Source organism: Marmota monax, unplaced genomic scaffold, assembly GCF_021218885.2.
Source record: "Marmota monax isolate L192 unplaced genomic scaffold, Marmota_monax_Labrador192_F-V1.1 WCK01_AAM20220418_F8-fsc00030, whole genome shotgun sequence".
NCBI classification, from domain to species: Eukaryota; Metazoa; Chordata; class Mammalia; order Rodentia; family Sciuridae; genus Marmota; species Marmota monax.
The window spans coordinates 11,068,277-11,140,365 of NW_026691988.1; the positions used below are offsets into that span (position 1 = coordinate 11,068,277).

Sequence of the window (72,089 nt, forward strand, 5' to 3'; positions counted from 1 at the left end):
AAGCCCAAAATAGTTTTTAGTACAAAATAGTTGAGCTTTTGCATGGAAATTAATTTATGCTATTTGTGGACGTGATATCAACTGAGATTGGGAAAATTGTTTTTGACCTACTATAATTTCTATTATTTTAAATTGCTTTAAAGCACAAATATGACATTTTGATTTGGGGAAATACACTGCCCTTAAAGCACTATCACTTAATTGGAACTCATTCAATGAAATTAGCAATGCACTGAGAGAAAAAGGGCATTTGATGAAGTCAACACACACAAGTTTATTCCACTGTCATGTGAACCAGGAATCCCCTTGTCACCTATTGATGCTTGGTGAACAAGGAGTCAGAGAGGAATAGAACCAAGAGGAACAAGTCTGGAAGAAAAAGAGCAAGTTTACGATGGCTTTTGTATTATATCCTTTATAATTCTCCATTGGTCTCACAACCTACTTGGCATTTTCTGAAAAAAATTTTCAATTGTATATGTTGTAATTATATGCTTATTAAACAGCTTGTTTTAGGATCATCTGTGAAGAATGTAATACAATAAACTTTGAGGCTAGGACTACAATAATAACAAAACGGAAGGTAGCTAAATCTAAGAATAATTTGACAAATACTAACAAAGAGTTTACTAATGCAAGAGTGACTTAAAGGGTACAGATAAAGCTAAGGAAATAAGAGGAGAAAGAAAACCAAGTAGATACATTTTAAAATCCTCAGAATATCTAAGCATTTTCACGATGGATTACTCTGGGTAATATTTAGATTCCACCATGTTCTAGAGAAATGAGAAATTCTTTTAGGAGTTCCTTAGTATTATTGTGACTTTTTTTTCTTCTTAATGTGTTTTGCACATCAAAATTTACGTATCATTGTCCTTTTTATCATACTAGATAAATATGCTGGAAACCACAGTTAAAAGAAAAAAACAAAAACAAATTGTCAATGGACAAGGCACAGAAACCCAGTAGATTTGCATTGGTGAGATTAAGTTGGGAAAAAGACAAAGAAAGCTATATTTTATTGAAGATCTTTTTCCTTTTCATGCATGCTTTCAGCATTTCAACTATGAAAATTCATGGACATTTGCAACTATTAAAAAATTGTGATGCTATAGTGGTCATTGCCAAGCTACTGATTGTTTTTCAGGAAAAAGTGAGATTGAATTATAGAGAGAGTTCGGGGGTGGGTGGCAGAAATAGGGAGGTGAACCATGAGGGCTACCATGTGGACTTGATGAGATGTTGTTGGCCCTAGTGGTTCTCAGTCCTGGCAGCTCATGAGAATCATTTTAGAAGCTTTTAAAAATATTAATATCAGCCATAATCCCCTCTCTGCAACACCCCTGCCCTCCATATTCTGATTCAATTGAGAATGGAAGACAAACAAACTATGGAAGAAAAAATAGATTTTTGATTTATAAAGTAGTCTGCGGACATGTGTTGAAGTCTGCTTGTGAATAGTGAAGAAGAGAAAACCATGGAGAAAATTATAATCTACAGGGGACCCCAAGACAGGAAAAATAATGAATTGATAGAAATAACAGGGAAAGAGTCATGCTGTTCATGAACAAACATATCCAAGGACTTTAACTGAGATAAATAGAAGGTAAGTAAAAATTCCCAAGAGACATGGTCTCTTTCCTTTGAATGGGTGTAAAATGGATAATTGGTATTTCTGGGTTGATCTCCCCCATAGCTGGCTTTTTCACACCAAATTTCTAGCAACTGCTAACAATTTCCACTATGCATTCAACCAGAGGTCTCTGAGATTGATACCAGACAAAGAAAACCCTCAAGGCATTCTCAGCAGAGAATATTCAGATATTCTGGATCTATTAAGTAAGAAAGGAACAAAAGGACTAAATTGGTAAGCCAAAGGTAAGCATGCTCATGTCTATGAAGTTTTTACTCTGAAACAAAATAGTGGAAGAGTTATGCAATTTGTGTGAGGTTTCTGAGGAATCTTTATTTTGAAAGATTTATAAAGACTGTGCTATTTTGTCCAAGGCTACCGTAAAAAAACAAAACAAAACAAAACAAAAAAACCAAAAAACAAAAACAACAACAACAACAACAAAAAAAAACAAAGCCCTTTCAGACAGTGCAATGAAAATCTTTGCACTTTTTCTGTGCACAGGGGACTGCCCATCATTCTACAAATATACTGGGCAAAACTACCTTCGCTCTTGTTTCTTTTCCTGCCCCTTCAAACTATTTGTAAAATTCCATCTTTTAAATCTCACTCCAAAAGGCATATTCTCAGTAAAACTTCCCACAGTTGATGAAAGACAGCATCCAGGTATGTTCTCATCCAGAAAGCACACATCTTTAATATCACTTTCATGTTGTTCTGTTTACTTTTCTGCCTCTCTTTCTGGATAGACTGAGAGTAATTTGAGGAGAGTTTACAAGCCAGGGCCTTGCAGAGGATCTGTTTTTAATTGCACTGGAAAGCTAACCCTTCTGTTGGGTAACTAGAACCCCTAATGAGACAGAGAGCTCAACAAATGCTTGAAGCATTAAGTTGACACCCTTCACCTACTTGGAAATTTTCCTTTTGGCCAGTCCTATTGACTCAACTTTAGTTATGTCAGTTATGGCTGTGTCAGGGTGTGTTTTGTGTATGGTCATCAGCCTCAGAGGTTGTATGCATTAACTAAAAATACATGAAAAATTTGCTTGTTTGTGTAGCACGTGTATATGGGAGGGTGGAGAAGGAGGTACTGCAATTAGATTCTTAAAGTGATCAAAGGCCTCATATAGTTGTTAAAATAAAACTATCATGACCTCTGAAAAACTAAAGCCATTCTCACTGAATTCTGAAATTAGAAATGAGGAGATTATCAGATTTATTATATATGTAGTGGAAAAGCACCATTTATCACCTGAAGCATTCTGATAATCTACCTAAGAAACTAAACAAAAAGCAGCTGAAACCAACTGAATATCACTAAACTAATAGAATTTAGTAAAGAGGCTAGATATACAACAATAGATATTATTTATATTACTAAATTCACTTGAAAATATGATGACAAAAATAATTCATCAGCAATAAAAGTATGTTATACATAGAAATTTACTGAGAAAATTGCAAGTTATCTATCCAGAAAATACTGAAAAATATAAAGTAAAACTTCATAAATTCAGAGCTGTTTGTATCCCTTGGTGAAATGACTTAATGCTATAAAAATCCCAAGTAAAATGTGCAAATAACCCAGCTAAAAATACAAATCTAAACAGCAAAGAGATATATTTCATCTTTCAGATTAGCAATACATAAAATATGTGGAAGGGCATATTTTCTCATACATCTAATAGGAATGTGAATTGTCACAATTTTTTTGGCAGTGACTCAGAAATATGTAGCACCATTTAAAATTTTTAACTTTATAGTTCTGGTTTTAGAACTCTGTCCTCCAAAAATATTCACCTATGTGATTGTAACATGGACATATCAGAAACATCATAAAAGTTTTCCAGAGGAATTGAGTTCAAAAATTCTTTTTCCATCCATCCGGGGAAATACTGAGCAGATATTTTAAAAGACATAAAAGTTCTATGTATCAAATGAAAATATTGTCCTTGATACAGTGGCAAGTGCACAAAAGGAGGTTGAAACACATTATTCAATGTGGCTCTATCTTTATTAGAGAGAGAGAGAGAGAGAGAGAGAGAGAGAGAGAGAGAGAGAGAGATGCATTCATGCAAAAATGTTTAGTTAGGTGAAAGACCACACTGTTAACAGTGGCCATCTCTCAGAGTAGAATTTCTGAGTTTTTTTTTTTCTTCACTTCATCCGTTTCTACAACTCTTCAAGATTTTTACAATAATAGTGTACTCTTTTTTGAACACAAAGACGTTTTTACTTTTCTAGGGGAACTGCCTACATGGTCCCTCAGGAGGACACAGACTAAATTCACTATTTCATAGTTGAGCAGTTAATGATGGAAGTGACAGTGGTAATGACAAGAGAGGGCCTGACACAGCTCTGAGCTTTTCCTCAACTTGGACTTGCTCTCTCCTCACCTCCCTTTGATCTCCTGCCCTAGGAGGGGGTTTTAGAATGTATGTCATTAAAGTTCATTTAACTTGAAGGATGTATATAAAAAAAAGGAAAGAGTCACAAAGCCACTTCTGCTTCAGCGAAAGAGAGATCTATTCCTCAGAGGGTCCAGACTGGGTAGAGCTTTTCGAAACCAGAATGGGAAATTTCAGATCTAGGCCTTTTCTTGATAAGGGGGGATAAAAACCCAAAACTCTCCCCAATGGAGACAAAAATTAAATTAGAAACACTCAGAAGTATTTAGAGAGCCTTATTTGTTGATTTTCAAAATAGTTTCCACCTCCCCAGTTTTTTTTTTTTTTTTAATTAAGATGATGTTTAGGAAATATCTCATCAATGCATAACCTGTTATGCACACAGAAAATATTCTCATTGTTACCAAATACTGAAGAACCTTGAACAAACCCCATCATTTCTTTAATTTTTATTACTGTTTTGATTGCGTGATTATTTATTTCAACATGAAAGAATATTTCTGCTTTTAAATTCTCTACTGATCAAGCTCACCATGAGTTATTTTAAAACACATTCCAAATATTTTATTTCGCCCAGCTTCATGTTGACAGGTACAATAGTCCCATCTTAGCTTCTGTTCACACAAGAACACATTTTGAAACCCAATTAATAAGAGGTAGAGAGCTCCACAGGCTCTGCAGAGCCCAGCACCTGCTGAGCAAACTGTCAAATGTTTGCCACGGTATTTAGAGCTGTATTATGGCAAAATGAAAAAAAAATAGGCATGGGAATGAAATTAAAAACTCACAATGAAATAGTTGATTAAGAAAATTAAGCCATTTAGCACAGACGCATACCTCCGCCTCCTGGAAGAAGCCTCAGGAGGCTGCCGTGGGCCTGAGTCCTTTAAAACGTTTGTCCTCTATGGCAATGACTGCTTAATTTTAGTCACAAAGGACTCTGTTGGCATTCATCTAAATTTTCAGACCCCTTTCAAATTTATTCATAAGTTTCCTCTTTCCCAGTGACCCCAACATACTTGGTGCTGGGAAAGGGTCTGTCTACAACTGGCAGATCTGCACCTAAGCCAGAAAAAAGCCATAGGGGTCCTGAGGCCCAACTCTGGAGGGCCCCTCCAGCAGGGCAGAGGCTCAGTCTCCCTGGGTCAGACATTTTAATTAGCAGATTTTTTTTTTTATGTGTAAGGGAGGAGGGGGAGGAAAGAGTGATAAGGGGGACTTTGAAGGAATAGGGATGAATAGACCTGACTCAATTCTCACCTCCTACTCTCACAGTAACCATCCTTTGATTTTGAGTTCCTCAGTCACCAGGTCTGTAGCTGGACCAGAGAAATTTTGTCCATTTTAGGTTGTTTATGCTTGTTGCTTTAGTTACCAAATTGAATTCCCCGGGTGGGACTATTAAAACTTCCAGAAATCTAGGGGTATACTTATCATGCCTTTATGTAATTTAATAGTGCTTAATATTTTACTCAGTATGAAGGATAGCTCGATTTGAGTTATAAAGTATTAGATTAATTCATTAAAAGAATTAGGTTGTTCATTTTGAACCTCAAAAGCTTCTTCGAAAAACCTTCCAATGTAAATGCAACTCGTAGAGCTGTTCCCAAGCAAAAATCTCTTCAATTTGACTTAGCTGTGAACTATTCAGGGCTCAGATTCAAGGGAACTCCTTCTAATAGGTTGATCATTGATTCAAAGAAACAAAAATATTCATTAGGAGCAATTTGTGTAACATGACATAGATCATAACATTTACATATTTAGAAATAGTCAATACCATGGCAACAATACTGATCTACAAGATTTCTTTCTTTCTTTTTTTCTTCTACCCACAATTTGTTCTTTAAAGGGCTTGAAAATGATATTAAGATTAAATAAAATATACCAAGTAAAAATTATAAAACAAAAAAGAAAATAACATAAAAGTACATTCACAAAATAAAAATGAAGACTAAATAAAAAAATGGATCCTGCAAAGGCTTATACACATGCAGAAAACTTGGGTCTAAGCTTCCTGGCAACCAACTGAAGTAGATGAGGTACTTGATCAGGTATACAACCCACAGTGTTTAAGAGACAAAATAGTTCATTTTTCTCCTGAGAACTGTTCTAGTCACCTTTTTGTTGCTGTGACCAAAAGACCTGACAAGAACAATTTAGAGGAGGGAAAGTTTATTGTCACTCATGGTTTCAGAAGTCTCAGTCTAGAGAAGGCTGACTCCTTTGCTCTGTGCCCAAGGTGAAGCAGACCTTCGTGGTGGAAGAGCGTGGTAGAAAAAAGCAGGCTCAGAACATGGCACCAGGAAGAGAGGCAGGGGAAAGGGCTTCACTCATCACGAATAAAATACATATCTCAAAGGCATGCCCCCCCAGGACCCACCTCCTCCAGCCACACCCTACCCACCTCCAGTTACCACCCATTAATCTCTATCAGGGGATAAATACATTGATTATGTTAAAACTCTCATAACCCAATCATCTCACCTCTAAACTGTCTTGCATTGTCTCACACATGAGCTTTTGGGGGTACCTCATATCTAAATCATAACTACTCTTAGCATGAAATCCAGCCAAAGACTCTTGGGGGTTTAATCCAGGCAAAGACCTCTTGGGTGTTTATCAAGTTGTGACTATAATGACCCTGATCCATTCTAAGTTTTCTTAAGTGTGGACCAGGTTGAGTTTCATGAGGCATGCTTACCATGTGTTTCAGTACAGATGATCTTCACATCAAGAGCTGTGACAACTGATCCTCACATCAACTGATATCTATACAATGAGTCCATGATCTGGTAAAGTTTGGGGGATAGATCTGAGAATCTGCCAAAAGGGAAGGACTACTCTATCAATTAAGTTGGACTGGTTTGTACTGTGATACCAAAACACCAGAAAAGTCTCAGTGGCTTAAAACTAGAATGTTTATTTCTTGTTCATGCAACATGTTCATCATACATTGGACAGCGGGTGGGTAGGGAAGTTCTGTTCATTGTAGTCAACTAGGAATCTGAGTGGAGGCTCCATGCTTTCATGATTAGAGACTGGGGAAGGAACATGGCAAACCATGCACTGGCTTTCAAAACTTTTGTCCAGCACACTTATCACATTTGCTGACCTTTCACTGGCTGAAGCAAGTCAGTCATCAGACCAGGACGGTCTTCTGTAGAAGGCAGCTGTGCAGCCTTCCCTGGGAAGTGTACTCGATATCATAAACAACAATATAGGTTGTGACAACCATGCATCCTTAACAAAAAACCCTAAAGAATGATTTTCTCAGCTGACATTTCCCAAGATATTGGGTGACAAATACCTCTAAATTGCATTATTTCCTACCAACTCCCTGAAGTGCAGTGTTCTCTGCTGGTGATTGAAAACGAGAACTGTCTGCTTTCATGGACAGACAGACTAGCTGGGGGTAAGATGGATATTCTTCCATGAAAATATATCAGGCTATGAAGGCCTTGTGCCAGACTAGTTCCTGTAAATTGAAACATTTTATTGCCTTTGACAACTTATACTTCACTATTTTTCTTCTCTAGTTAGAACATACTGGTAACTAGACATATATACAACCATATATTGGCATAACGATGAATCTTTCATGATTCATCATGACTGGTTTTTTTTTTTTTTTTTTTGACTCCTCCTTTCAAAAATAATCAGTGACTCTCAGTGGCATTCCTAGCATTTTTGAGAAGGCGGATATTGGGGATTGAACTCAGAGGCACTTGACCATCGAGCCACATCCCTAGTCCTATTTTATATTTTATTTAGAGACAGGGTCTCACTGAGTTGCTTAGCCCTTTGCTTTTACTGAGGCTGGCTTTGAACTCACAATCCTCCTGCCTCAGCCTTCCTAGCCACTGGGATTACAGGCATGCACCACTGTGCCCTGAAATTCTTAGCATTTTTGACACCTTGACTAGGTCATTTTTTTTATAATTGCCTCCCTCCCTTCCTCTGTGTGATGAAATTATTTACATGTAGTAATTGATAATCAACATAAGTGTTTAATCTTTTGCTCTAAAAAAGCACATAAAAGAGAATGATTATGATTTTAAATATTGCTCAAATTCAGACTCTTTTACATATGAACTAAAATTCCCACTTCTCAAATAAAAAAAAAAATACACTTGTACTTTGCATTTAAAGAAAAATAACAAAACTCTAAGTGACCCAAGTTCCATAACTCAAGTTCTGTTTCATGGTGCTTAAGATAAACACAAGGACTCCCAGTTCACTGTGGAAAGATTGCAGCTGATTGTGGGCGTGTTGGGGAACAACTCTATAACTGAGGTTCCATGAATTAATTTCCATGTAGAGCACAGTGTTTGGTAAGGATAAATAATAAACATGTGCCAATTCAACCTTATAATATATTATTAAAACTCCACATAATGGCAATTGTTCAAAACTAAGATCTACAAAAGATTTTTTTTCCTGAGGAGGAATATTTTATCACTTTATTGTTTAGAATTGTAGGCAGGAGGTGATGATTAGAATCAGAACAACTAGGTCTTATTATAGCTTTAAAATCCTCTATAGACAGAGCCCCCCCCCCTCCCGCATTGCCTGTACCCTGAACACCTAACACCCCCCATACTTGGTCAGCCACTGGTGATTCCCCAATGTTTACACAATTGAGTACAAAGTGAGACCCCTTAACAGAATTCTTCATAATGTGGTCTCAACCTTCTGTTGGCTAATTTGCCACAATTCAACTAGTTGTGAAAATATCCACCATCTAGAATATTGAGAATACTCTACTTCCTTCACCCTTCTTCCTTTTAAAAATATTTCTATGTGTGTGTTCATATTTCTCCTCCGACAATGTAAGCATAAAGGGCATAGGCTTTAGGGCCAGGATGTTCTGCATTGAATTTTCTGTCTGCAGCTTGTAAATTGTGTGAGCTTGGGAAGTTTGGAACCTAGCTGCTCCCTCTCCTCCTCCTATAAAACTCACAACAGAGGTTAGTATGCAAACACTATCGGAGTAGATGAAAACAGAAGGGATGTGTGTAATTGTCACACTACACATCTTTTATTATCCTCCCTTGTTAACTTTGGCATATCTAATATTTAGAGGGCTTGACACTAAATAGGCCCTTATGAATCTTGACCAACTAAGTTGAATTGATTGAACGTCGTGGTATCCAACCTAAAAGGTTACATGGTAAGGGCCCAGGCTCCAGCCCTTACTGTAACTGCCTCAGCTGTGAGTCTTGAGCATTATCATAAGAAAGAAATCTAGGATATTTCTTATTTTGCTTCAGTTCCTCTTCGTCAACTGTGCAGACGTCTCTTGTCCAGAACAAACATCGTGATAAACAAGGAGGCAGCAGAAGCGTGAGTGGGGATGGGAACTGACCGCAGAGGAATCTGGATGAGGTGTCCATTTCACCTCCAGTCCTGTCCTAGCATTTGAGCAGCTCAGAGGTCAGGAATGCTGTTGTCATCAGGGCTAGAGCTGTGTCCTGAATAAATACCAAGTTAGGAGGAAGATGACTCAGAGCTGCCTAAACCTCATACTCCTCCGATATTTTAAGCAACAGAAAGTGGTAAGCAGCTGTTAGATATCTTTGCTTCTTTGTTCAGGCAAAGCTTAGCCTGTTCCCTTTGGAAGGAAAATGGTCATAATTTCCAGTCCATTTTAAACTCTCCCTTCTTAGAATTGTTACTGCATGCATAACCTGGGCTATGCAACTTGGTTTTATACAAGCTCATCTCGTTTTCTAATTATTTCCTGGTCTCCTAAGTGGATATTAAGTTTGTTGTGGGAAAAAATCATATCTGTGTTCCTCTTATATTCTCTCCAAATTCAACAATTGTCTTAGGCCCAAAGTAGGTGGTGCACACAAATACTAATTTCATTTGCATAGGACTTTAAAATGAACTAATTACTTTTTTATCCATTTTTTTTCCTTTGAACTTCACTACAAATCCATAAAGTAATTGTTTTTATCTTTATTTTATAGGCCAAGAAACTAAAGTTCAAAGAGATTAAGTACACTGCCAAGAATCAGCATCATACAACTAATAATTAGCAGAGCCTGAAATTATTTATATACATACATATTCTGAGAACTTTGTTGAAAAACTTTTAGAAATGTATATTTAATTCCTTTCTAGTTATTGGATTTCTGTCCCCACTTTTTTACCTCTGGCTCTGAAGGTAGTTAGAACACCATTTTGTAACTTGCAAAGGTATACATCTAGAGCCTAATTATTTTGCTTGCACACTTAAAATTTTTTTTGACATATTTAAGAAGAAATGGCATGGAAATTTTCAAGTAATAAGAAATCACAAATTTATTATATTTTACTTAAATGAATTATGTTTGTAACACATTATGTTTGTAGCAGATTCTCAAGTAATTCATAGTACTTTCAGGAATTATTAGCTTTAAAAATAAGGAAGGGTATGCAAGAGTCTGCGTGGTTAAGGAGAACAAAATGGTATAAATAATTTAAATTGGTAGACTCAGCTGATTCTGTCGATATAATTTATGAAGGACCTGCATTTCCTATCATAACTAGAGAGTGGTTTTGAACATGAATTGACATTCAGGGAGGTTGGATACTCTAGGAATAAAATTAAAACAACCCAGTTTATACACTAAAGTGCCTATAAGAGCTACCTTGCTTCTTCATTTTGGTCTTATGCTGTAAATTTACAGCAACTCTGAGATTGATGGAAGACACTTGCCTCAATTATTATGCTATGATTCATAGATTCTTACTATAGAATGTAATTGTTTTGGCTTCCTCTTCTAGCTATTTCTAGGCTAGAGTAAGTAAACAATCTATTTATATCAACAAAGTAATAATTTGATCAAATTAAATGTTAAAACCAATTAAAATGGGAAAAGAATTTTCTGTACAGACAGTACAAGCACAGCTATGGAGTCTTTATTTTAGAGATTATTGAATATGATGTGCAAACATTTTATGCCACAATTAATGTCTTCAGTCATTTACAACACTTCTTTTTTACTTCAAAATTGTGAAGAATAAACAGTAAATTGAAATATTTGAGGAAGTTAGCTTCATGGAAGGGTGGGGAGATTCCTTGTTGTAGCTGTAGAGAAATTTCTATCTCCCAGTTTCATCCCCCGTCCCACTTAACGTGCGTTAGCCTGAAATAGTTCACTGTTCTTCTCTGTTAAAAATAATGCATGGTCATCTAGATTGATGATTACTGCTTCATTCGAGGTTCTGTAAATAATGATAACATTACTGTCTAGCACATTATATAAGATCACCTAAATTATAAGTAGAAGATGTATCATGTCATGGTCAAGTCTAATATCTATAATTTACAGGCTTAATTCTCACTGTCATATGTGTCTGTTGAAGAGGGCAAGAATGATGATCCTTATCAGAAAAATATGTGAAACCTCTTTTTTATTTGTTTTGTATTTATTTTTAACCTGGTGCTTAAGAAATTGTGAAATCTAAAGGAAAAAAATCTCCCTAAGAGGATCACCCCCTCCAACTAGATTCCCTGAAGCACATTTTGTGGACCTAATGTGTGTCTGGCACCAGTTTGAGGATGGTGGTAGAGGTGTAGGAGGCGTGAACCCTGTTGGGACATCTGCCTTGCTTTCACTGTTGATGATGCTTCATTGAGGAAAGTGTTGCAGTCTGTCTATCTCTTCTGTTTAGGAAGTATTATAAATTATTATTAAAATTTTTTTTAAACTTTCATTTTGTCCTTAGAATCTTATGTTTTTATTTTTTGTTGTTCTCTGAAACCATATTTAGCTGTTTACCCTTTCTTGTAGCTATAACTATCCATTATATATTTCGTTGTCTTCCAAGATAGCTTTATCTTAATTTCTTATTTTGGCTGTCTTCTTTCTTTTAGATTTTTGCCAATTTTCTTAACATAACAACTTTGGGCTCTCTGGTGGTAATTTTCCCATCTGTTATGATTTTGTAATCTTGTCTACAAACCTTTCATTATCAACACCAATTGGTGCATAGAAGTGAGTTATTCTTATTTCCAGTTTAGAGCTCGTTGTATATCCAGAACAGATTTCTTTTTTTAAAAAAATTATATTTTTCAATTTGTGCCTCTGCATCTATTCTCTTCTCCTTACATAGTTGATATTAATATTTTAGTGTATCAGGCTGAACTTTGTGAAACTGACATTGATGTAGGTCAGAAGGTTGAATATTAGCAATTTCATGTGATTCAAACGAGCATGCCTCTCCAACTCTCATTTGTTATTAATTATATGTATATAACAGAAAAAATACAATGTTTTATGAATATGTATGAATCCTTCCCTAACTAAATTAGTGGTTTCCACTATATTAAATACCAGGTCTGCATAAACACAAGACTATTCTTGGGTTCTATATTTTCTTCCATTGGCCTTCACTTCTGCATAGCTGTCATGAGATACCATGGTTTTGTTTCTCCCCCAAGATTGTTTGAGATATTCATTGGTTTTCAGAGTTTTAAAATAAATTTTAGTTAATATTTAACCATCCATCTTCCAATTTTAATTTCTCTCCTATATTCCATCCTCACTCTGTTTGCTATATTGTGGTACAGATTTTCTCCATAGTGCATTATTGATCTGCTGTATTTTTTATGTTGACTATTATAATTGTAATATCCAAGGTCTTTATCACATTTCCTGATCATTCCTTTGTAATAGCTCTTGTTCTTGATTCATGGATGCAACATGTTCTCTTATTTCTCCAAAAATATTAAAATAGTTTTGTTTCTGTATTTGGTTTTTGTTAATGAAGTCTTTTTTTCTTCTGATTTGCTTCTTAGCTCCTCCATAATCAAGACCTGGTTATATTTAGGATGGAGATTTGAAAACCAGAGTTGGCTTGACTGTAGCCTGAACTGGCTAGGATGCTCAGGAGCCTGTCACACCACCATCTTTGACCTCTCCTGTTCCCAGAGAATAATCTTCTAATCTCCAGTTTAGATACCACTAAGGCCAGCTATTAGCACCTAGTAATGAATAAGAAAGCAGAATGGAGATCTCAAAATTCCTTCCGTGAAATTTCACTTAGTTCCCCTACCTTCAGGATGTCATCGTTTTTTCTCCTAGGCATGATGTCCCCCAAGTTCAGGAGTCACTGTTTCCCTGACTCTGGAGAATAAACTTCTAGTCCTTCTGCTGGGTGGAGTATAGTTGCTGGCACAGAACAGAGGAGGGTGCATGGAGATGTTTCCTAAATAGGCTTTTAACCAGTCCTTGTAAGTAGTCATGAAGTTCCCTTTAAATCCCCACTTTCAGAGGTGCCTGGTGCTGAAAGTATCTCAATTTTAGGAAAGTTTTGCCGAACAGAAAAGTTTCTCAGATTTCAGTGCTACCAACTTAGCAGTTTAGTTTCTCTCTCTTAGTTTGCTAAGTGATTTAATACTCATTCTTCTGCTTTTCATCTTCTGCAGTTTTATTGCAATTCTCCCATCCTCTGTTCTCATATACCTTATAGCTGTATGCTTTAATAGATGTTTTCACCGTTGTTTAATGGGTTTTCTGGAGGGGGTGGATTAAAAGGAACACATCCCATTCCTTACTTTCCACTGGAAATCCCTGCTGTTGTCTTTTATTATTTCCTTTTAATTTCTTTGGTTTTCCTAGTCAGCATTTTACAAGTGATTTGAGTAATCACTTGTTTCTTTAAATCCTTCTTAGTTTTTGATAACTGTATTTAAAATTTCTTCTTAGTACTATTTCCAGAACTTGAGGTGTAAGTTTTCATTGTGATTTAACTGCAAATGTTTAACAATTTCAATTTTTGTAACAGATTTTACAGTTTGCAGGAACATGGAATGTAGACTTTTAAAAAATTTAATGTATTATTCATTACTGTGTGATCGAATAAAAATGTTGGTATGATACCGATTCTTTGGGATTTATTGAAGCTCATGTATGGCTTAGTGCATGATAGATTTTTTCCTTCCTTTTTTTTAGATATTCCATTTATGCTTGAAAAAGTGTTCTCTGTGTTTATTAGGTGACACAAATTCTGGATGGGTATAAGTCAAGCTCTTTCCTTCTCAAATCTTTTGTTTATTTTTGGTCCTTCTTCATAGTTCCACCATCTTCTCTGAAATCTAAAGACTTTCTTGCTTGTCCTTGGCATTTGGGGATTTGCAAAATCTCCTACAGATTATGACAGTGGTCTGTTCTGTGTACCTGTCTGAGCCTTCTTCCTTTTACTGATACAAGGAGGCAATTTTGGCAGCTTATATTTTTCCTTGTGCTAAAGATGCAAAGGTAATTAAAAGAGACTCACATCAAATATTTTTATTTTACCAATAGAAAATCTGAGGCCTGAATAAGTTAATTGACTTTCCTAAATTCTACCATTAGTTCATCTAGTTAGCTAATATGACTAGTCAATCTTATCTACCAACACTTCTCTCAGTTTGCAGTTGAGGGTAAAAATGTCTCCACAGACCAAATGATAAGATATGATAATATTTGTGAAAGTGCCTTTTTAACAATGAAGTATTTTATAAATGTAAGGGATTCTTATTAGAGTTCAGTACAATTTTCATAATTGCAGAATTACTCTGAATGCCTGATGGATCTATTAACTATTTTTGTTATTAACATATATCAGATATTATTAGGGTTTTCTGCTTCAAAAATGATTAAATACCCTAGCTTTCTCTGAATTTCCAAATTAGTACAGAAGATATAAATGTAAATGAGAAATCCTAAAGAGTCAAATCAGGGCTGTAAGAGAAGAAGGTTACAGGTTAGAGATTTTCTGATGGAAGGAATATCCACTTTACCAGGTCAGGGGAAGTTTCACAGAGAACAGACCATATTTTGTGCCTCTGAGTCAACATGCATCCTTCTTAGAATGACCACCTCTCCTTTGTTTTCTGGTAAATAACCAATGAAATGATAGGTCTTTTAGTTTTAGTGCAAAAATACTGTGTGAATGGAGATGTTACAAAAGATGTTGAGTTTAGCATTCTTGGTTTTTGGAAAACCTCTGTATGATCATACAGAGAAATATTTATGTGTATGTGGCATGGATGCCTTAAACATTTTTAAGCATCATTAGCATATTCCCATGTAGACTGGGTATACTTGTTTGTTGGACATTCATGGGAAAACTTTTCATTACTGCTAAGCTTAGGGTTCTCATTTCTTTTTATTCATGGCTATGTCTCAGCTATGTACTATCATTTTCCTAATGAAACTGTAAGAGTGAGATGTCAAGAATGCATGTAGGGAAGAAAAGTGAAGAGAGATCCTTAGGGAAATTAGGGTAAATTAGTTATATTTTCCAGACTTAGCTTCTCATCTTCCAGGAATTTTATTTTTTGTTTCTTCTCCTTTCTCTCTTCCTTTTTCCTCCCTTCTTTTTTTTTAAAGAGAGAGAGAGAGAGAGAGAGAGAGAGAGAGAGAGAGAGAGAGAGAGAACTTTTTTAATATTTATTTTTTGTTTTCGGCAGACACAACATCTTTGTTTGTATGTGGTGCTGAGGATCAAGCCCGGGCCACACTCATGCCAGGTGAGTGGGCTACCGCTTGAGCCACATCCCCAGCCCTCCTCCCTTCTTTTTTCTCTCTCATTCTTCTTTTTCTTTCTTATCTTCCTTCTCCCTCTTCCCCCCTTAATGCATAACATGATTCTATATTTTCATTTCCTTCTGTTTGGTCTTTTTGAATGGAGAGGGTGTAATCTCCACTTGATATCCATTGAGAAGAGTCTACTGAAAAACCATGAACTATCTGGGATCATTCCAACCTGAAACAGTCAGGTTCTAAGTTATATTTCAGTAGCTTACACCTATTTATTCAAAGGAAGAGAAGCTCATTTTCAAACAAATCATTTTCAATCTCAAAATAGGTTTTCTCAACCAGTAAACTGAAGAAATTCAGGAAAGCATTAAAATCTTGAAAGCCAATGATTTTTTTCCCATGTGTTTCTTCAAAATTGCTTGCTTTGTATTACTATAATTATGTATCCACCCAGAATGTTAGTCCGTAGTTTATTTTGTTATGACTCCAAGTGTTTCTATAGCACAGGCAAGTGGTGGTGGTGACTTGGTTATTGTTCTGAGTTTATGTGATGTTTTATGTTGTATTTTTTGTTTTGTTTTGCATTGTTCCAAGTTTGTATTGCAGTTCTTTTTTTCCTAATTTTATTTTATCTCTTTCCTTTGAAATAGTCACATTGTATCATAATATCAAGTTAGCAGAAAAAATATGAAATTACAGTATCATACAATTTAAATGTGTTTGATTATTTTCAATTTGTTTATTTTAATAATTTAAAGCTATTCTTCAATTTTCTTTTTAATTTATATAAGGTTCAACAGTGTGGCTGTGGGGATGTGTGCCAGATTGTGCATGAGTGTTTATATATGAGGGCAAGTGCTTTGATTTCATTCTTTCATCCAACTTGAGAATAGGTGAAGCCTGAACTCAGATCTCATGAGTCCTATTTCCTCTCTATTATTCTACACTTTCCTCTCTATTATTCTGCCCTTCCTATAATTAACATACTAATCAATTGCCTTGTTCTCTGAAGGTTAAGTAAAATAAGTTCAGGTTGTCAAATATAGTCCATTATGAATATTACAAAGACATAGATTAGGGCAGGTGGATAGCAATAAAGTTTTATAGTTATAAGGTGGGTATTTGTGCTTGCTTGGGCATCAACAAACAAATCATAGAATTTTAACTAACATAACTTTTTAACACAAATTTTAAACAAAATTACAAAATGTATTTTTTAATTTTTTTTTTTAGTTGTAGATGGACACAATATCTTTATCTTTATTTGGTTGTTTTTATGTGGTGCTGAGGATTGAACCCAGGGCCTCATGCATGTGAGGCAAGCACTCTACCACTGAGCTACAACCTTAGCCTTACAAAATGTTTTTTTGGGTTATTATACTTTTTGGATAACAATGGCATTAGTTTGCCCATCCAACTTCTCTTATAGATTAACTCATTAATTGTATTGGTTAACTTTTTGTTACTATAACAAAACACCTGAGGCAATTAACTACACAGAAAAAAGACTTATTGAAGCTCATAGTTGTGGAATTTCTGTGTAAGGCTTGATAGTCCCATTTGCCTGGGGTCTCTTGTAAGAATATTACACCATGTCAGACAGCATGTGGTGGACTAAATTGTTCACATCATGAAACAAAGATTGAAATACTGAGGCTCCACAATTGTCTTTGAGGGTGTACTTCCCAATAGACCATACCTCCTATTAATAGCACTTGAGAGACTAAATCTTTACTACTGGACTTTTGGGGGATACTACCCATATTCAAACCATAGCAATAATGAAACTCATTTTCTTTATATCATTAATGATGGTGATAGAGTTTCCTGAATGTGTTTATTTCTTTACTCTCTTGAAATATGGTGATAAAAACTTTTCCAAGAAAATGGATGTTTAACCTGTGTTTAAGAATACTCTTACAAAAAGTGACATTTTAATTCAATTCCAGGAGACAGATATTTAACTGAGCTCTTATAGAGATCAGTAGGATATGATCTCTGAGTTTGTCTTCCAGAGTTTAAAATCTGAATAAATGAGAAAATTAACATTGATGATTTTTACAGATAGAGTGTGATACTGGTCATATAGTACACATAAAAACATGCTCTGAGAAAGCAAAGTGTTATGGATATCTGAGCTAAGGCATATTAGAAAGCCTTACCAGTTTGGGCTGGGGCTGTAACTCAGTGATAGAGTACCTGCCTTGCAAGTATGAAGCACTGGGTTCAATCCTTAGCACAACATGAAAATAAATTAATAAACAAAGATATTGTGTCCATCTACACCTAGAAAAAATATAAATATATATATATATAAAGAAAGCCTTACTGGTGGAGGTGTTAAGACAAATATTGAAGGATCTACAGTATTGAGTTTTGGAAGGATTGGGATGGCAGTGGGGGTAAAGCAGGGAATTGAAAGTGACCCACATTTAGGAAACAAAAGCATAGTGTCGATGGAGTGTGTGACCCCGTTAGGGAGAGAGTACAAATCACTGGTTAGAAAGACCTAAGTGGAAAGTCAGCACCAATAGCATAGACAGAATGGAGACCACCTTAATGTCAAATTGAGGAATATGGTGTGTCTGTGTGTATAGCACTAGGGATTGAATCCAGGGGTGCTCTACCACTGAACCACATCCCCTGCTCTTTTTTTCTCTTTATTCTCAAGCTTGAAATCCTCCTGCCTCAGCCTCATGGGTTCCTGGGATGACAAGTGTGTGCCATCATGCCCAGCCAACATGAAGAACTATAGATTATTCTGTAAGACAATTCTGGGAGGCCCATGTGTCTGGATTGTGTGACAGGGATTTTAAGATGAGGGTAACTAAAAGCAGGGAGAACAGGGAAAGATGTAAAGAAAGTTGTAAAGGAAAAGGGGATTCAAAGGAGGTGGTTCATGGCAAGGGATCTTGGGCACATGGCAATCGGTTTGATAAAGGGGCAAAGGAGACATGGTTATAAAAGAAAAGCCCCTTCCCCTGTGGTTCTGTCTGATTGACTCTTAGCTTGGTAGCTCCAAGAGGAGAACAAAGAAACCTGAAAAAGAGAGTTTGGGGTGGAGGTGAGGGCTGTAGATGATTTACAAAAAAAAAAAAAAAGAAAAGAAAAAAAAAGCTGAGTCGGGTAGTTGCTTTACATCTAAATTAAATGCTTCATGTCAGCTTAAACCACTGGACAAATAAAGGACTTAACACCTGACCTTTTGTTTTTCATGGGGCCTATGTGATTTTTCATGCTGCCTATTGCTTTCAGTGTGTATTAAAATAATTAGGCCTATCTTGCAGTTGAAGCAATACTATAATTTTCTGAGTTGGAAAATAACAACAATGCTAGCAATAACATCAGGAACTATCCCAACAACCATGATAACAAAACGCATCAAGAACAGGGACTTTGTGGCCTCCTGTTCGCCACTGCATGAGAGGACACTCATTATATTGCTTCCATTCTTTGACTCCATGCCAAACTTCAGCCTGCTTAGGGTCAGGGCTGGCTGGGAGTGTGCTGCCGGCTTCTTGTGTGTGCTGCACAGGGATCAAAGCATTCTTTCTCCTTCCTCATCTACCTCTTCTCCCTACTGCTTGTCTGCCTTCTCCTGCAGGGGGTCAGACTGGCCACATTTGCACGTCTCAGTGCGTAGCCCTTTTATACAAAGTTTTCTTTGTTAATCAGGAGAAGTAAATGCAAATCCTCCCTATGTACAATGAACTGCTTTGAGAAGAAGGTGTGACAGTGATATAATGACCTGGTGAATTTTCAGACAAGGGGGATCAAAATATCTTGGTTTTATTTTCCAGAGATTAGTATTTAAGAGGTGTGTGTGTGTGTGTACTCATGCTTAGGCGTGTGTGTATATGTGTGTGTGTGTGTGTGTGTGTTTGTCCAAATTCTTCTGGAAGACAACGTTGTTATGCAATGGAGGTCCTGAATTCTGTTACCACACTCACATCTGAATCATCCTTTATATTTTGGTGTCAGTGCACGAAGGTTTTGTTGTTGCTCTAACTGCAGGATATGTAATCCGTGTGCCTTCGGCTGGTAAGGCTGGTAAATGAGCTTTAACACCTAACCTTAGTGGGTCACTCTCACAGTCCCTGCTAAGGTCTAGGGGGTACATGGGGCCACATTCCTTGCATTAGTCACGAAGCCAGACTGAACTGAAATGTAAGTCCTGCCCTCCATCATGTTTCACTGCAAGATATTAATAAAAACACAGTGGCTGTTCAGTCTGCCTTCCACTTCTCCCTGTCGTTAATTTTTGCACCAATCAAGCAAACAGTTGGTAATCTTTTAATCGAAGTACAGGCAAATTCTGAGGTGGTGTTTTGAACAACCCAGCAATCTTGGATATGAATCACACTTGAGGACCTTCTTGAATGATAGGCTATGTAGTTATTAATTTTTTTTTCCTAAAAAGGCACAAAATGAAGAGGTCTGTGTTGTATTTTATTTAATTTCTCCTTCTTTTGTTGGCATAGGAGAATCAGGAAGATGGTCGCTTTATTTGACCTCCTCTCCATGGGAATAGTAACTATAATGGGTTTAATTAACTATGTGGTATTGACGTAATTAGTTATCCTGGTGATTATACTTCTTTAATAAAAGCACTTCATTTAAGATGCATTGATGTTCTTCAGTGGCCGAGCCCTACACCTATATTTCATAACTGTCTAGACATTGGAACCATGTGCATATTTTACCAACAGCCCTTGAGAGAGGTTATCTTGTATGGCTTAAGGTAATTGGGAACTAATGTTTTTGCCCCCTGGTTTCAGACTCGCTTTGGCAGAGAGCAGAGAAGCAGTGGGGGAGGGGTGGCCACTCATTTTGTGTGAACTGAAAGGGAGGGGGGAAGGGCTGTGTTTTGGAAACCATATGCTCTTAGGAACTGTTTCTCTTTAAGCTAGCAATCAGAGAGACAGTAACACCAGAGGGAATTGGGGGTGTTTAATCTATGGGTGGACTGCATAAATACATTTAAATAAATGTACACAGTGTATGGAGACATATGCTCATATTAACGGGAATCTTGGCTGTACACGGTTATTAACAAGCACACAGTCCACTTTGGTATGAAAAGTAGATCACTGCTTAAAATTTGGTCAGCAGGTGACTGGCAGTGTCCCTTTCACAAGGCTCAGTGGACAATGAAGTCAGAGTGTATGAAAAAAATTGGCAAATATAAAAGAAGATGCACATATAATAAAAAATTACCATATGAAAATGTCAATAATAATATCATGAGAACCCCCAAAGAAGAAGAGAACAAAAGGAAAAAGATTATGGAACTGTGCCCAGAGAGGTCCACAGCTAGTTGGGTGCCTGAACCCCCTGAGTTACTTTCTTCACTGCTCAACTTGGGTGATGGACGGAGGATGGGGAAGGGCTGGGGAAGGAACCAGAATGGTGTGCAGGAAAGGGGGTTTAGACACCTCACTGAAATAGATGCTGCCAAGAAATAATAGGTTCTGCAGACAATCTCTTTTGCAGGTAGAAGTGCTATTTCTTTTCCAGTCTGCTCTCTTTGATTCCCTTCTTTATTCAAACTGTGCTTTCTCCTGTCACCTCTTCCTGCAGCTCTTCATCCTGCAGTACTTTGCAGCCTTCCCTCCGTGGCTCTCTCTCTCTCTCTCTCTTTCTCCCCGTCTTGAGACACACTCTGAAATCACTGCAGGCATTTGACTGCTTCATGCAGCACAGGAAGGAACACGGTGGGTCATCTTAACAGCCAAACCCATAAACAAGCCCCACTGCAAAACCAAACAAATGGAAAAGAAGGGCCTCCACGGAGGTACCTGCCAACAAGACTTGTTCCTTTGCCACGAGGGATGCTTCGGCAAAAGCCTCCATCCCTCATTAAATCAATAAAATCAAGTGTCTTTTATTTTAATCCTCTGCACTGTAATCCAGTGGCAAGGAGAGGGGCCCAGGCTTTTCATCTCATTGTTTCAAAACAGATCGTTTGGTTGGAATTGACAAAAGGTTCATTCCTTTACCTTTGTGGAAATGTCAGTAAAAAGGCAGGTGCTGGGCATTTGGACTCTTTTGCTCAGTAGAAGAAAAAAAGGAGTGTGTGGGGTGGGGGTGGGGGAGGGCTCTGTGACAGGCTGACTACATGTACTGAAGCTTTCTAAGACATTTTGTTTAGCTTGATATTGTGCAGCAGTGAGGAGAGAGGTGGAATCTATTGTGTGCCAGCTGCATGAATCACCGGATTGAAGTCTAACAGCCTCAGATCCTCTTTTATACAGTAGAGGGGAGATTAAAGCAGGGAGCTCATATGTCACAAAATAGAGGTACAATGCAGTTCTGGCTTGCTTAGTGCACTCAGCCAGCATTTGATCCAAATTTAGCCAAAGGGAACGAACGTGTGCTGCTATCAGCCAGGGAGGTGACAAATGTTAGGCTGTAATATCCAAAATTCCCTTTCTGCTTCCAAAATGTCATCTCTCCTTTGTCAGCTTCATTATGATTGAATCTATGTATAGTCACAGACCAACTGGAAACAAACAAAAACACCCAGCATCTAGCTAAATTATTCCACACCTGCTTCTTCCTAAGCTGTGTAATTGATAGGAAGCATAGGGAAATTTTGCATCTAGGTCTCACAACCTCATTTGTTTAACAAGTATATGCTGAGTGCTATTGAAAGTACATTCTAGAAACTGAAAGGGATACATAAGGAATCTAACACACACTTTCCTGCTCTCCAAAAGCTTGTGGTCTCATTAAGGAGACAAGGCAGACATCCCCATACGCACAGGCTTTCTGGAACAGAAGCGATGGAGTATTCTGTTAAATGACTAAATATGAAAGCATAAATAAGGCATGCTGTAGGAATCAGAAAAAGCAAACTTCGAGCTTTTTTTTTTTTTTCTTCAAAATACAATAAAGAGTGTTTGGAATACTAAGCACTTTTAGGAATCTTACACGTACAACATCATGTTATGTAAGGGTATGTATTTAGTTGTAGTATCATCCCCATATTATAGACAAGGAAACTGAAACCCAGACAGATAAGTGATTTGCCCAGATCAGGCAGTTACAAAGAGGCAGAGTGGGAATTTATTTCCCCAACTACTTTTTTTTTTTTAACCCTATCTGTCACCTGCTGGCTAATGAATAGAAGGGGTCTCTGAAGAAACAACCAAGTGGCATCTCTTCTCTTCCTTCTTTCTGATTTCTCTATCTTTCCCACTGAAAATTTTAGGCCCTTTTCTGTTTCTGTTCCAATTGAATCATCAGCTCCTTTCTGTGTAATTAGATTTCCTTCCCCAGATGATCTTTACGGTCATATCAGTAATAAAAGCTGCCTCTAGAAGAGACCTTCCTGGAGACTTGTCTAAGGTCAGATAGGTTATTAACTTAGACTGAGACCACACTCTGTCTTTCCAGGCCCAGCCCCGTGTTCTGACAGCTCCACAGCTTTTCTCCATGGCTGATCTGCAACATTGATTCTTGAGACCTACCAAGCTCCTGCTGTGTCCCCCACACTACTCACAGCCTACGACCAGGTTTTCTTTTTTTCTTTATAGAGGAAACACAAAGGAAGATGGAGAACCATGGAGCCCTGGCCAACTGCAACGTCAAGTGCTCGGATTACAACTGAGTAGTCACATCTGCCTGCTGACTGTGCTCTCAGCCCTCTCTGAGCCTCCCAGGAGCCACTCCGGGCATTCTCTCTTTTCAAGTTCTTGATGTAATTGGTAAATGATCTCATCCCATATCTTACTGAGAACGTTGACATCATCTGACATGCTGCACCTCATTTTCACTGTGATAATAACTTCCAACTTCTCTCTCCACCCCTGCCCTAGTACCCTGCCCAGTGCTAGAAGTGCTACTCCTTGCTGGCTTCCCTTTGGGGTATGGAAGTGTCCCTAGAGGCTTGACTTCAGGGCTTGGGGCCTTTTTAACCCTCAAGATTTTCCCCATCTTCTCAGAAGCCTGAAGAATCCATACATCACCATCACATTCCTCCATCAAAATCCAAATTCAGAGAAGAAATTGATAAACAATGGAACTGTAAAAATCTTAAGGCTCAATGCTATTTTTCTCAGTTGAGAATCTGTAATTATTTTTTCCATAGGAGGAAGAGTCCCCATGACAGAGAAACACATTCATAATTGAGGTCTGAAACACAGACAGATAAGTGATAAATCAAGATACCAGACACTATTGAAAAAGATGAAGGCATTTTAGGGGCAGCCATTCTCAAATCGCGTGACCTTGTGAGGTGGGTAAGGTTCTCTGTCTATGCACATACAGCCCACACTCATGGTCACCTCAGAGATGAATCTTCCACCTGGTTTAATTCAGGACATGTTTTATTCTCCTGGTCTTCTGGTGCTTTCTCCGTCTCTACTTCCTCACTCTCCAGGAATGATTTACCTTTGACTTTCAAGGATGCGCAAGCTCACACAACTCGTTCTTCATCTGATTCTGGTGTGGGTTCTAGCAGTTGTGTTTCACTTCTTTCTGTTACTGCCCACACTTTCAAGTGCACATTCTACATACTCCCTGTCTCTGTTTCTCAATGCTGGTGCATTCCTATATATGAGTAATTTTAAATCAACAAAACTTGCTGAGGGAATGTTCTACATCCTTATTCTTGTTAATGTCACCTTAAAATTGGACTCATCTAAACAATCTCTAATCATTCTTAATCCTATCAGACATCCAATCTTTTAAAAACAAACAAACAATGCTTAAAATGTTGCCTTATCATGCTAAAATGAAACATATTGGTAATATAGTTTTCCTCTTTATATTAACCATTCAGCATAATGCCTTAACTGTGAGTAAATAAGAATTAAAGTCATTTAAAATAAAATAATATTTTAAGGTCATTCTATGTATGCATTGATACGTAGAATAACCTTAAAATAATGGATACAAATGCAGACTGATTCAAATGTGATTCAAATATCATGAGCAGCACTACCATCAATAACATGAATTTTGGAATGGATGAACATGTTTTGGTAGAAATTCAAATAAAAAAAATAAAGAACTACATAGTAGTTGAATTTCTGGAAGATTCAGTTTATTTTTGAACATTCAAAAATATTTGTGATTTTATAAAATAGGTAAGGTCCTGGACTGAAATAATTTTTAACATGTTTTCTTTTACACAAATGAATGTCCTTGAGTCATTCAAAGTCTACTTGAGGCGAGACAGTCCTCCATTATGTGGGACTGTCTTATGTGTTGCACTATGTCTAACATCTCCTTCTAACTCCCTCCCCCAAGAGACAGTGTGAAAACATCCTTCAATCTTGGTGTCAACCAAAAATTTTAGAAATGCCTGTGCACCTCTTAAGAACTGCTATTTCACATGATCTCCTCTGTAGCTCCCATAGCTGTCCTCTTTCATTCTCCATTCCTGACCCATCCTTTTCCTTTGATGGACTGTTGTCTCCTCCATCTCAGGTACTTTGAACTGTGTACATTCTTCAAGGCATGGTCCTTAGACCTTTATAGCTATTTTGATCTCTATTTTATTGATACAGTATTTATATACAAAACACTTTACCAATTTTAAGAGTCCAATATATAGTTTAAGTACATAGTCATGCAACTCTCATCCCAGCCATGATGTAGAGTATGTGAGAAAGGTATTTCTGGAATACATATAGCTAATATCATGAGAACTGGCTAAAATAGTTTTCAAAGTGGATGTACTATTTTGCACTCACATCAGCAATGTACAAGTTTCAATTATTCTGTATCTTCACCAGCTCTTGTTATTGTTAGTTTTTTTCCTTTACTTTAATCATTCCAGTGGGTTTGTAATAGGATTTCATAGTGATTTTAATTTGCATTTCTCTAATGACTCCTGATGGTTAGCATGAGTTTATGTACTCATTTTCAATTTATTTTCTGCGTGTTTGTTCGAAATATTTTCTCCTTTAATAACTGGATTGTTTATCTTCTTATTGAGCTGCATGAGTTATTTACATATACTTGGTATAAGTCATAGATGAGGTAGATATGTACAACATGGTGAAAATATTTTCAGACAAATGTGCCTTTCTTTTTCTTCCTAGCAGTATTTAAAAGGACCTAATTTTTATATTGACAAGGCCCTGTTCCTCATTTGTTTTCTTTTTATGTTTGATGCTTTTTTATCTTATATGAAAATTTAGCCCACCCTAAGATGACAAAGATTTTATTCCATATTTTTCTAGGACTTTTGTAGTTTCAGCTTTTACATTTAGGTCTACCATCCATTTGAGTTGATTTTTATATATGATGAGAGATAAAGATTGAGGTATGTGTGTGTGTGTAGCCAACTGTTATAGCACCATCTGTTATAGAGATTCTCTTTCCAACATTGATTTACCTTGGCATTTTTTTTTTTTTTGTAAAAAAAATCAACTGTTGGGGTGAGGGGTGGCTCAGTGGTAGAGCACTTGCCTAGCACGTGCAAGGCCCTGGGTTCGATCCTCAACACCACATATAAATAAATGAAATAAAAGATCCATTGACAACTAAAAAAAATATTAAAAAAAAAAAATCAACTGCCCCATATAAATGTGGGTCTATTTCCTGACTCTATTCAGTTTCACTGATCTATATGTCTATCATTAGTCTTAATACTACATCCTCTTGCTTTTTGTAACTTTATAGTAAAGCTTAAAATCAGTTGGTGTATGTCTTCCAACTTTGTTCTTCCACATAAAATTTCACATAAAATCTTCTACAAAAAAAATGAATTGTAATCTCTATAAAATAGCCTACCTTGATTCTGTAGAATGATTTGGGGAACCCAGCATTTTAACAATTCTGAGGGGTTTTTTTTGAAGGCATGAACATGTTATAGCTTTGCATAACTTATGTCTTTATGATTTTTCTATCAGTGATTAGAAGTTTCAAAACACAGGATTTGCATCTATTTTGTTAAATTTATTCCTAAGTATTGGTTGCTATTAAAATAGTTTTCAAAATTTTTATTTTTAATTGCTGCTTGTTAGTACATAGAAATACAATTGACTTTTAAGTGTTGATCTTGTATTATACAAACTAATGAATTTATTTATTATTTCTAGATGTTTTGTAAACAAACAAAATCCCATGTAAATAACCATGTCATTTGTGAATAAAGACAGACTTGCATATTTCTTTCTAATTACAGATCTTTTATTTCATTTTCGTGGGTGAATTGGTTAAGACCTTTAATTCTGAATGTCTTTTTACATTTTCAGATATTTTATTTTCAACCTTTGGAAGTTTAGGCTTTACTTTTAGAAATCCTTTCCATTTTGCTTCTCATTACTTTCATATTTCTCCACTTTCTTTAATATATGGTGTCTGTTTATGTGTATTTAATATATATTACATAAATATTTCCTTTAACTTCATGCTTTTTAATTTTATTATGCTTTATTGATTTTTTTTCGTTCCTGGTTTTCAGTCTTATATTCTTGCCTCTTTATTCCAGGTCTAATAATTTTTGATTGGATAGCAAACATTGCAAATGTTATATTGATAGGTGCAATGCATTTTTAGAAAACATGTTTTCAAATTTTCCTGGGGAATGTTTGCTTGGAATCCATTAGAAGGGTTTTAGGCTTCCTTTTAAGTTTCCTGAGGGGTGTGATCTAGAGCTGCCATTTGTGTTTGTCCAACATAGTTTCTCTACTGGGATGATAGAATTTTTAGAACTGTACCAGTGCTCTGTATCTTTCTGGCTGCTGGGAATATGAATTAGTTCTAGTTTGGTGTGAGTTTTAGATGTTTGGTCTACTGTTTTCCGGTAGTATTTTCTTCAACCTTGGTTAGTTTCTGTTCATGTATGTGGAGAACCATGCTCATGTGTGAAGGATCTTGAGGATCTTGTAGTTTTTTGGAGCACTGTCTCTTGTCCTGCCTGTGATCTTCTGCCAAATTAATTCCAATCACTTTGGCTGATTAGAATAACTGATCTGCAGGTAGTAGTGTGGGAGCAATAACAGGGCTCTCAGTCATTTGTTTTCTCTTTCTTAAGGATCATACTCACTGGTGAATAATTCAAAACTTTTGTTTCATACTTTTTAGTTGTTTAAGATAGGAGGATAAATCTTGACCCTGTTAATTCATCATGGTCAGCAACAGAATTCTTGACTCTCCTTGAAGGACTGGCTAATTCATACAAATACAATACTTACATTTATAAAGGTTCAAAGATGAACCTCAATCTGTGATGTCTCTCTTAGGCATATTGTCAGATTTCCAACTTGGAATCCATCAGTTCCATATGAAGTTTTTTCTTTCTTGTCAAAGTTGGCATTTGTGATACTTTATCTGCCTCCCAACCCAATGCTCTTTCCTGTTCCTTATGGTCCACCCAAGGCACTATTATATTTTATCACATTTTAAGCTTCTTAGCTTTGAAGTTCTTGTTGAATTCTTACATTTCTTCACTGTCCAAGTCTGATCTGTTAAGAAGCCTTGCAAATTCTTCTAAAATTTCACACCTGAATTGTCTCTTAATATCCTAACATCCATTGGTACCACTGTATTCAAGATCTTTCTTATCTCATGTTTTTAATATATAAATGTTTTGTAACTGTATCTCCATTTTGATTCTCCCAATATCTATTCAACTTGTATCAAATATTGCCTACACATAGTTACAAAGGAAATTGCAAGATATTGGAAATTTTTCTTTCAGTTCTGGAAGTAGATGGTTTCTTTTTACTGCCTTATAAACATTCCAGGCTAATTTAGGACTCCATGCCTTTCTTTACAGTATCTTTTTTATTTTTATTTTTGCTTTGCGTTACCATCCCCACATTTGTCTGCCTTTCTTAATATTCATCACAGTTGTAAATTTCAGTTTAATTTCTAGTTATGACAAAAAGATTTAATATTGATCTTTACCTAAGATTGATACTGCTTTTTTGTTCACTATTCAAATCAACGTTTAATTACATGATGATTCAGAGTATTAGTCATTGGTTGGTATTCCAGATCTTCCCAGTCATTACACCCAAACTATTATATCTATGCTATTACTTTACAGCATGTTCAAGAGGCAGGAGGTCAAACTCTGACCTTTAGCTTCCAGTCTTGAATTAACCTCACTTTTCTCCTTACCTTGTATTGCTCTTCCCTCTTACCCTTTCCATTAGACTATTTATTATGGATGTAGCTAGACAAAGTGGAGAAAAAGAAGAAAGAAATAGAAAATAGAACTTTAACTTACTTCTAACAAGAAAGTATAAATACATATGTGTGTATGTACGTGTGTATGTACATGTGTATGTATATGTATGTGCATGTGTGTGTATATATATGTATACACACATATATGTATGTATGTACATAGATACATACATATATGGTAAAATACTCTGCATAAAATTTCCAAAAGAGTTCCAAACCTGTTTTAGGTTATAGTAAAACAAAACTATGTATTTCTGCTTCTGAAAATCCTGTTGTTCAGCACTCTCTTCATGGAAGATGTGTAGATGTAGTGACTAAAGGCAATAGTGTGCTTATGGGCTTGTCTGGGTTCAAATCTCAGCTCTGAAGATTATGAAATGTGTGACTTAGGCACTTTGTTCTTTGGATTTTGATGTACAAGATGGGATAACATTAATCTGTATGCTACAGAATTGTTGTGAGTTGTAAATGAGATAATTTCTGTGTCAACTCAACTGATAGAAAAATGTTACATTTTGATGACATTTTGTCTGTTCATATGTAGCAAAATGAAATACTTTTTTGATAGAGATGAAAAGACCTTGGTTTTGTTGACTCAGAATGTCATTCAATTCTGGCCACCATTCAAAAGTTTTGACTCTTGAAAATAAAAGCTGGATGAGACATAAAAATTCATTGTAAATAAGAGGTAGTAGTTTACATGCCTTGGTCAAGTCTTTGACTCAGCTTTGACCCTTTGTGGTTTTATTTCCCACTCTGTCCTCCAGCTTATCTTAGGTTGACCCAAGAGTTGACCAGTCCCTTAAGCTCTAGCACGTGACTGTCATGCCATTGTAGGGGATGTGGGAGAGAGATTGTGAATTTCAATTGAATGATATATATATATATATATATATATATATATATATATATATATATATACACACACACACATATATAAATTTATATATAATTTATATATAATTTAACTTGAAAAAATGAATACATAAAGCATCATTTAGTCAAATGAGTTACTGAGACCTATAGAAAAATTCTAGCACTTTTCTTCTTTTTATTTTCAACTGTTCAAACAAACATGTTTTGTAGTTGCAGTAATCATCTATCTACAATGATCTATGACATCTTCAAACTGGCTGCTGACCTCATGTGTAATAATTTCCTACCAGGAAAATTAGTATCTGGTTAAGCATCTGTCCACTGATCCATTAGCAGCACCTTGACCACATAATCATAATTCTAAATTGGAGAAGTTTAGGTGGAGGCTGTTTCAATCAAGAATTCAAAATTTTAGAGAAGCATAATACTTACTAGAAAAGACATCTAGGTCAGATTTCATCACCTCTAATTTTCATGTTCCTATTTTTGTTCTCACCTTGCCTTGTTCCATCAAACCATCATCAAGCAATACTGATTAAGTATTCCCCCTGCCTACAGCTGTGTTAGGATTTTGATGACATAAATTAATTGGTTATGGTTCCAGTCATTTGGAAATTTTCTGAAAGATATTGCTTCTCAGCCTTTTCATGTTTTAATGTTAAATCATGTTAAATGTTAAAACATGGTGAAATCCCATTTAATCCTAGTTTTATTTAGTCTACAGATAAAACTTAGGGAAATTGTCAATAATTCCTTGGCTTTTTTATCAGTCAGTGGTATAAAACTTGGGGACCACCAGGTGCTCACAGGCAGATGCTCTGATGTGTAAAAGTTGATTGAACAATATTTGGATGGTTTTTAGAGAATAAAGTACCAGATTTGGGACCAACCCAATTGCAGAATTAAACAAGATAGATTTATTGGCATCTCACTTTTTCCTGTCTTTAAAAAATATGAAGAGAAAAGAATTGGTGGTGATATAAGTATGGTGCTTAGAACTAATCTAGTAGTAAAATTCCCATTGGTTATTATGTACCAATCATTATCTTTTAAATGCATTATTTCACTTATTCATCATAGAAACTTATGGATTAAATATTATTATTTTCTTCATGCTTTAGATAGTAAATAAAACAGAGATTTTGAATGAATGGCACAACAAGAATTCTAATGCAATTCTTCTTCATCCTGAAACATGAACAGCAGACTCTACGGTGTATTTGAACATCACCCCATTCCAATGGTTGGAGGTAGATAATAGCAATTCACATCCACAAGGTGCTCCACAGTTTACATGGCATGTTCTCCTTTTCTCTCTCCATCATACCTCTCACTATTACTGTAAGAGTGTATTACTATTATCACACTCATTTTACAAATGAAGTTGAGAATCAGTGTACTGAATAAATTGCCTAAGTTTGTAGAGGTGGTAACAGAGAGCCAAGATGAAAGTCAGACCTCTGACTCAGTGTTCTCTTGACCTATTTCTGCTGTGTTTCATTTCTTCTAAATGTAAATATAATGCTATCAAAATCAAACATGTGTGTGCCCGTGTGTACTTACTGTAAATTGAAGTTGCCATGATTTATTTCCATATTGTAAAAATGTCTACCAAAAGACAATCCTGGTAGACTTTGAGCTTTATGGTCCCTGTTTGGTTTGTATCTTAAATGTCCCCCAAAGGCTCATTTTTGGGAAGTGCTAGAAACTTTAGGAGGTGGTGCCTAGTGTAAGGAAATTAAGTCTTTGGGAGTATATCCTTGAAGCAGCTTCTGGGTCCCCAGTTCCTTCCTCTCTTTCTCTTTTATTTCTTGGCCACCATTAAGTGACTATCCTCTTCTACCACATGCTCCCCACCATGATGTACTGATTTGTCACAGACCCAAATGTGACACATTTAAGCTATTCTATGTTAATCATTATTAGTGACCATGGACCGAAACCTGTGAAGTTGTGAACCAAAATAAATATTTCCGCCTTTTAAATTAATTTTCTCAGGTATTTTGTCATCATTACAGAAAGCTAACTAACAGCACATAAAATGCCACACAACAAGATAAAAATGTCTGTAAATTATAAAAATAAATTATTTATATTCACCACGTCTGCCATAGAGAATATCAGAATGTGCCTCTTCGGCTTTGACCTGTCTCCCACAAAAGAGTTAAGAGAAAAATAGAATCAAAAGGAATTTGTTAGATTTACCTAGGCCTAAGATTAAGCTGTGATAATTTTATCCAGAGGTGGTATGGGTATATGATTAATGAAGTACAAGATATAACTTCCCTTCACAGAATTATCTTTGACATTTGCAATTAATTCTATCCTCACTGTTAGATTTTGTTTTTTTATGTTGAAGGTATTATTTCCATGAAACTATAAAAATATTCTCTTTTCTCCACAGAAATCTATATTCTATGTTAATCTTATTAGTTTGTTTTTAGTAACAATAAGAGAGAAGAGTATTTAGAAGTAATGTAGAGGAAGGTAGAAAGAAAAATCCAGAAATTTATGCCATTTTATTTGAAAGTCAGACTTGACTTTGGTGCTGAGCAACCTTGATTCATTCACTTAGTCATTTAACAAATGTCCAGTGAGTTCTTATCATGTGAAAAAATGTTGTCCTAGGTGCTGAGATGCAGGAACCACTAGCTATGAGCCTGTAACCTCATAGCAGTCATAATAGCAGGCAGATGCCCATGCTTATCTGTCTTCACTCTCATAGCTTTCTGAACAGATGTCAAGGTATGAAGTATTTTAGATCAAATGTGTTTTACCTGGAAAGAGGAGCAATGAGAAAATGAGTCCCAAAGAGGAAATACCTTTGGAGATGTTTTATTTTTTCTTCTCTGTATTTGGGCAGGGTGGAGGCTCCAGGATGGAGGTCAACAAACAGTGGTATAATAGATTCAAAATATTAGGGGCAAGGATGCATTTGAGAAAACAAGAGAAGTATAGACATTAAAGTTGACTTGAAATAGATGCTATGTAGGAAGAAAAAGATTAGTCAAAAGCAAGGCTGGATTTGAAGGCAGAGAGTGTTTGGAGTGGAAGACCAGACAGAAGGCATCAAGCAATTCTCTAGGTAGAAAGGACAAGGAGAAAGATGGAGAATTTTCCTCTATTTCCAGCAGTAGTGGTCATATCCATGTGCACTAGAAAGAGAACAGAGGAGTATGAGATACTTAAAAATTGTGCATAGCCTGCAGTTCAAACGACAGTTGATATTATCTTTTCTTATAGTTCTTTTGTTTGTTTGTTTCCAAATATTTTGTGAAGCCTGTGCAGGGCAGGCATATTAAACAGTCTTGGTTGGAATTATTTCAGGTGCTGGTGAGGACCTAAGGCAGGCAATGTGTAAGGATGCCACTTCCTCTTGGGAAATTCTTCCAGGTAACTTAGGTTCCTGTTGTTTCTAACATCCAGGTTGCATGGGTGACAAAATGTCTTCTGCTAAGAAGATTAATTACACAATGGGACTTTCTCTCTTGGGAGCTATTTCCCTGCTTGTAAGTGTTGCCCAAGGAGAGAGGGAAACATGCTATGTGGAATCAGAAGGGAGAGGCATAGATTCTTTGAATTTTGAGAATGAGAATTTATAGGCTTTGGAAAAAGTATATTGTGTAATAAATATAGCTTAGAGCAATAGTTTTCAGAGTCGCCTGGAGGTCTTTGCTATGGTTTGAATGTTCTCTCCCAAATTTATGGTGGAATTTGATTGTCCTTGTGACAGTAATAGAAGGGAATCTCTGAGAGTTGGTTGGGCTGTGAGAATTCCATCCTCATTAATTTACTAATGCCATTGTCATGGGAGTGGGTTCTTCATGGCAGGAGTGAGTTTGTTATAAAAAGGTGAATTCAGCCCCATTTTAAGAGTCTCTCTCTCTCTCTCTCTCTCTCTCTCTCTCTCTCTCTCTCTCCTTCCTTCCTTCCTTCCTTCTTTCCCTCCCTCCCTCCCTTCCTTCCTTCCTTCCTTCTCCTCTTGCCTTCCTCCATGGGATGATGCAGCAAGGAGGTCACAGCTAGATGTCGGTATCATGATATTGAACTTTCCAGCCTCCAGAACTATGAGCCAGGAGATTTCTGCTCATCATAAATTGCTCAGTCTGTGGTATTATCTTTAAGAAGAACAAAATGGACAATTTTCAAGATCATTTAAATGCTTCTACAATGTCAAAACTATTTTTGTAATAATGCTAGCATGCTATTGATCCTTTTCATTCATTTTCTTACCAAATGGAATTTTCCAATTATTTGACAAGATGTTTAATATCACAACAGAAAGAAAACAGAACAGTTAAGGTATTTGAGGAAGTATAAAACTATCCCATTTGCTCAGTATTTTTGTTTTTAATTAATAAAACAGTGATTTCAGTAAAATATACTAACAGATAATGTGTTTATTGCTATTTTAAAATAAATTAATAAATTAAGTGTTTTTTACACTCTCAGTTTTAATTTCTACTATGTTAAACATAGCATATAACACACATACAAAATGTTCTCTGGAGTCCTCAGCAAATTTTAAGAGCACGAAGGGGTTGTGAGACCGCCCCCCCCCAAAAAAAAAAAGAACAGCTGTCTGAAACTATTAGATTAAAGTTCAGATATTTGTGAGAAGTCAAGAGGTAAAAATCATAAATTATTTTCCACTTTTCTTCAAAAATCAATTGAAAACTCATACTCGGAAGCAAAAATGAAATCGTTAGACTCACCAAATTATGGCATGAACTACATCTTATGATGGACGACAGCTAAGTAAATAAAATGTGGATGAAAATGAGAGAGAGGGAATTACAGAAGGCTGTTGCTGGAGACCCAGGCCCAAAACACAGAACCAGGATTCTCCTAAGAGACAGTACACCCTTACATATTTTTCCCCTTGAAGTAGAATTCATATGGTATAGAATTCCCCTTTTAGTATGTTCATAATTCAATGGTTTTTAGTATATTCATAAAGTTGTGCTACCATCACTGCTACCTAATTCTAGAATATTTTTGGTACCAAAAAGAAACCCATACCCCTCAGCTGTCACTCCTACCTCCCTACTGTCATTCATCCACTTTCTGCCTAGGGATTTGCCTGTTCTTGACATTTTATAAAAATTCAATCATATAATATGTGGTCCTTTATGTCAGGACTATTTCTCTTAGCATGTTTTCAGAATCCATCCATGTTGTAGTATTGTATCAGTTTTTAATTTTTATGATATGATAAATTCAAATGATATTCTGTCATAGAGATATAAACCACATTTGTTAATTCTTTCTTCAGGGAGTGGACATTTGAGTTGTTTTTACTGTTTATCTATTATGAATAATGATGCTAGGTATACAAATTTTTGCATGGATGTGTTTTTGATTCTTTCTCATATACATCTAGCAGCAGAATTTCCGGATTGTATGGTAACTCTATATTTGATTTTTTTTGTGGCGGAGAACTGCCAACCTGTTTTCCAAAGTACATATGTCATTTTACATCCCCCCAAGGCAGCATCTCATTATGGTCTTGATTTTCCTTTTTCTCTTTTCATGTGGTATTGGTCATGGGTATTTGTCTTTTCTGGAGAAGGGCCTATTCAAATCCTTTGCTCATTTTAAAATTTGTGGGTTTTTTAAATTGTTGGCTGTATGTGTTGTTTATACATTTTCAGATAATAGATAATATTTAAGTATCAGATATATTATTTGCAAATAGTTTCTCCCATTCTGTGGGTTGTCTTTTCATTTTTTTTTTAATTTTTATTGTTGGTTGTTGTCTTTTCATTTTTTTGATAGTGACCTTCGAATCACAAAGGTTTTAATTTTCACAAAGTTCAATGTATCAGCTTTCTTCTATTGCTTATAATTTTGGTGCTTTATCTAAAAAAATCATTGTCTCATCCAAGATCATAACGATTTATGATTCTATCCTCTTCTGATATTTGTATAATTTCATTTATACACTTTTAGATCTTTGTTTCATTTTGAGTCACATCTGTATACAGCATGACGTAGAGTCCCAGTTGCACTATTTTTGCACGTGAATATTCATTATTCATAGCAACACTTGTTGAAAAGACTGTACGTTTGTCTATGAATTATCTCAGCACCTTTGTCAAGAGTCAATTTCACAGTCATGTAAAGGCTGTTGGTTTGTTTGTTCCTGGACTCCCAATTCTACTGTTGTCTCGTAATGGGTCTTGAAATCAGGAACTGTTAATCTTCTAGTTTTATTCAAATTTTTCAAGATTGTTTTGGTTATTCTGAGTCCCTTGCATTTTAATATACATTTTAGGATCTGCTTATCCATTTTCACAATAAGTATGGTTGAAATTTTAATAGGGATTGCATTAAATTCCTACTGGAGGCTATTGCTATCTTTTAAATCTTGTGATTTTATGATATATTATTTTGATTCATTTTCTACACTAAAGCAATCTAGCATTTTGGGACAAATTTTATATGGTCATGGTTTACAGTTCTGTGTTTGTGGGTTCAATTTGTTGGGATTTTGTCATAGAATTGTAAACCCACAGTGTTAGCATGGGTGTAAGAAAATTTGTATATACTAATGAGGCTACAAGAACAGTTTTTGCTGATATCAACGTGGCAATATTCATACAAATTACAAGTCAAAATACATTTTAGGTCTAAGAATTTAGTCAATAAATATATATGCACATGTGTGAATAATATACCTACAAAGTTATTCAGTACAACACTGTTTATAATAACAGAAGAATAAAAACAACTTTTGTGTCTGTCTATAGGAGACTGAATAAATTACAATAAAAAAGAATGCCACATACAACTATGAATGGAAAAGTAAGAACAAAGAAAGAAAGAGAGAGAAAAAGAGAAGCTATTTATAGGTCAATATAGGATGATCTCCAAGATATATTAAAATACAGCACAAAATGAAAAATCACAATAGGTTATATAGGGTACAATACCATTTGCATAAATAGGAAAAATAAGAAATATTTTTATTGTTTGTTATGTGTGGGAAGATACAGAGGTCATTCATTATCTATTGAGAATGGACTAAAATTGGGGCTCAGAAGTCTACACCCTTTGTTGCTTAAAATTTGAAGATTATTTATGTATTAGAGACTCAAAAAATAAACATAAAAAATTATAACCGATTACAATGGCCACCAAAATAAAAATGAAAGAGAAAAGTAAAATCACTAAAGAAACAAAGTGTATTTTGGAATCAAATAAAAGAAAAGACACAACATAAACACAAAATGAAGACAGCAGACATTTGATAAAATGAAAAAAAAATTAAGTAGAAAACAAGCTTCAAAGAATTAGTTTGAAAATGTGAAGAACTATAAAGCATCAGCAGGTATAAACCTAATGTAAAAAGACAAAATTTCCACCAATACCTTTAAAGAAATTTTTTTTTGTAATAATGGAAGATAGTCTAACAGTTGAGAGTAGATCATGTCCCCAGAAAAACTGGCACAGAATGATCAACCGCAAGCCTTTTGGGAGAAACTTGTTGGCTATAACCATATCAGAACACTGTTGTGAGTCTCTAGGCAGAGGGGGAAAAAGAGAATCTGATGTTCAAGAAGAAAAAGAGTGAGTTTGGATTTATATTTCTCTAGAACCACATCCAATGTTAGCAACTGTAGAACAAAATCTACAAAGTTTTAAAAGAAAAGAACATCATCATATTTTATGTCCAGCTATACCACTGTGCAATAATAAAAACCAAGGAAAATATTTTCAAACATATTAGAAATCAAGAAATATTGTTTCCATAAACATTCTTGTAAAAACTACCAGAGGCAGACTTTAGCCAACCAAAATATGAATTTAAAAGTCAAGATAAATGGAGTCATAGTCAGGAGTGAGTCTCTTTAAACATTAAAATAATCATGAAAAACCATGGGAATTATACTTAGGGAATCAAATATGAAAATCTTACACCATGAAATTCTAGAAAGGTTATAACTAATAAAAGCAGAGGGATGAGAAAATGTAGGAAGTAGCATATGGAGAAAAAACTTTTAAAAGAGGTCATTTTATAATTTTTTTAAAGGTGGACTCTGTAAATAAAATATGGCAAATTTGGTGAAGGAAAAAAAAGCCTGGGACAGAAATTGTTCTAATATTAGCACATCGGGTAAGGTTCTCTCTCTCTTTTATGCAGAGTTCAAAAGATTTTATCTGTGGATCTGTAATAATTTCTATAAGATCTGCCTATAAGAAATCCAGTGACCAGGGCTACTGCCTACATCAGAGACCTAATGAGAGGCTTCAACCAAACAGAGTTTTATCTTTTGCAAAGAGTTCAGGGTTAGCATGATACATTTGTCAAGATTCCTAGATAGAAACAGCAGAATCCACTGTACCTGGTTATACAAGAAATATGGCACATAAAATCACCGGCAAGAATGGAATTAAGTTCCCAAGAGCAACTCCTAAAACAACATCCCAAGGTTGACTGGGAGCGGGGTGGCTGCCATTGTTCCAAGACTGCTGTGTGTCCTATTCAGCTACCATTTGTAACCATGGTGAGGATGCACTTCTGGCTCAGATCTTGGGTATTAATTGGTTCAGGATGTTGATGTGCCCCTCCACTCCTGGCAATCCTAGATGAGATGCCCAGCTATAACTCAGAAAACCCCATGATTCTAACCCTCAGGGGTTGCTTCTTACTTTTCATAACCAACACGATGGATCACATTTCCATGGGAAATCTTACTAATTTCTATATTCTGACCATTGCAGACTCTCCCTCATACTTGATGATCCCTCTCCATATAGGCCTCCTTCTCACACCATCTTCCTTTTCCATTATTTTTATCAACCACTACTCCAAGATGTAGGGTATAGAACCATCTTTTCTGAAAGCTTGAAGATAGTAGATGGTAATTATAACACAGAGCAGTTGATAATTTACCACTGTTACGAATCTTTTGGTGTAGAAAAAAAATATTAATAAAGGCTTGTGGTTAGTGAGGCTATTGAATCAATATAGCGGAAGCTATTTTCAAAATCACTGTCAGACACTAGTGTAATGGAATGCATTGAGCATCTCACATCACAGGGACTTTCTCACTGGTCACATCCCCCCACTGGATGCCAGCTTCATTTGTTGCTGGTACTCTTCTCTTTCTGGAGCCCCTTCTTACATTTGTGAGGATTATATGCTCCTTATTTTCTCAGTGTTCTGCAAACATGGATTTAGTTTTCTCAACTTGATTATCTTATTGTCTTAAAAATCTCCTTCCCAGATTGTGTCTTGGGGAGGGCATTTATTTTTATCACTGAAATAGTTTTAATAGTTTCACTGAATTATTTTTAACACAAACCAAACAACAACAACATCAAAAATAACAAAAAAAATCTTTCTTCCTCAAACAAATTACACCTCGTTACCCCCCTGAGTGAAAAGCCTATTTACAGGATCTTTAATAATATGCCCACTTTTTTCTGTCTGATGCAGTCATAATAAAAAATTTAATGGTGAAAATTGAAATGAGAAACCTATAAAAAGGGATAAAAATGTAAAATTAGGATTTGATATCAGCATAAAGGAATAGAAGTAATTTTTGACCTGTATACCCACTATTGGTTTGAAAGTCACTGAACATCATTAATGGGCTTAAGTTTATATTTTATTCCTTGATTTCTGAAAGTCAAAATGAAATTCATTCCTTTTCATCTTATTTTTACATAGGTCACCTTTCTTCTTTGATCTGATATTATAACATCTTCCAGTAAAGTCTTTGCTACCTGGTTACACTGGCAGATCACTGAAGTCTCTAGAATGAAAAAGACAGAGAGAAAGAGAGAGAAGTCTTGCTGTGAGCATCACATTTGGTCACTTCTCCAAGAAAAACACTAAGTACTGCACACTTGTTGTCCTGGAAGTGAAATGGGACGTTTTTCACAAACAGCAACTGGATAGTTCTTGAGGGTATAAAGGGAAGCTGATCTTCATTTTGGGGCCAGGAAACAGGTTGTGGTTGACATTACTTAACTCTTTCTCTATTTCCCTCAAGCAGACCTTGTAGTCAACAGAAAACTATTGCCCAAGCATCAGTAGATTATGAGGATCACGTTCATTCTTTGATTTAGTATTTGTATATAACCTCTGGAAAACGTTGTTGAGATAGCTCTGGTAATTCATGTTGCATGCTTTTGGAGTCTGACCAAGAGTTGGCTCAGGAAGTTTCTGAGCAACATCTCTGCTTGTATTTCCCACCCCACAATAGATCCTACATCTTTACCATGTAACAGTGTTTGAAGATGTGACCTTTTTCAATGACATTTATTCTATGTCATGGTTAATCTTGGTTGTCAACTTGACAGAATTGAGAGATGCCTAGAAAATTGGTAAAGCATACTTTGAGGTGTGTCATTGAGCTTTTTTTTTTTCAGACAATGGGGTGTATGTCAGCAAAACAAGTAGGAAAGACCCACCCTAAATGGGGCTGTACCATCCAAGAAATTGAGAGCCCCCATGCACCCTTGACTCTTGAGTATGTGTTTTTTTTTTTTTCCTGCTGCTGTCACCCATAGACATCAGAGGAATGTGGACTTGCACCAGCATCTCTCCAGGGAGTTTCCAGGCTTCTACCCTCAGACTAGGGCTGCATTATTTGTCCCTGTTGTTTGGTGGGGGGCTGGCTTACAGTTTTTTGCAGTGACAGCTACTGGTTTCCTTGGCTCTCCAGCCTGCAGACAGCCATTGTGCATCCAGACTCTGGGTATAGAAACCAATCTAACAAATCCTTTCTAATATTGTATATTTGCAGTCTATGGGTTCTGTTCCTCTGGAGGACCCTGAATAATACCTTCTACAAATATTTATTGAGTGCTTACTGTGCTTCAGGCTCTATTTCAGCTTCCCAATATGCCTTGGTGATCCAAGTGTGTCTTTCTGGAGGTTAAGTTCTAGTGGTGGTGGTAGGGAAGAGATAAAGCCATAAATACAATAGATAAATTACAAGACGTGTTAAAAGGTAAAGGTACAGAGTACTACACAGAACAAAAGTATAGAGTAAAGCAACAAAAGCAACATGGATCTTTTTTTTTTTTTTTTTGGTACTAGGGATTGAACCCAGGGGAACTTAATCATTGAGCCACACCCCCTGCACTTTTTATTTTTTATTTTGAGACAGGGTCTCACTAAGTTGCCTAGGGCCTCAGTAAGTTGCTGAGATTTGCTTTGAACTTGGGATCCTCCTGCCTCAGCCTCCCAAGCTGGTTTTAATATCATTTGGGAAATGGTGATTGGCATATGGCTCTGCTATGCAGTGTTATATTTTATATATATACATATAGAAAAAAATCTCTGAAATCCAAAATACTTATGTATATATATATATATGTACATATATATACAAACGTATACATACATTTATAAATACAAAAATGTCTTTAAGGTGGTGTATGTTTTATTTATCCATGTGTTCCTATAGCACTTATCACAGTGCTCAATGACTACAAACTGTTGAATTAGCTTGTCTGATGCAATTTAGAGCATAAGATGCTACTATTCAGGCCTTACACAAAAGGAACAGAAAGAACCTCAGCAGTTTTCGAACTCCAAGGCACTCCTCTGCTTTTATTAAAAAATACCTGGCACATTTTCATTTAAAGAAACTTCATTATAAAATAATCTTCTCTGCTGTCAGCTGCAATTTAGTTAATGTCTCCATTGAAGTCAGGGACATGGTGCTGTTTTTAGTATCGGGCAAAGTGCAATACATAGCTTAAGACTAGAAGGCTACTCCACACCCAGGAATGGAGGGTACATAAAACCATGAGGTCTATGTTTCAAAGTGGACTTAGATCTAGTAAACAAAAAGGATAGAAACACAAATTTACAAAGAATCAAGTTGACTCTTACTATTCAGGTTAAGCATTCTTCACCCTAAAATTCAAAATCCAGAGTGCTTCAAAATCCAAAACAATTTGAGCACCAACGTGATGCCCCACGTGGAAAATTTCATACCTGATCTCATGTGATGGGTCATGGTTAAAACTCAGGTACACTAAAAATACTGTATACAATTTTCTTCAGACTCTGTATGTGAAGTTTATATGAGACATAAATGAATTTTCTATCTAGACCTGGATCCTATCCCCAGAAATTATCATTATGTATATGTAAGTATGTGAAAATTGGAAAAAACTCTGAAATCTAAAATACTTATGGTACAAGCATTTTGAACAAGAGCTAGTCAAACTGATAACACTTTGAAGACTGATTTCTGATACTTAAGCTGGGGATATTATTGTTGCTCTAAGTCTTTGCCTTTATATAACCAGGTCATTTTCTTTTATGAAGATATTAATAGGTAGCTGATGAGCTTTTAATCAGCTTCTGTTTCTATTTGGATAAAGGTTACATTGCTCTAACAGAATGGCTTCAAATTCAGTGGTCAAAAGAAAATAAAATTCATTTTGCTTTCATGTGACCAGTTTAGGCTGGAGGGGCAGATCTGCTATCATCTGGGCATTTTCCATGTCTGCATGGTTAAATCCAATGTGCTGTCACATTCTGAGTTCCAGGCAGCAAACAGGGGGAAGAAAAGATAGAGAAGTCAGCCAGGTGCAGTTGTGCACGCCTGTAATCCCAGTGGCTAGGGAGGCTAAGGCAGGAGGATCTCCTGTTCAAAGCCAGCCTCAGCAACTGCAAGACACTAAGCAACTCAGTGAGACTCTATCTCTAGATAAAATACAAAATATAGTTGGGGATGTGGCTCAGTGGTTGAGTACCCCTGTGTTTAATTCCTGGGAGAGAGAGAGAGTGAGAGAGAGAGAGAGAGAGAGAGAGAGAGAGAGAGAGAGAGAGAGAAGGCACATCCAATTTTTAGAAATTTAGACCTGAACATGGCAGACTTCACTTCCTTTAACAGTCTGTTTGTGAGAAATATATCTCATAGCTGTATCTAACTGCATAGGAGGCCAAGGAATACAGTATAGCAAAGCAACCTGGGATAATTTTACGGAAGAAGGGAATAATATATTTTAGTGGGCAATTTACAGTTTCCTCCATAATCTCTGAATCAATATGATATGAGAAGGAATGTTTATGTGTATGCTTGTAATACAGCCGTGCATGTGGAAAGACCAATATAGGATTATGCCAAAATAAAGCTACATCTATCATGTCCAGCCCTAATATCCCCTGGCAACGGTCATAAAGCAAATTAATACTTCCAAGGCTCCTGTTCTAAAATGTAAGCTGATTTGGTAAATTCTACTGACACTTGGATGATTCCATAGGAATGGCATAAGAAAGCACTCTACATGATGGTAAAAACTCAGAAAAATCACAACACAACAAAAGAATATCCTAATTTGACAACATAGACTCATTTTGAAGGGAAATTGAATTCTCTCCAAGTCCTTTACGGCATTTGTCTTCGTCAATGTGTAGGCTAATGATTCCGTTTTCTTTTTCCTTTGCAAAGAAACAGCTGGACATTACTATTAACTTTTTCCTATGTATATTGCTATTAATTTTGATATTTTCAAGATGTTTTCAGGATAAAAGAATATCTTAAAAATATTGCTGGCAATCATATGGCTCAATTCAGTAAATCACACCGTCTGGCAGTAAATTATTTCTTGGTTATAAAAGCGGTCCAACTGTCTTTTTATTCTGTATAGCTGATCTTGACAAGGAAAGTGTATCTTTCATTGATCCCTGGTGTGGCATACTTCTGATGACACAGTTCAATAGCAAAAATCAAAACCAGTAATGTTTGGTTTGGCAGCCTAGAGATTGATCAACTTAGAATTAGTGGGTCAAGAGCTGGACTAGAAGATCATCCTCCACCCCTTTTCAAATTCTTTTCATTATAGAGTCCTTAAGATTTTAGTCTGAAATCACCAAATGAAATTATTTATTCAGAATAACCATACACAGAGTAAAAGGAACATCAACTAAGAAAAAGTGGGGTATAAAAATAGAGATGGCATCTAGGTCCGTTAATAAACACCTTTGGGTTTAGAAATTTTATAGAGTCAAGACTTTTCTTTTTATATGTACTTTTATATCAGGCAGACAAAATGCTCTGCAAAGAAGCAGATATCATATGTGTGGAATGAAAGAAGTATACTGGAAAAATAATGTCACTGGACTGTTTCTGATTTATAGATGTTGGTGAGTCACTCATGTCTCTGGAGTCCAGTTCCCTCTTTGGTAAAACCAGGACGATTTTGCCTGTTTTCCACAAATATCATCTCAATTCAATGAGGTAATGCAAGTGAACATGTACTATCAAGCATAAATGCTGCACGCATGTGAAGTTTGATATTATTTATTATTCTAGGGCACACGGTTTCTTTACCATATCACCACTAGTCTCTGGATTGCCATTAGCCTGAATATGACCTTCAAACATTTCCCTTGCTTGGTCCATCTTCCCCTCATTTTCCTTTCCCCTCATTTAAGAATATCATTCCTGGTTCATATAATCCCCAAACTCCTCTTTCTCTTGTTTCCCAAATGCCAACACTGGCACCATCTCTCTGCCTAGGAGATAAGGAACAGTGACTCTCTCTTGTTAATCTATTGACCTTTAAGCCTAGTGTTTCATGAAGAGAACACATACTTGGAGGCAAAGATTTTCCACTGGTTAATTTTAGCTGTAGGAGGGAGAAGAAAGATATATCATACAAAAGAGGTTATGCACACACAAGGGGAGAGAAAGACACTCAAGAGCGCATTCCTATGGTATCATCTGGTATTTAATTTTCTGCAAAGGGTTATGCTGTACTGATTTTAAAAGTACAAAGACAATGGGAAAGACACAGCACTTCAACCTCCTTCTAGGAGGGCATACCACAGGGGGTTAGAAGAGCAAAATAAAAATCAGCTTGAATAGATGGGTTTCACAGGAGATTTGGTAGAATCCCAGTCTCCCAGTTTTTAACCCAGATTCTTTGAGCACATCAAAAGCCTTCTGAACCTTATCTTCCTTCTCTGTTAGGAAGTGCAAAGAGTGACTTTCCCATGGGTTTATTAGGAAGATTAAATTTAGTACTATATGTGAAAGTCTTTGTTACAAAGTAGATGCTTAATAAACACTATTTGGTTATAAATTTAAAAACAACAAATATTATTTATTTATAAAGCTCTAAGAGGATATTGGCCATGTGCCTTTACCAAGTCACAGAGAGCTCAAGGAAGAGGCATACTATAAAATCTTGACAGTACTAGAATCCAGACTCCCAGGAAAGAGATTCCCTTCTTTATCATCTAAGACTGGCAGAGATCCAGCCTCTGATAGAATCCAACACGGGACAGGATGCTCATAAGTTGTCAAGTTGTCAAAGTTCCTTTTAACAACAGCTCTTACTATGAGAAAAGCTTGCTTACAATCCATTGAAATCTGCCTTTCAATAAATTTGACCATGAATCATAGATATTCCTACTAAAATGTTAAAGATGAAGTTGAATCATCATTATTTCATGAAACACTTATTGGAAGGATGAAGACAATATCATGCCAGACTCAAGTCTTTTCTGGTTTTAGTTCCTAAATTGATTCTCTTATGATATAATTTGCAGCTATTAACTAGCCTCTATTACTCTAGTTAGTCTTTTTTAAAAAATGCATAAGAACCAGGGATGGGATTGTGGCTCAGTTGTAGAGCGCTCGACTAGCACATGCTGGACCCTGGGTTTGATCCTCAGCACCGTATAAAAATAAACAAATAAATAAATAGATAAATACATAAAATAAAGGTATTAAAATGCATAGGAACTGAGTATGAAAACAGTATGTTTTAAATCAGAAAACTATGTATTTATAAATGCAATTTAAATTTTCAATCTATATTTACCTTCAATAGAAGTACCACATGCTTTGTATTCAAACTAGGGTGCCTTTGAGAGTTGAAGTGCAATTAGCAATTACTTATGGAAAACAGATAAAAATGAGATCAAGAAGATAAGACAACTAGACATCCCACAATAAAAGTGTCTAGCCATTCTGTTATATTCTATCTTGCTTGCTTTTTCAAAATTTCACCTTAATAGCCTTTACTCTAGTAGCTGATGGAATCATGTGCAATTGTATTAATTTTGTTCTATTGAAGCCAGATTTAAAGATAGGTAGTTAGTGTAGTTAGGTAAATCGGGTCTAATATCCAGAGGCCATTATTGAGAATGGAGTCCAGGAAACCAGAGCAGCACTTAGGGGAATTGAAATGTTAATGTCTTCAAGACCTGGAGCCCATCCCAAGGAAATGTTAAAGAAGCAGCTCCCAGGAAAGTGGAGATGCTAATCCAAAAGCCCTACCTACCCAGATTACTCCTTCAACCCACCTGTCCCTCACCCTTTGTGCCTTCCCACCTACATTTCATCACTGCAAGATAATAGAACAAAGGACAAAAATTCGAGGGAAGCTGCAAGTAGACCTTAGCTATAAAAGAGGGAAGACCTCCCGCTTCCATGGATTCCACCTCTTGGGTCCCCTTCTTCCCCGGGGGAGAAGTCTTTTCTATGTCCTTTAATAAAGCTTCTACTTTCACTCTAAACTTGCCTCGGTGAAAAGGCATTGGGGAAGCAAGGACTCGTCACCTGTTAACAATGGTAACACTATTATACTATATTCTTACCACTTCCAAGAGATGTGCTTTTGATAACCACATTTTCATTGCTAATATTTAAGATCTCATTACCACACAAAGGTCAGGTATTCTCTTTTATAAAGAGTTTAAGCTATATTTATTGAAGCATTTTCTGTCTACTATTATATAGTAAATTGAGACTGCTAATACCGCCCTGGTGCTATTCCCAGTTATTGTTTCTCTTGAATTGATGCTTTCCATATATATTATCTGCTGTTTTTGATTATTCCCAGCTTTATCAATTAATCTGAGTATTTTTCTCATTTTCAAATTCATTTAATAATCTTTTATTTGGTCATCAAGTCTATAATTTTATAAATAATATCACCTGCCCTTTGTCTACTTTTATGTACTGGGTTTTACGATTTTGAAAAAAAGAGGTGGGCATTTAACATCATCTGAATACTCTCTGGTTAGGATGTGAGAATACATTTGAAGAAAATTTTCAAATAGTACATGTGTTTACATGCTTGTCCCATGGAATCAAAATCACTAGATGTAGATATGTCTGTCTGTCTGTCTCTCTCTCTCTCCCCCCTCCCTCTCCCTCCCCCCCCCTCTCTCTCTTTCTCTCTCTGCTCCCAACCTCTGTCTTTATATGTGTGTGTGTCTATTTATCCCTTTTATAACTTTGTTCAAGTGCGTACATAAACTGGTAGAGGGTGGTAGTTTCAGGAAGAACAGTAGATCCCTCTTATCTTCAGGGAATTTGTTCCAAGACCCACAGTGAATGAATGCCTGAAACCATTGATAGTTCTGAATCCTACAGATTCTATGATCTTTCCTATATATGCATACTGATGGTAAATTGCAATTATTAATCCAGCATGTGAAAAGGATGATAATAATAACTAATAATAAAACAAAGGAATTATAACAATATATTGCAATAAAAGTTATGTGAATATAGTTTGAGTATGTTCTTTCTCCAAGTATTTTTTTTTACTGTTCTTACTCTTCTTCTTGAGATGTTATGAGATAATACATACAATGCCTATGTGATAAGATGAGGTGAGGTGAATGACATGGCATGTGACACAGCACTAGGCTATTGCATAAAGGCTAAGTGACCACAAACACTGGATACCACAGTCAGCCTGATAATCAAGAAGACCCCTGGGTGACTGAGGGCTGGTGGCATATGCTGGACCAAGTAGGGTGTATATGCTGGACCAAGGTGGGGCAGAGCATGACAGCATGAGATTTCATCTTACTTCGCAGAACGGTATTTAATCCTTACAACTTTATTTTTTTTAAATTTCTGGAATTTTCCATTTACTATTTTCAGTTGACCACGAATAGCTGAAACTGAAGAAAGTGAAGCCATGAATAAATGGCGACTACTGAATAAGAAGTCTCCTCAAATGTTATATATTATTAGACTCTTATTGTGATGTGAAGAGAACACACAGGAATTCTGGGCTTTCTTTCTGAGTGTTATTCACCACTATTGGACAATGGGCACACCTCATCCCCCTTCAAGGAAATCCTGAGCTTATGGAACCTTCTTGATATTCAGTGAAACCAGCAATTCATTTCTTTAGAAGATCCCAATTCACCTTATTTTTGGAAAGTTCTTCATCCCCAGTATTTGGATCTATGAGGTTCCCCCGACTCTTTGTGATACTGTTTATTCTCTAAAATCTTGATCTTAATCACTTCCTTCAGTTTCCTTTTTTATTTTTTGTCTTTATTTCTTCCTTCTTAGTAGCTATACTTCATATTTTCTAGTTCATCAAAAAGGGAAAATGCTTCTTCCCATTTTTTAATCTCCTCTTTAATAGATAATTTATCTCTAATGCAAATTACAATGCAACTCCTCCTATTCCTTCCTGTGGGCCTTGAAGACTAGATGTTTGTGATGAGGATGTGTACTGGCAATAACCCATACCTCCTCAAAAGGGATCTTTAATCTGAATGTTACAAATCTTTCTTACTCTTACTTTCCCATCCCTTTGTTGCCACTATGGTCATCTGTCAAGGTTGGAACCAGAGAGAAAGAAAAAATAACATCTTTTCCCAGGTATGGAGTATCCATGATTATGCTACACTGCACCAAGACCAATGCTGTTCCACAAAAAGTGAGTAGTGTGTCTCTGCGCCTAGAGTTCCAGTTCTCTTTCTCAAACTAATTACCCCATGACCTTGTACTTGGCACTTGATCATCAGGTTTGTCACCCACTTAAGTGAAGAGGTTGAACTAGATGTTCCCTCAGAAATTTTCCTATTTTGACATTAAACTTATTCTAAGCATGAGTAAGATACTTCCTGTGTGGTTTTTGTCCACCCACTAGTCTTGCCCTTGGTTGGGAGCATAGTACTTGATAACCAAGAAATGGCAATTGGTTTTCAGTGGTGTTGGTTATATGAGAATGATTTATTCCTTCTCACCTACTGACAATTGCTCATGAATATCCTTCATTTTGTCTTAAATCCATTTCACATATTCCTTTCTAGAGTATTAAATGCACAGAAAAATCACTTAGCTTGAATAGATTTTTTTTAAGCATTCACATTTATAACTCACCATGGCAATTCTGGAACTTTAAGAGATTTGTGGACTTTAATATTCTATGCTGTTTGGAGTTTGTGTGTATGTGAACACATTTGTCCATGATGGAGTGTGGGTGCCTGCTGGACAAGAAATATGCAGCTCTCAAAGGTAAAAGTCTCTATCTAATTTTAGGTGGTCTCCCTCTCCTATTTATCACAAGACTTTTTTTTTTTCCTCCCAAAGGCCCAGTATTTCCTAGGGTCCAATATTTCACAAGCTCTGCAGCATTGCTGTGAGATGGGTAACAAACCAATTTATATTTTATAGATACTAAAACTGAGGCACAGAGAAAGTATGTGATCTGTTCTCCCCCTCCAGCAGCTCAGCAAGGAATGGCAGAATAAAGATCAAGAAAAGAAATAACCTAATTTCTCTGTGATTCTCCTTTGCTGAGGATCAGAGCACCATGGAGCTAAAATATTCTGTGAGAAACTGGCAGCCTACTATCCTCCTTTTAGGGAAGTCTGCATGTGAGCTTATCCAGTAGAGATGTCATGCTCCTGACTAATGCATACCAATGTCTAATGTTCCTCATCACTAGAATACCCTTCTTATTCTCTTTCCTTTTTTTTTTTTTTTTTTTTTTTTTTTTTAGTACTGGGGATTCAACCAGGGCCTTGTGCATGCTAGGCAAGTATTCTCCCACCGAGCTACATCCCTATCCCTTTTTGAAATTTTATTTTGAGACAGGGTCTCCCTATGTTTCCTAGGCTAGCCTGGAACTTATGATCCTCCTGCCTCAGCCTTCAGGGTAGCTGGGATGCTGGGGTTGCAGGCACCCTGGGCTGTCCTTCCCATTGTCCACACATAAATTCTTACCATGTCATGCTCGTTTCCACTTTCTGACTATGCTTCCTTTCATTAATTAACCTCCTCCAGCCCACCCTCCAATTTATTCTGCAGTCTACACCCAGTAACCTTCTTGAGGCACTACTTCATTGTGCCAGTTAATTGTGTAAAGACTTCCTGTTTCCCAGCACATCAGGTCTATGTTCTTCTGCCTAGATTTTAAGATCACCCTCACCCCCAGCAGGAGAGTATAGCCTAAGCATATTCCTACATGGACATTTAAAAGGAAAAATAATGTTTTTTTTTTTTTAAATAAAAATGTAACTTAAGATGTACACTTATATCAGCCCTACCAAAAGTAAGTAAAGCTGGAAGAAGAGGAAGATTCTTATGTGGGACTGCCTCATAATAATGGTCACAAGGACTCTGGAGTCACAAGGTAGTCCTGAGTTAACTTGAGCCTGATCTCATAGACCTACAATCTGACTAACCTCCTACATTGCTAACCTCGATCTGCTTTTCCCTGATATAATTATGAGTTACTGTCGTCATGGTTTTCAGACTGGCTGAAATACTAATTGCTTTTGTGCTAATTGTTTACAAAATGTAATGCTTTGCTGTCTTGATTATTGTTGTCTTAACATGATCCTTGCTCTATGTGTGCCTTGTGTGGTCACCTGCTGTCACTGTGAACCTCTGGACTGCTCTGATGCTGAATGCCCTTAACTGTCCATGCCTCACCGGATAGAGAAAAAGGACTTTGAGTACTTTCCCCAACTTTGCCCTCTTTCAACAGGAAGCAGTCTGGAGATGTCGTAGCCCATTTTTCTATAGAAATGGAATGTAGAAATTGACAGAGGTGAAATGAAACAGGGGTGCACTTTATGCTTTGAATATAGCCCTTGCTGCTCTGCCACTGCAACTTATTTACTTATTTATTTATTTGGTACCAGGGATTGAACTCAGGGGCACTTACCCACTGAGCCACATCCTCAGCCCTTGTTTGTATTTTATTTAGAGACAGGGTTTAACTGAGTTGCTTAATGCCTCACTATATTGCTGAGGTTGTCTTTGAACTCACGATCCTTCTGCCTCAGCCTCCCAAACTGCTGGGATTACAAGTGTGCGCCACTACACCCGGCTACAGCAATTTATTTTTAAAATGGACATGTTTCTTTCTCTGCCTCCCTCCTTGCTCTCACCCTCCCCAATCTCAGGGGAAACAGGATTATCTTTTTTCCCCATCCTAGGCAGATTTATCTGCCCTTGAGTACACATCCACCATAGGAACAAAGTAATCCAGACTTTGGGGATGGCACCAGAAGATCTCAGAAATGACTGTCTCCCAAATTAACAAGTGGATCACAACTCCAACAGAGAATGGAATAGAGCCTTTCAGTCACCTCTTTAAAAGTCCCTTGTTCCTGCTGATGGGCAGAATCCCAGCCTCTGGGACAGGGATCCCTTCTGTTTCTCCTTTGCTAGCAAAGCAATATAAAACTTCTTTTTCCTCTTTCAAACAGAAGAAGAAGACGACGACAACAACAACAATGATGATGACAATGATGATGAGGACCCCCCCGCCATCACTGGGCCCTGCTCCATTATTCATCCATAATTTCCCTGTCATACTTCCAGCCCACACTTTTTTGCTCACATTAGGATATAACTTTGCTTGTGTAATTTTTGTTTTTCATCCAGTTTGCTTTTCACTTCTGCATCCCTTCATTTCAGCCTTTCTCTTCTTGTGTCTTCTGTGAGGTCTCTGTTGACTGGTGCAGCAACGTCTTTATAATAAGCACGCAATGTGCTCATAATTGGCATTACCTGCATCTTTTTCACATTGCGTTCTTATTCCACTGTAGTCACCTAAACCGTTAAGCTTTCTTGAGGGCAGAGACTGCTTTAAAAAGAAAATATGGGCGCATTTGTAATTACATATAATGGTGGGATTTGTTGTTAGGTATTTGTACATGCACAAAGTGAGCAATATAATTTAGTCAGTTTTGCTCTCTAGTCCTTTGCTTTTCCTTTCCTTCCCCTTCTCCCTCCCCAGGGGACCTTGTTTTCTTTTTGTCTTACCAAAAAGAAAAATACAAAGCACAACACAGGTCATAAATAAAGCAAAATAAGACTTTTAATAAATACTAGGTGATTCTCTGAAATTCAATGAATTATTTTTGTAAATCGCTCATGCATGTGTAAACTTGTGACTGGATTTTGTACTTTGGGAACCAAGGGTTGCTATAGTTTATATCTAAAATGTACCCAATATTCATGGGTTAATGGCTTATTCTCCAGCTTGGCTCTATTTAGAGGTGGTAGAAATTTAAAGAAATGGGGGCTAGTGGAGGTTTTAGGTTATTGGGAGTGTGTTCAAGAGGGGATAGTGGAACACCAGATGCTTCCTCTCTCTCCTTTTGTATCCTGGTCATGAGGTGAACTGTTTGTCACAAGATCCCTGCCTTTGAGAGGCACCACCACTAGAAGCAATGAGTCTGTCTGGCCACGGACTAAAACCTCTAAAATTGAGAGTTAAAATAAGTCTATTTTTTTAGTAAGTTGTTTTATCTCAAATATTTGTTGCAGTAATGGAAGGCTGACTAACACAGCAGTTATAGACAAAGAGAGGTGTACGTGTAGCTTTTTTGGTTCTTGTTCTTTTGAGCATAATTTATCCTTGGCTATCATCTGAATTTCAAATGTCAAACACACTACATCCTTTAACTGGCAGTTGTTTCCCTACATATAAGAGCAATATCCTCCCTGTCAAGGTGGTGTAGCATTTAATTTTCTCTCTCATTACCCTCTCATGCTCTGAGCATCCTAAGCCCTTATTTTTCATTCTCTATAATACAGGACTAAATCTTGAATTTAGATATTGTAGGAACAGAAATAGCACATGACCAAAGTTCATATTTTATAAGTGGCTAGAATTCACTTGAGAATATTGACATAATATAAACTTTTTTTCTCAAGGCAGATAAGGTGTGAACAGATCTTACCACAGAGGAAAATTTTAAATAAGCAGTCTTCATTTTGTAAATATTGTTTTGATCTGAAAGTTATGCAATATATGAAATGTCTCAATTATAAAATATGAACGTTTCTTCCAATTTCATGGGGTTGTGTTTGGAAATTATAAAAAGTTTATTACATAAAAAAAAACCATAAAAAATCACACACAGGCCCTTTTGAGTCTGGGTCAGAGAATTTTGTTCATTCAGAGCAGCAGCCTGCCCATAAAGAATTCTTTCTTGGAATCTGCTTAAAATTTATTTGAGAGGATAACTGTTGCAAAGCCCTATTTTTTAAAATGATTTTTCTTATGTGAAATGAAAATTAATTCCACTATAACTTCTAATATTGCTTCTGTGCTCCAGAGAATAGAATATTTTTCTACCGTGAAAATGTCCTGTATCTACACTTCGATGTGGTAGTCACTAGTCACATTTGGCTTTGAGTACTAGTGACTCAATGAACTGAATTTTAAATTTTATTTAATTTAAATTAAACTTATGTAATTACAAGTGGCTAATGCCTACAATATTGCTCAATGCAATTCTAGTATTTTGCAGAATAAGTCAGCAATTTTATCTCCTTTATATGTGAACATTTTGGACATTTTGTGTGTCTTCATTAATAGGTTTGATTTTACTTTGTTGGCATTGTGGCTGCTATTGTTGTTATGTCTCTTTTTTTCCCTTTCCAACTCATAGATTTTATTGTTTCTAGATGTTCTTTGGAGTTGATATTTACCTCTATGTACACAAAAATATATACTGTATATATATATATTTAATAAAAAATATATATTTTGTGTGTATATACATATAAAGTACTCTGAACTCACACTGATGTATAAATTGCAGAATTTTGAGGTATGTGGAGACATAAATTTAAGCAAATACTTCTCAATTGGGGTGATTTTTTTTGACTCACAGGGGACATTTGGCAATGTCTAGAGAGGACTTGATTATCATGACAGGAGTGGGGGTGCTTCTTCATCTAGTGGAGAGAGGGCAAGAATTACACTAAACATCCTACAATACACAGATCAGAGACCACATCATAAATTATCATCCAGCCCAAGATGTCCATGGTGCCAAAGTTGAGGACCCCTGGTTATGTAAACATTTAATAAAGAGGTATCATTTATGTAAGCACATAAAGGCCTCATGCCTTCCAATACAAGGGAAAAAGAATGACACAAAGTTGCTCAGCTCATCATCCTCAGTTTGTATAGTGCTCTAAGCAGCATGTTCGTGTTTGGAATCCCTCTTACACATCAGGGGCCCCACTGAGCCAGCAAATACACTGGTAACTTTATGAATCCAAGAACATCTTCTCTACTTCTTTATTCTTCCTTCTTTTCTCTTTGAAGCTGTTATTGTGGGTCTTGTTATTTTCATTATGCATAGTCACAATACAGTTTTAATCCCTATTTGTGCTTCCTCCTCAGCACAGATCACTATCTCTGGAAGGGCAAAGCCACTAGTCAAATAATGAGTTCAGATGAAGGAGACATTATGCAGTGAGGCTGATTTCTTCAGATGTGTGTTTGGTGAGGCTCCTTTTTCCTTGGAAATATTTTATTTGGTACTGTGTGAAGCCAGTTAATCTTCTCCCTCATCTGGAGACAGGAAATAATTAATACAACCTGGGGGGAGAGCGTGGCAAACTGGCCAGAAGGAAATCTGACACCCAGTGAAGTGTACCTCGTTTCCGGTCCAGGTCTAGCATGAAATTTCCCCAGGTTCACAGGAAGGTTCCTCAAATCTTGGTGAATGTCTTAGGACACAGGGTAGTTTCAGATTCCAAAAGAAATGTGAAAATTTTACCTGGCTTCAAATTTCAAGTGTAAAATGTTTTCCCCACAGTCCAATCAAGAAAGTTCCTTGTTATATGGAGACAAATTCAAGTTTCTTACTTTGGATAACTTATTGGGAGAGACAACTGACTGAGAATGAAACCTCCAGGGAGACACATTTCATTGCAATGCATCCAGCCTCTTTCAGAACACACAGGAGCTGTTCTGAAACCAGTGAACCTGGCTGCTATCACTGCTCCAACAATTTCACATTGTTCATTATCACATTGTATCATAAGGTTCCCACATTCAAAGCCAAGCTGAGAGAAAGTACTCTGCTGAGGGATTTTCAAAATTCACATAAGAGAGAAGAATGCACAGGACATTTCCTATCAAGTTCCAAAGAGTGGGAAAGAAAGTATAATGATAAGAATCAAGGGAAAAATTCCCTAAGCCTGTTCATGAAATGAGTTCTAGCAGACTGTGAAGGCAATGAGAAGTTGCATTTCCAAGTGTTAACAGCAGTGTTGGACTTTGAAATAAAAACGGTGGAAAAGCTTCTTCTGAGTTGAGCAGATTCAAGGTCTGAGCTACTACACACAATTTTTAAATCTCCTTGCAAAACCTCCATCCACCACTTAGTACCACAGGACTGCTTTGCCCAGCCTCCAGGGGCCCTAGCAGGCAGTTGATTGCAATCCTGCTAACTCAGCAAAAGGAGCTGTGTTCCAGAGTATTGCTCCTTTTAAAGGTGCCACATCTTGCCAGGGCCTTGGAATCATTACAGCCTCATGATAAAATTTCTGGCAATTTAATTAACACAAAGACATTTGAATAGTTTCTAGTGTTTCGTAATCTCCTTCTGTCTGAGTACCATGTAATCAAGGACATTCAACTGGAACAGAATTAGCCTACTTTAAGGACACTGCAAACAAATTCATACATGCTGAAGTTATTTAATCATTGGTGCTGAGAAATGGATATAGTTAAGATGATGAACAGAATTTCTCCATAGTGTCTTTGATTGAAGGGAATGCTCCTATAGAGATATTGATCTCTGGGATAAATAAAAACTCTGGGACTTAAAATTACATCGATTATTACTAACTATTCCTTTTTCATTGAAAGCAATACAAGGACCATCAACTAAGATCTATAGCCACAAATCAAAGGCCATTTTTCAGTGTTCAAAACATGGGGAAAAAATGTTGTTACCAAATCTATCTTTTCAACCACCTCATAACATAGGTAGCAATCTCTGTCGGCGTTGACACGTGCTAACATGAAGAGTGATGATAAGTTATTCTTTCTTGGTCTTTTTGGTAATCAAGCATGCTGAAATTGTGATTGATTGCTGGCTCCAAGTGAAGTTTTTTGAGGGCGATTTTCCAAAGGATTTCCTAAGGCCAAATCCAAAATAGCAAAGTGAAAAAATTTATAAATTTACCCTAATAATTGATGCTAAAAACTGACTTTCAAAATATTCCCAGAGAAGTCATATCTTTGGACTCAAATTACTAGGAAATTGTTCTAACTGTTTCAATAAGAGATAAAAATAGTCTGGAGTATTCTGTTTTGGTTAATGGTGACTGGAGTTTAATACTTGGGAAAATCCAACCTCCATTGTATAATACAGTGGACTCAATATCTTTCTCTGAACTGAAATAAAACTGTGAGTCAGGGATTGATTTGAAACAAAAATACCAAATTAGCTCCCAACTACCCATGATGATTCCCCTGTGATGTATGTAGATAACTGACAGTCCCATTGGGTGAAATGATTCTTTGACCTGGGAGAAAAGCATAGTCCATGATCCCAGGAAGGTATGAGTACTGTGAGCACCTGAATGAGTGATAACATCAAGTCCATATCACAATGTGCTATTTTCCTAATTCCAGGTCATGAGAAGGATGCACTTTTCTCCAGAAAGTTAGAGAATGGCAAAACTGTGTTTTCCCAGAGGTGACAGTTTGGTATCTTACTAAGCTAAGAGTAAAATGAATCTACCAATTTCTCCTTTTTAAACCATCCACTGTCATGGGACTAAAGCATTGCTCAAGGAAATTAATGACAGACACTTTAAAAAACCAAGTGGAGAAAAAATTCTACACTGAAGGGAATCAGTCTGAAATTTATAGCAGTAGAAAGTACTTTAATCAAGCATTGTAGCTGTATTTTTAAAAGACTGGATAATTTTATGATCGATAACAATATTTGTAAGCTTGCATGCTAAAATGGAGAAATCAAATCTCATGCTTCAAAGCCTAAGCTAGTTGCTCCAGGTGTCCGGGAGGAATGTTTCCATTACATATATCATTATAAACCAGCCCAGGCAAATTACCATCTCTTTCTGCCTTCTCATGAAGCATGAGAAATGGGTCATTGCAAATGGCCTAAGACTAAGTTAAATGTCTGACACTGAGGTTGTCTGGGCTCTCTTCCCATTAACTGAAGAATAGAGGTGCTTGGGTTGTGCAGAGCTGGGTGGGGCTTGGATGGGAAGGAAGAATGTTATAAGGAGTCAGATTCCTCATAGTTGGATAATTTGAAGCTGACAACTGAGTTTCCATTACCCACTGGTAAAAGAGTGAGAGAAGAAAGACAAATGCCAAAGAATGATGTCAGCTAAATGCCCAAGGTTTAATCAAGTGACAGAGAGCCCAGGGTCTCATTCTATTTGTAATACATATTTGTGTGAGCAGACAACTCAGTAAAATCCCCATCATCTCAGTGTGCAATGCCAGTTTTTCTGCTGTAGAATTATGGAGTTTACTTTTAAAATCACTTATAAAAATGCTGGAGGAAATTTAAGGGGGAAAAGGTTCAGCATTGCAAATACCTAAAGTAATAGGAGTTATGTGCTTGAAGCCTTCAGTATAACTAGGTCCATTTGGAGCTCATTTCAAAGGGACCTTATTAAAAGTCCACCTGAGGAGAAGCTAAGATGGCAGGAAAGAACTAGAACTAGACGGTGATTTCTCATCTCACAACACAGAAAGAAGACAGTGAAAGAACAGCAGATCTGAGAGGGTGAGTAACAAAATAAATGCTCTATTGCAAAGTATTGCAAAGTCTGAGATCTGAGAGACTAGAAGATAGGTTACCATGAAGAAAAGAATTGCAGAGTTCCCCAACCTGAAACTTGGTGGAGGGAGGGCCAAGGGCAATGGAGAGAGAAATAGGGAGCCCAAAAGCATATAAGCTCACCCCCTTAGCAACATTTGGAAAGAAAAGCAGACCATATTAATATGTGATAGGAACAATATGTGATAGGAGCAACTGCTTGAGCCAGTTCAAGCAGTTGAAAACCAAACTGTGAATAGAAAGCTGCTGGGCTCCGCAGACATTTTGAGGAGAATGCAACTAACCAGTCCCACTTTGGATCACCATGGCATCTTCCCACTTCCAGACTTCAGCAAATCAAACCACAGGGAACACCTCTGCAGTGGAATTGCTTAAGAATCCCTCTAGAAAGAACTTAGTGTGGGACCCTGGACAGAGGAGGAGTGTTCTATACACTCCTTGCACCATCTTCAAGAGCCTAGGCAGAGACAGAGCAGTCTCCCACACGTCATGAAGGCAGGGAACAAGAGCTCAAATCCAAGTGGGAAGGCAGCTTTGGTCCCAGGCAGAGGAAAGGGAAACTCTCAGGACTGCTGTTCCTGCTGACCACTGACACTGGGGAGAGACACAGCAGGAAATTGTCCGAGTTCTATGAGTCCTAAAGGAATGGTCCACCTGATTGCAGCCAAAGTTTGCATGGGGCCCATCCTGGGGGCGGGGGGCAGCTGTCTGGATATCCAGTGGCATAGAAGGACTGTCAGCAGAAGGCTGGGACTAGAAACCGCCTGAGTCTCAGGAAGCTTCAAGGGAAGGTGCCTGGATCATGATCACAACAACTGGAGGTTGGTCAAAGCAGAAATCTGCCTAGGTCCAAGGCAGCAGATAGTGACAGCTCACAGCCTGACCTGTGATCACAACTGTGAGTGTCCAGGCACTGTTTGGACACTTGATGGACACTGCCTCAATCATACTCAGCAGAGGGAATTCAGAACCTGGGGCAGAAGAAGATAGAACCAGGTAAGTCAGCTGAGTCACCTCACTTATTAGTATAGACAGTAGCCCAGTGAGCTGCATTGGCCAGGGAAAACACTTCTACACCACAGATTAACAACAGAGAACCCATAAACACAGGATCTTGCTTATAGTCAGCCACCAGGCTCTATGCTATCTTGGAAAGGCTCCTGTAGAGGGGAGGGGGAACACAGTGACCTGCAGCAATAATAACCCAGAGGCCTGCATCCTGATCTCTGACACACAATAGAGACAACCAACAGACAACACTGTATACTGAGCAATCAGCCATAGGCCCCAGAGCTGACAAACCAGTACCATGGGGGCGGGGGGGGGGGTGGCGCATAACAACTAGGGGAGTGGTTCCTGTGCTCCAGCACCTCTGGAGGGAGCCAAAGCTGAAGAATGATGGACATCTTCTAAATGTCCCAAATCCTAATGAAAAACAAACCAAGATTCAACAAGAAATTTCTTCACCTTGGTATGGTTTACTATAAATAACTGTAATGTCAACTTTGGTCATACATATTGCTCTTTGTCTTGATTAGTCATTACCCTAAAAGCCAACACTGTATTTTCCACCCATTTGAATGTATGTCTTCTAAGGTATAAAGCATTAGTTAAAATTATTCTTTCTATTTTTGTTTTCTTAGCTCTGGTTTATACTTGCTCCTCTTATTTCCTACTGTCCTTCTTACACTATATGCTACTGCTTGAAATTCCCCCATCCCTCCCTTTTCTCCTTTATATCATTTTTCTGTTCCTTTTGCCTAATCTTTCTCTTATCCCTCTCAATCCCCTTAAAGTGATATAGCATTTTTACTATATACACTAGTTTTTTTTTTAACCTATTGCAGAACTTTACTATAAGTTTATAACTGCATTATAGGAACCGGTGAGAACAATATCAACAAGGTTTTTGATTTTCATAAGATTGAATATTACATGGCTTGGATCTGACATGACTGTAGTAAATAGAGTTCAGTGGCTTCTCTCAAACTGGTGCTGATATTAGGACTAGTAGTGGGTACACATTGAGTTAGAGTATCAATATTTGGATATTGCCCAATCCAAGGCTCCTAAGAATAAGAAGGTATTCCATACTTAAAAGAAGAAGTGCTAATCATTTAAATAGATGGGTAGATATACAAGCAATATGAAAAAGCAAGGGAACAAACCACCTCAAACATCCCACAGGACTTAAACAATTGACTTCAATGATGCCACAGTAGAGGAAATGTCAGAGAAGAAATTTAGAAGGTTCATAATTAAAATGTTCAATGAATTCAAAGAAGATGTAAGGAGTAAAATTAGAGAGAAAGTCCAGGAAATGAAAGACCACTTCAATCCTGAAAACAAAGAAACCAACAAACAACAACAAAACCCCACAGAAATCCTAGAAATGAAAGACCTAGTAAACCAAATTAAAAATTCAATGGAAAGCATCACCAATAGATTATATCACTTTGAAGACAGATTTTCAGTCCTTGAAGACCAAGTATATAATCTTGAAAATAAAATTTACCATAAAGAAAAGATGTTAAGAGACCATGACCAGAATATTCAAGAAATCTGGGATAACATCAAGAGACCAAACTTAAGAATCACTGGGGTAAATGAAATACAAACTAAAGGAATACATATTCTTTTCAGTAAATTAATATTAGACAATTTTTCATATCTTAGGAATGAGATGGATATTCAAACTCAAAAGGCATACAGACCTCCAAATAGAATCAAAACAGATCTTCAAGACACTTAATAATGTAAATGCCTAATATACAGATGAAGGATAGAATTTTAAAAGATGCAAGAGCAAAATGGCAAGTCACATTTAGAGCTAATTCAATTCAGATTTCAACTGATTTCTCAACCCAGATCCTAAAAGTCAAGAGGGCTTGGAATAATACATACCAAACTCTGAAAGAAAGTGGGTGCCAAACAAGATTACTATACTGAGCAAAATTATCCTTCAGTATTGAAGAGGAAGTAAAAACCTTCCAGGACAAACAGAAACGGAAAGAATTCATAATCACAAAGCCTGCCCTACAAAAATACTCAGTGAAATATTTCGTGAAGAAGTAGTAAAGAATAAAAATGAAAACCAGCATAGGAATGAATTGCACTAAAAGAACAGTCAAGTAAAGGAGAATCAAGTATGAATTAAACATTAGAAATGAATAAAAATTGCAAGAAATAAAAATTACCTCTCTATAATCACATTTTAAACAGTATAAATTCTTCAATCCAAACAGATAGATTGGATGATTGGACAAAAAAACAGGACCTAACAAAATGCTGTTACAAGAGACTCATCTTCCAAAGATATTCACAGACTGAGGTGAAAGAATGGGAGAAGATATACCATGCAAATGGTAGTTGAAAGCAAGCAGGGGCAGCTATTCTCATATCAAACAAAGTGGACTTCATGTCAAAATTAATCAGAAGAAACAAAGAAGGTCATAGTCACTCATATTGGTTAAAATAATCATCCAACAGGAAGAAATAATTATTGTAAATATTTATACCCCAAACAATGGTGCATATGTATACATAGAAAAACCTTCTTGGTACTAAGAATCAAACAGACCATCATACAATAATACTAGTTGATTTCAACACAATTCGATCACCACTAGATAGATCATTCAGACACAAACTGAGCAAAGATTCTCCTGAACTAAAAAATACTATTAATCAAATGCACCTAATGGATATCTAAGGAATATTTCATCCATCAATGACTGCATTGATTTTCTTCTCAGTAGTATATGGAACATTTTCTAAAACAGACCATATTTATCTCACAAAGCAAGTCTTAGTAAATTAAAAAAAGAAAGAAAGAAATAATTTCTTGTATTCTATCAGACCACAATGGAAGGAAATTAAAAGTAAGTGACAAGATAAACAGAAACCAGTATAACACCTGGAAATTAAATTATATGCTTTTGAATGACGAATAGATAACAGAAGAAATCATGGGAGAAATAAAAAAATTCTTAAAAACAAATAAGAACAATGACATGACATATCAAAACCTCTGGGACAGTATGAAGGCAGTTTAAAGAGGAAAGTTTATAACACTGATTTCATACATTAACAAAATGGATATATACCAAATAAAAATCTAAAATTACAATGTAAGGCCCTAGAAAAAGAAGAACAAACTAACACCCAAATCAGCAGAAGGCAGGTCAGAGCTGAAATCAATGAAACTGAGATTAAAAAAAATACAAAGAATCAATGAAGCTAAGAGTTGTGTGTGTGTGTTTTTTTTTTTAAAGAATAAATAAGATTGTTAAAACTTTAGCCAAACTAACCAAAAGAGAGAAGTCTCAAATGAATAAAATTAAAGATAAAAAAGGAAACATCATCAGACTCTACAAAAATCATTATAAACTACTTTAAAATTCAACACTCCAGTATCTTAGAGATACTGACAAATTTTTAGAGATATATGACCTACCCAAATTAAACCATGAGGATACAGAAAACTTAAACAGATTAATATTATATAATTCAATCAAAGCAGCTGTCATAACCTTTTCAACAAAGAAAAGACCAGGACTGGATGGATTCTCAGCCAAATCTACCAGACCTTTAAGGAAAAACTAACACCTATCCTTTTCAAATTAATCCATGAAATAGAAAAAGAAGTTATACTGCTGAATTCATTCTATGAAGCCAGTATTACCCTGATATCAAAACCAGACAAAAACACATCAAGGAAAGAAAACGCCAGACAAATGCCCTTGATGAACATAAATGAAAGAAATCTTAATAAAATACTGGCAAACCACATACAAAATAACATTAAAAAGAGAATGCACCATGATCAAGTGGGTTTCATCTCAGGGATGCAAGGTTGTTTTGGCATATGGAAATCAATGAATATAATTCACCACAAAAATAGAGTTAAGGGCAAATATCACATGATTATATTGATAGATGCAGAAAAAACATTTGACAAAGTATCTCACCCATTCATGTTTAAAATACTAGAGAAACTAGGGATAGAAGGAACCTCACTCAACATTATAAAGACTGTATGTGACAAACTCAAGGCCAACACCATACTGAATGGAGAAAAAACTGAAAGCATTTCCTCTAAAAAACAGGAATAAGACAAGGCCACCACTCTCACCATTCCTATTCAATATGGTCCCTGAAACTCTGGCCAGAACAATTAGGCAAAATAAGGTAATTAAAGGAATACCAATGGGAAAAGAAGAGGTCAAATTATTTTGTTTGCTTATGACATGATCCTATATTTAGAAGACTAAAAAAACTCAACCAGAAGACTTCTAGAGCTTATAAACAAAAATTAATTAGTAAAATAACAGGATATAAACTCAACATACATAAATCAATCACTTTTCTATAGCCCAATAATAAATCTGCAGCAGATACTAGGAAAACTATCCCATTCAAATGACCTCACAAACAAACAAACAAATAAAAAAAAAAAACTTGAGAATTAATTTGTAATGAAGGAGGAAAAGGACCTCTACAATGAAGACTGTGGAACACTGAAGAAAGAACTTGAAAAAGACCTTAGAAGATGGAAAGACCTTCCATGTTCCTGAGTAGCAGAATGAATGTCATCAAAATGGCCATACTGCCAAAAGTATCATACAGATTCAATGCAATCTCCATAGAAATACCAAGGACATTCTTTACAGAACAAGAAAAATCAGTTCTAAAATTCATCCAGAAAAGTAAGAGACCCAGAATAGCAATTCTGAGCAAAGAAGAGTGATGCTAGAGGCATCACAATACCAGACCTAAAATTTTACTGCAGAGTTATCATAATAAAAATAGCTTGGTACTGTCACAAAACAAACCTGAAGACCAATGATACAGAAGACACACATAAATACAGTTATGTGATACTAGATAAAGGTGGCAAAAACCTACATTGGAGAAAAGATAGTCTTTTTAACAAATGGTGCAAAGAAAACTGGATATTTATATGTAGAAGAATGAAACTGGACCCCTACCTCTCAAGGAGCACAACAGTCAACTCAAGGTGGATTCAAGATGTAGGAATTAGACCCCAAACTGCAACTCCTACGAGAAAATGTAGGCCCAACACTCCAGAATATCAACACAGGAACCAGCTTTTTTTTAAACAAGACCCCTGCAATGCAAGAAATGAAATAAAAAATCAATAAGTGGGATACCATCAAATTAAAAGGCTTCTATACAGCAAAGGAAACAAGAGCATTAAGAGAAAGCCGACAGAATGGGAGAAAATCTTTACCATCTGCTCCAAAGAGCATTAATATCCAGAATATATTAAAAAAACTCGTAAAACTTTTTTTTAAAAAAGTATTTCTAGTTATAGATGAATACAATATCTTTATTTATTATTTTTATGTGGTGCTGAGGATTGAACCCAGTGTCTCACATATGCCAGGCAAGTGCTCTATCACTGAGCCACAACCCTAGCCCCGAGAACTCACAAAACTTAACACCAAAGAGAGAGAGAGAGAGAGAGAGAGAGAGAGAGAGAAATAACAATTAATAAATGGACAAAAGAATTCAACAGACACTTCTCAAAAGAAGAAATACAAATAGCCAAGAGATATATAAAAAATGTTCAATATCTCTAGCAATTAGGGAAATGAAAATCAAAACCACATTGAAATTTCATCTCATTCCTGTCAAAATGGCAATTATCTAGAATACAAATAATAGGTATTGATGAGGATGCAGAGAAAAAGGTACACTCATACATTGTTGATGGGACTGCAAATTAATATAACCACTCTGGAAGGCAGTGTGGAGTTTCCTCAAAACACTAGGAATGGAACCACCATATGACCTAGATATTCCACTCCTCAGTTTCTATCTAAAAGATCTCAAATCAGTATACTCTAAGAATGTGAAAGGCTGGGGATGTGGCTCAAGCGGTAACGTGCTTGCCTGGCATGCGTGGGGCGCTGGGTTTGATCCTCAGCACCACATAAAATAAAATAAAGATGTTGTGTCCACTGAAAACTGAAAAATAAATATTAAAAAAATTTTCTTTCTCTCTTAAAAAAAAAGAATGCAGACACATTTTATAGCATCACAATTCACAATAGCCAAACAATGCAACCAACCTAGATGCCCTTTTACAGCTGAATGGATTTAAAAAAAAAAGTGTTATGCATACACAGTGAAATATTACTCAACCATTAAGAAGAATGAAATTATGTCATTTGCTGGTAAATGGATGGAACTGGAGACTATAATGCTAAGTGAAATAAGCCAGGCACAGAAAGTCAAAGGTTGAATGTTTTATCTGATATGCAAAAGCTAGTCTAAAATAAGGGGGAAAATAGAGATTAAAAAAAAGAAATGAGTGGAGGGTATTCCATCAAAATAAAAAAAGATAATAGAGTAGAAAAGCATTGAGGGGATGGAAGAGGGATGGGATAAGGGAAAAACAGTGGAATTAATTTGATATAACTTTCGTGCATATGTATGTATGTGTGTGAATACATATGTACACACACACATATATATATAAAACAGTGAATCTCACCATTATGTGTACACACAAGACACTAATTTTAAAATGTAAGCAAATAGCAGAAAGATCAATAGAGTAGAGGAAAGGAACAGAGGGAATGAGGCGGGGGAGGGTAAGGATGAGAACTGGGAATTGAATTGGAGTAAATTATATTCCATGTATTTATAATTATATCAAAATGAATCCTAATGTTATGCATAGCTAACATGAATCAATAAAAATAATAAAAAAATTAAAAAGTTAACCTGAAAGTAACAGAGGAATTAATAGGGACAGTGAAGGGTGCTGAGGGTAGAAGGGGAAGAAAAAGGAATGTGGTCAAGCATAGAAAGATGGATGGATGTGATCAATGCATGATATATGGGTGCATGGAAATCTCCCAGTGAATCCCATTAATTTGTACAATTAATATGTGTTAATAATAAAAACGACTTTATTATGAAAGAGCTGAAAGAAAATTTTTATAAGGTGTTAGACTCAATATGCTATATGATATCAGGTGTCAAGGACAGCATAATACTGAGCTTGAATGTCATGCAATTAGTGCTTCCCAACTCAGACTAATTGTAAGAAAAGGTTGCCTGATTTATAGAATTGTTCTTAGAAGTATAGTTGAATTACTTTTAAGCAGGCTGATGCGATAATTGTTTTAATCAAGAGCTTCCTCATCCTTCAAATGATGGGGCTATGGGCTAACAACACTGCAGTTCTTAGCCAATGTTCTTATCTGTTAACAGTCTTAAAATTTGAAATAGTTTGACTTCCAAATGGTGCCTGTCCATTAATCATCAATGTGTCAGCCATTTAAAATTAATCAGTTACCTATATAACTAAAAAAAATGTCTTCAGTTGAGATCACTAGGAAAAACAAACAACAACAAAAGAAATGTGATGCTTACTTTAGCTAACTTCTGGAGACAAATCATTGCTGAACAAAAATATATGATCACCCTTAGGCTTCTTCACATATTAATGTGGTTTGATTCTCTCATTACTGTCTTGAGATCCTTGAGTAACGCCATACTGGAGCACACTCTTCCCAGCGGCATTACCCCATGCTATGCCTCTGTGGAGGCAGGCAGGGAGGGTTTGCATCTGACATGAACAATGATGATAGTAAGTGCTCACATTACAGGTGCGCTGTGAGTTAATGCAAAAGTGTTTCCGTAATGTCTCCCACCTGCAAACAGGAAATATTCAGTAGTCATTCCCATCCATCTCGTGCTGAGCTGTACATTAATAAGGTAATGCCTTTAAGTTCGCTGAGGTTTCAGGGAGAAAAGCACGCTGGGAGATGAGTTGTTATTATTTCTGAGACTTCCTGTCTCAAGCCAGCTTAAAGGCTGCAGGTCCCGAGGTGGTGCTGTAATAGCGGCACTAATAATGTGCAGTTACAGGGCATCTCACGTGAGGCGCTCTGAGGCATTACACACATTCATTCATTAAACCAGAACACACCCCAGAGATAGGTTAACTGCTTTAATACTTCTTTATGCCAAAGTAAACAAAAACAAAGGGGGAATCAAGTTAGTCAAGACTATTCGATGAACCTGGGGGTGAAATTGGAGCCAAGATGATGCTCCCAAATTTCTTAGTGATTCAGGGAACTATCTGGCCTCATTTGGCATGAACACACACCTGTCCGTTTATGTTTGTTTAATTTTATATTATGTTGTTTTGGAAATAACTAAGTAACACTTAAAATATATATTCAATATAGCTAGATAACAATTTCTAATAAGTGATTGGGGGGAAGAACCCAAAGAAAAAGAACACATAAAAATATGACAAAGCCTGGGATGAGATACAATGTGTGTTTCATGTGAACAGTCAGGAAAATACTTTCATTATAAATAAGTTGTGTATAAAGGGAAACACATAGCCTCAGTTTCCCTTTTGCATGTGCCTTCATAAGAAAATTTTTGTGGCTTGAGAATGAGTTATACAAAACATCAAATGGGTTATAGAAATATTATGCAAAACTAAAACTAGACTACAGACAGATTGCTGAGTATCATTAAGGTTCAATAAAATCTTTGGTGTTAAACAAAAAATCTTTGGTCTTGGTTCTTTTTCTAAAGGGCAAGAATAAGAAAATTATATTTCCTCACCATGTGGAGAGGTGAACATCAGAGACAATGAAATATGCTAAGAGGAACATTGGGCAGTGACAGCAGATACTTAATGATATTTTCCCTGTAGAGAGTTTGGAAGTGATGGGTGAATTAGTGACACAAATGTCACAGTGACCTATGGTGTGGTCAGAGTCTATAACTCAGAGGTATGTCACAACTTCAGGGGCAACAGCTCACAAGCAAATGTAGTGCCAGTCACAGAGGACTGTCTATATATGTGCGCAGCATCACTACAAGAATACAGTTTAATCAGAGCCAGGATAGCAGAGTTGCAACCCTATGAGAAATGGCACTCCTCTCTGCTCCCCCGCCTCACCCCTCAGTCCCAACCTCAGTTTGTTGGTCTGCAATCTCCCCTCCCTCCGGTCTCTCTCTTTTAACTAAGACTTTAAAACAACAAAATATATTCTTATTGGACTAGCATGGACTGAATGCAAAGCTTACTCAGGGGTAATCAACTCTTCTAAACCATTCCTTTAATACTATATTAATCTTAGTAGAGATTTTCATTGATATGGTACGTGTATGTGCACGCATGTGTGTTTTCCTGTTGTTATTCTTTGAAGTCCTGATCTAGTACTTAGGGGCATAGTGTTGCATGTGGAGAGACATCCATAGATGGAATGTGGATATCATATAGCAACTAATGTCCCTTAATGTCTAGAAAAGATCAGCTTGAAGCCCCATTCTATGCACCATGGAATTCCAGAACTCTCCTCCTCCTTTCTGCACATGGAGTCGGTCTTTATTTTTCATGGTCATCACAGGATGAAGGCTCACTGCCACAGCCCGGCTGGCTGCAGCAAAATAACCGGGGGGTGACGAATAACTTGTGTACATTGATACAGCAGGAGTAGGAGCCGTTTATTGTAGGACAGGAGCAGTATTTATACATTCCACACAGCTTATCTAATTAGCATAAACTTGATACAGCAGTCAACCAATAAGGAATCTCCACACTTAATGGCTCGCTGGAGTTACTTCACAACCACTCCCTTTGGCATTTTGCCAGGCGCCATCCAGACTTGTTTACAGACTCTAACAGCTCACTAAGTAAGTTTTGTTAAGGGATCATCCTATTCTTCCACATATGCTATTATTCTGTAGCATCACCTCTCTTTCCTCAGATAATCCCCCAAATTCATAAAGAACTTTGTGAATATAGTAAATTCAATTGTGCTCTTTTGATTGGGAGGAATTTGCATTCCAAGAATAAGCTATTGCAAGTTGAACATTAGAAGTCTCTACTTATTTATTCATTTACTCATACTTTTCTACCAAAAAAAAAATTATTGGGCTGGGAATGTACCTTGCCTAGCTAGCATTTGGGAAGCCCTAGGTTTGATATCAAGTACTGAACAACAACAACAAAAAAGGTGTGTCTACATTGTATCCTGCATAGTTTGAGGTGCTTGGGGGTTTATCAGTGAACAAAAATGTCAAGATCCCTACTTTCCTGGAAGTTAAATTATAGTGGATGTCAGAACCAAGCCTCCATATTTCACCAGAGAGTTTTTCTTGGCTCCTTGCTCTGTGAGAGGGTCTAATCTCTCCCCTCTTTTTCGCTTTTCTCTCCTACCACCTTTTGGGACTAAAAGTAAATTCCTCCAGCTTTCTCATGCAGAGTAGTTGAACTAATGTGGTACCTTGATTCTTGAGCCTAGTTGCTCAGGTTGAGAAATTGATAGCCCTAAAAAATATAGTAAAAAGTCTTCTGAGTCAGAGACTGTTACTTCCTTAAAAATAATTATTCTGGAAGGGGACAAATAACCTCTGTTATTTTGATGTGAACAGTATAAGTTATTCTGTATTACTATTATTCTATTTATCTATATTCTTATATTAGATAATAGGAGAAGAACTTAGAGTATTAGTGTGAAGTTTTAAACATTGCTCAGAGAGTAGCTGTCATCTAAAGTTTTCACTTTTGAGTCTCCTTACTTCTCCCTCTCCAACCAGTATGACAGATATACTGACAGATATACTGCATAAGAGCCACTCCATTAAAACACGGGGAGAATTATCACATTTTCCCATGTTGAGATTAAGAATCTGAGAGATGACAATTTTTCTAGAGGGACTTCTTGTGATATTGGTGATCTTCTAATGATGTTCTAGATATGTGTCAAATACTTAATTCTAGCTTTATTGCATATGTTACCAGTTAGCTCCACTAGTATTGTGTTCGCAAATAATTTTAGTGATTTTAAAATATTTCCACACATATTAAGTAGTGGTCCATGGAGTAGTGATACATCTTCTTTCTAATGACCCTGGTAGTTCATGAGAAATCTAGGTATTCATATCCAAGAAAAATTAATGCTGCCATAAATATAAAGAGCTAATTGAGTGTTAAACAACAACCTTATATCTACACAGAATGAGCTTTGATTAGGAAGTGCTTATATCAAAATAAACATAAGTATTAAGAAATACCTTCCAGAAAAATGGATGATCTTATATAATTATATAGGGGTTGGTGAATGATTTAAAATTTAGCCATCTTTCAAAGAAATGTTTTACTGCAACCCAAAAGTCTATGAGGTCCTAGGCATTGAGTCCCAGGGAAAAAACCCAAAATAAATAGATAAAAACAAAATCCCAAAAGCAACAAAACATTTTGCTTTCGGAGAAAAATTTCAGGCATATCTGTCAGTTTTACCAGTTAAAACCACTGCCTTAATTAGAGAAGGTTCATCTAGACCTGACAATTCATGGATACAAGATAGAAACTTCTGGAAATGAGGACTACACATGTTCAAGGGCTGGCCATCTGTGTTGAGGGAGGAGTGTTGGGCAATGACTGAGGATTTATTAATTTTCCCCAATTATCTGCCCTTAAGGAGATGGAGAGACACTTAAAGAAACCTATCTCAGGCACTTACCTGTGACCAAGACAAAGAATATGGGAAAACCACAAGTTTCTGGTTCAAATAAAATGAACTCTGGAAAACTATGAAGTTTTCCTAGAGAGGCCAGATGACCCTACTAAAAAAATAAAACAAATAACAACAACAACAACCTATCTCTTTTGAATAACTTACCTTGATTATTTATTTATTTATTTATTTATTTTTAATACTGTAAGGAAATACGGCTTATGTCTATTGAAACTCAAGAGGATTCTTCTAGGACATCAATAAATGTGAAGAATTCACTTAGCTCTGCACACATTTTCATTTAATTAGCATATAGCAGTCACTACATCTCAAGCATAGTTCTAAGGGTTTTACAAACATCAACTCTTGTAATTCTCCTAAAAATCTATGAGGTAGTCCCACCTATTTCCAAGGGAATCCAGCGTTCAAACAGAAATAGAAACCCAACTGTCAATTATCCACTGGGTCTCTTTACCTGTGTAGTGATAGGAAGGTTCAAATGCTTACCAACTGTTTGTAAAGTGCTCAGTCTATTGCCTGGTGGCAAACCTTCAGAAAAGTTCTCTTACCAGCCATTTCCTTTTGTCTCCTCATACCTACAAACTGCCAAAGCCAATATGATGCAAGTTCTCAGGAAGTGAAAACATCTCAATAAATGAGTTGATATTTTTGTGCAGAAAAAAAGTAATCCTGGGGATAATTATTAAAAACCAATATTAGGGTTTAGAAGGAGAAAACTATCCTTGAAAAGATCTTAGGCCTTCATCTGGGGGAAAAAGAAGCAGCACAAAGAGCCATGTAGAGAAAGAAATGCTTCAATCTTTCTTTTCTGCTCTTATTATTATAAGCTGAGCATCTCTAATCCAAAAATCTGAGGTCCAAAAATGTTTTGAAATTTGAAACTGTTTGAGCACCAGAGTGACAACAATAAGTGGAAAATTCCACACCTGATAGAATGGAGTGGGTTGCAGTCAAAATGCAGGTGAACTGAAAATATTGTATTAAATTGTGTTCAGGTTGTGTGTATAAGCTGTATATGAGACATAAATAAATTTTGTGTTTAAACTTGGGTTCCATTTCTAAGATATCTCGTTACATATGTGCAAATATAATAAAATCCAAACAAATCCAAAATACTTCTGATGCCAAGAATTTTGGAAAGAGATACTCTACCCGTATTATCAATTTCTTCGTCATCCTCACCACCACCATAGCTTTGACACTCACGTCATTGGCCACTATAAAAGTGTATTATAGTGTATTAAAATACACTATAAAAGTGTATTTTAATTATTTTAAAATAATTTCTTATTTTAGAGAAAAGAAATTAAAAACAGAAGTTGAAAATAAAAGAGAGAAAAGTAAAGCTGGATGTAAGAGAACTAAAGTTCCAGTAGAATAAAATGTTGAGTTTGAAAATAAGATTAAACAAATGAGTTTTAAAATAAAAGATAAAAGTGTGGATCATTAAAATTGTAAAACTATAGATGATTAAAGAATAAGATAAAATGCTTAAGCCCATAAGATAAAAAGTTTAAATGTAAAAATAAATAAAACTAAGGATTAGTAGGAATTAATCACTAAGTAGGAAAAAATTAAGGCATTGAAACTAAAAATAAAGAGGATTAGAGGGAAATATGTTCAGAAGAAATTGGAGCTCCAGAAGAAAATGAGAAAGGAAAAAAAAAATGCCTCTGAGCAGTTAAGAGATGAGTCTTATTTAAAACACTCATGCATGAGGACAACATCCTTTCTAAGCAAAGAGCTGAGGGAGAGAGATTATAGGGATGGGTTCCACCTTGGCCAGGACCTCAAACTCTAGAAAGACCTCTCTAACTGTGTCTCTATATTAGTCAGGTTTCTCTAGAGGAACAGAATCAATAGGAAATATAATTATGAAAAGGGGACTTATTAGGTTGGCTTTTGCAACCAGAAGCTGGATGGTCCACAAGAGCCATTGTGCAGCCTGGCAGCAGGTTGGAGATCTGGAAGAACCAGTAGCTGGATCCACAGTGCTACCCTAGTCCAAGACTGAAGGCTTCTGGAAACTCCCTGGAGAATCACTGGCAGAGTCTGTTTTGGAAGACTGAAAAAGCAAGAGTCCTGACATCCTCAGATGATCATAGCAGCAGTCAAGAACCT

At 36.4% G+C, this 72,089-nt stretch overlaps 1 long non-coding RNA gene across 1 annotated transcript; it reads left to right on the top strand.

Annotated features, from left to right (window-relative positions):
- The first annotated feature begins 9,341 nt into the window (after window positions 1–9,341).
- Window positions 9,342–33,921, top strand: LOC131424363 (uncharacterized). The gene is made up of 3 exons (XR_009227238.1): window positions 9,342–9,599; window positions 32,916–32,981; window positions 33,597–33,921. It is a non-coding gene; the product is annotated as an uncharacterized LOC131424363 (long non-coding RNA).
- The last annotated feature ends 38,168 nt before the right edge of the window (window positions 33,922–72,089 follow it).